This window comes from Camelina sativa, chromosome 14 (genome assembly GCF_000633955.1).
Source record: "Camelina sativa cultivar DH55 chromosome 14, Cs, whole genome shotgun sequence".
Taxonomy (NCBI): domain Eukaryota; kingdom Viridiplantae; phylum Streptophyta; class Magnoliopsida; order Brassicales; family Brassicaceae; genus Camelina; species Camelina sativa.
In genome coordinates this window covers 29,341,572-29,401,642 of record NC_025698.1, presented here as the reverse complement: position 1 = coordinate 29,401,642, position 60,071 = coordinate 29,341,572, and the positions used below count along the sequence as shown (strand labels likewise).

The 60,071-nt window shown below is 35.3% G+C and overlaps 3 protein-coding genes across 3 annotated transcripts; 2 read left to right on the top strand and 1 right to left on the bottom strand.

The window, feature by feature from the left end:
• Nucleotides 25,872-29,166, bottom strand: LOC104742828 (receptor-like protein 12). The gene is made up of 2 exons (XM_019235625.1): nucleotides 27,532-29,166; nucleotides 25,872-27,357 (listed from the first exon to the last, which is right to left on the bottom strand). Exons 1-2 carry the CDS (start codon nucleotides 29,164-29,166, stop codon nucleotides 26,005-26,007), a joined length of 2,988 nt encoding a protein of 995 aa, XP_019091170.1. The 3' UTR covers nucleotides 25,872-26,004.
• Nucleotides 30,937-31,448, top strand: LOC104744120 (uncharacterized protein At1g43920, Chloroplastic-like). Its single transcript, XM_019235624.1, has 2 exons — nucleotides 30,937-31,110; nucleotides 31,194-31,448. The coding sequence occupies exons 1-2, from the start codon at nucleotides 30,937-30,939 to the stop codon at nucleotides 31,446-31,448; spliced, it is 429 nt and encodes a 142-aa protein (XP_019091169.1).
• Nucleotides 39,479-40,261, top strand: LOC109128746. Its single transcript, XM_019235623.1, has 2 exons — nucleotides 39,479-39,670; nucleotides 39,761-40,261. Exons 1-2 carry the CDS (start codon nucleotides 39,479-39,481, stop codon nucleotides 40,259-40,261), a joined length of 693 nt encoding a protein of 230 aa, XP_019091168.1.

The following is a 60,071-nucleotide window of genomic DNA, read 5'->3' as shown; positions in this document are numbered from 1 at the left end:
TGTCATGTCATTATGCATAATGGATACCTATTTCTATCCCACATAAAACTAAAAACTAGTAGACAACAAGAACAATAATCTGTTTATATTAGAGTTAATAAGGAGGATCCCACAAAAAATATCAAGATACCGCCCATAATCAGAAGTTGCACAAGAAAGATCCCACCCACAAAATATCAAGATCCCACAACAGAAACAAAACATCATCCTAATAGGTCATACATAAGACATACATAATTAAAAAGAGTTTAAACAACAGAAACAAAGTTCTTCCCCGAATTGGGGGAGGATCATAGAGCCCAAAGTCTTCGGTGTAGTTCTGCTCATTTGGTCCACGGCACTCAATGTCATGAAATAAGTCACAAGCCAGCTTCTCCCTTATCCATGTGATCTTTGCGTCGCACAAAGTAGACGGAAACGATAGTCAGAGTGCGTGACATTCTATGTACTTCAATGTGTAAACACCACAGTCACCTGGCTTCCTATTCGGAGGCACATCCTTTGTGACACACTCATGGGTGAAGGGTTCGTATGGGTACATGTGTTTTTGGTCATGACTGGCCAACTCCCGCAGCACATACGGGACCATCACAGATATCGGCTTCAACTGCAGATGCAAGCTCATCATCGTTCGTGACACTGGGAATGCTATCCCAGATCACTATGTGTCTCATTGGAATCGATATCCACATAGCAACCCAATGCGTCGATTTGACGTTTAGCGGCGCGTATAAGTCGTCCACCTCCAGACCCCACTGTTTGTTAGACTGAACATACGGTGGATACTCACCTGCGTGGTAGCTGAAGGCACCAGCCGGCAGAATTTTTCCAGATCCATTAGCATGCGGCTCAGATTTGACAAAATCAAAGTACTTCGATGTCCACAGATGAATGAACATAGCGTCTAGGAAGGCAACTCTACTCGATCTAAACCTCTCAGGATGTTGTGTGTATCGATGTCTCAATAGATTCAAGCCCGCATCCATGTGCTGGATAATCACATGGATTTAAAAACGAAGCTATATAATATTGAAGATTGTCATCATAAATCTTACAAGAAGTTTTCTAGTAGACTTACCGAATCTCATAGCCACACTGTTCTTATCTGCAGTTCGTACCACCAAAGACAACATCGGGATTTGTCTGGAGCTTTGTTCTTGTACGTCTTGCGGGTGAAGAATGGGTTGGATACATATAAGTTACTAGAGTCTCGAAACGTATAATTTTTGAAACATAACATAAAAGGTAGTAGACTTACGGATCTTTCTTTAAGAAGTCAACCAAAACCTTCTTCAAAGTTTTGTTTGCTTTATCAAAAGGATTGTATGCTGACTTATCACCCATGATAGTCTTGGTTGTGTTATCACCAATGAACGGAGATCGCTGACTTGACGCCAATCTCTTAACCCTTTCAGCCTTGCCATGTGCCGCAATCATAGCCGCTTCAACCCGTGGTTATTGCTTCTTAGCTCTGGCAGTGAAGTCCGCTGCTGTTGGGATTTATGTGCGAATGAACTCAGGTGGCTCTGAATCAGTGTCAGATGATTCAGAGCTGATCCCCTTTGGCCCCTTCTTATCCGTACGATTAACAAATGGAGAAGGGTCCAGGGTCTGAGATTGACCTAGCGTGTTCTCAAATTCCGATTTAAAAGTTACATGATCATTGATGAAAACAAATAATACTAAAGTCGCAACATATGTTTAAAAGTCTCGAATAAAACAAACAAAGACAACACAATTAAAGAAGTCTACTTCACGTAATGAAGTCTACTTGATAGACTTGTTATTTTGTCTGCGAAGTTGACAACTCCTGGAAGTCTATTTTTTCTTCGCCTTGTACCTGGTATTGTGTTTGTGAGGGATCGTAGTAGGAATTTGCAAGTGTTCAGAACTAACCATATCCATTTTTTGAGTGACAGGCTCTTCATTCTTCCAAGTAGCTTCATGAGCCTTCTGTTCCTTTGGTTTGGTATCAACATCTGACTTACCAGTTACAACTCCCTTCATTTTGGTAAGATCCGAAGCCAGGCTTTCAATCTTCTCATTCAGCATGTCAACCCTCAAATCGCAACTGCTAAATCCGTCCTTAATCTCTTGAAGCATAGCTGCTCCCCATATGTCGAGCTCATCTTTAATAGAATCCAAGATATTGAAGTCCAAGGCAGTTGAAGTACCTGGACAGTGCCTCTTCCCACTTGGTTCATCAAATGTACCGGCTCTCTTCTTCTCACCCTTTTCCTCCACCTTCACCTTCGCATTTTTGGATTCATGAATACCATCTGTCTCCCACAAGCCTCTCCCCCACTTCCATGGACCAAAAACGCCATTCAATGCTTTCAAAACGTTATCAATTTTGTCATCTGCTTCATCCTCTTCCCAAACAGGGCTAATCATGCCACCAATGGTCTTGAAGTGATTGAAACGAGTCTACAATTGATATAAAACAGTATAGTTGTTCGAAGTGTTGCTAATAGACAAATCTAAGATAGTAGATAGACTGATATGCATACCTGTCTTAGAATGCCCTCTTTGACATATTTTCTACCGCAGGAACCGCTGATATGCATACCTGTCTTAGAATGCCCTCTTTGACATATTTTCTACGGCAGGAACCGCGGTAAGCAAGCAACAGTGGAGTTGGTTTATTAGGCAACAGGTCGCCAAATTCCTTACCAATGTCCGACATAGATTCGTATACCCAAATCTACAAAGGTTCAACAAATCCGTCTATGGTGTAACTCTTGTTAATGTCCTTCTCCTTCATAGAACGGATGAGGTTCTTGAAAGCAACTCTTCCCCATGGATAATCAAGAAATTCATCTAAATCCATGACTAGTCTAGCCATATTTAGACGGGTGGGCATTGAGGGTTTTCTAGCTTCTATAAACCCAGAATAGATGGCTAAATAACCCAACCTAATACGATCTACTCTATCCCAGTTGTAAGCGTTCTTACATGCTGCGACGAGTTGCTCAATACTCGGACTGATGTCTAAACTGACTCCAAGCTTCTCCCAAAACTCTTCCATCTCGTCTGTCACATCAACCTGTGGTTGCTCCAAGGACTCGACATCTTCACAGTTAAGTCCAGTGATGGCCTCAAACTCATTCAAAGAAAATCTTATTGGGTTAGACCCAACCAAACTCCATATCTCGTACTTTTTGTTGCAGACTAGTTGAAAGCTGAGCATATAGTGAACCAGTCTGGAAGCCCATTCGAATTGGAGACGATTGAATTGTAAGAAGACACCCAGTCGAGAGTTACGAATCTCATCCCATTCATCCGGTTGGAGAGCTTCGTGCAGTTCATCAAACAGCTTCGTATCGTTGATGTAATAGCCGATGCTTTTGCACGGGAATGGCTCCTCCCCCTTCGTGAAAAACCTCCGAGGAAATTTTAGATTGTTCGCCTCCTCCATTATGCAAAAAAAGATTAAGTTTGGCGGGGAATTAGAACACGAGAGATTGAGATAGAAGAAGACAAATACGATTAGTCTACAATAGAATTGAAAAAGAAGTCTAAAATCGAATTGAAAAAGAAGTCAACCTTCAGTTTAATCGAATATGAAACGGCGGCGAAGATGAAGCGGCGGGGTTGAAGAATACAGAGTTCGGCGACATATGGTACAAAACGTTAAGCGAAGTAAGCAAAAATACAATCCGAAAGATAGAGATTTAAGTTTAACACACAAAAAAAATGGGAAAATCAACCGTTAGTGATAAGCAAAATAGATAAGCGGAAGAGAAAAGTTAATCCATCAAATCAAATTAATATTTGTACTGTTTATGCTGAAGACTTATCAAGAAGACTTCTTCCTGGGAAACTGAAACGTACTTTAAACTGCAAATCTATCTAATCAACCAGATTAATACATCGTTAACTTCGATGAACGAGTTTCTATGGTATATGTTCACTTTATAAGCGTGAAGTGAAGTTGAATAGAAACTAATTACCCAACCGTGATAGAATTCTACAATTATAAGTTAAATAAAACAAAGCGATATAGAGAAAGTTTCTATTATTACCCAACCGTGAACAGTTCCTCGTGGCTGTGATGATTTATATTGACCGTTCCAATGAAACTGAAAGACTTTTAATCACCAATTTCTGTCGTGAAGGTGAACTACGTACTATTTTTTAAGAGAAAAGAAATGGTTTACTGATAAATTTTTTGGTTGCAGTTTTAAAATAATCACAAGGCCCAGGGTTTGGGTTATATATACGAGACGAAGTGGTTGCAATGAACAGTTACATATAATTAATTAATAACACAAACCACCGCGTCGTAAATCATTAACGAGCAGACTTCATTGCCTGACTTCTTTACACAGATTAAGGAGTAGACTTCATAATCTTAATTTTTCGACAATATCTGAACGGTCGAAGTCAACTATTGAAGTCAACGAAGTCGTCCAAATATTACAGAAGCTGAAGCAAGTTCACAGATTACAGACATAAATACGCCATTCAAACAAACAGACACGATAAAGAAAGGTTCACAAATTTTACAACTTAATTGAAAGATCTAAGAAACCAAAGAGATTAATACAACAATGAGGATTATACTGACGATTAAGACATTCTCGACCACCCCGCATACACAACGAACTGACAGACGTAATTCCTTCATCTGATCTTTCACCTTGTCTAGCTCCTGCTGGACCCATAGCATTTCCTCATTTTCCTGGATGGCTGTAATAGAATCCCTTTGGTCAGAAAGTCCACCTCTCATTGCTTGAAGTTCTTGCATAATAGCCTCATCCCACCATTTCATAATATGGTCCTCTCCATCCTATACCATAGAAATAAATATACCATAAGAATATTATCTATACTCAAATAATAATTATACCAAACAAATAAACCACCAGACAATCTAACAACCTCATGGTTATTGCATCCAAAGAAAATCCTTTCAGGATTGTCGGCTGTGGTGGAACATTTCATTACAGTTTCCCTTCCGCAGAAACATTTGTCAGGAAATCCAACTGTCAGGCCAAGAAAGTTTAATTCGGGTGGACCTTCACTCCATACTTGCAAAGAACTAGAAGATGGCTTAGTGTAGCTGTGTAACCCCATATTTGTGTGCAAAATGAACAAAAAACGATGAGAACATATATATTTTTGAACAAAATTAGCTAAAGCATTACAAAAGCAAATCGCCGACGATAAATCAAGAAATACTTATCTGAGATGTCCTTGAGCTTCGAAGACGAGAAATGATGATAATACAATCTGAATTTCCGAGAACAACAATATCAGAATTTTTGAGAGAGAAATTTTGGAGAGAGAGAGATCACATAAAAACTAGGGTTGACTTACAGAAAGAAGTATATATATCGTTAAATTATCCGGTTAGTTTAAAATCAAGGAATCGGTACGCATTCGGTTAGGTTCAGCTATCGGTTTGGTTAAATTATCGATATTAATATAACATTAATAATTGATGGCATAACAAAGTCAACCACAAATAGTCCACAGAGAAGTCTACTTAAGCAAACCCTAAATCAAATAATTATAACCTAATCAGCCTTTCCTCTCTTAATTTGACTCGTTTATAGGTAAATTTATTTTATTTCAATGCAGGAAGTCTATGTGGTTATTATTTGGTCAATAGGTTTATCAAATTATTTTTTATAATTTTTTTAATTAAAATTTAAACTATAATTAAGGAGTAGACGTCTTTTTATGTCTTCTTGTTAACGTCAATTTGTAATCCACCTTAATGAAATCTATCGCAGACTTCCTCCGGGTTACATCTGTCATTTCGGCATGTGTTTTTTGTTTGGTCGTAAGGGAGTCAACTATAATTTCAGTACCCTTAGTAGTTTTATGTTTCTCAAATATCGAATATGGGGTCTACTATTGCATTCAAGGCCAAATAAAGGTATACACAATGCAATTGTCCCTTGAATCTTTTGGATAAAGTGTCTAGGGAACGTAAACAAGTACTGTACCACCTATGTTGTTTCTTTTAAGAGTGAAAGTCCAAAGAATATTGTCATATATAAATGATGTTTAAAATGATTAGTGTTAATCTCTTTGCTTGTTTTTAATGTTCTTTATAATAATACAAGACAAAAAATAATAACAAACACATCAATTAAGGGTAATTCTCGTAAATACCACTAAAATGAGTTTTTTTTTTCAACCAAACATTATAATAATTAAAAGATAACTCCTAGATTGGTTGCCCAAACAGGAGGAAAATAGTTTACAAAAGAAATTTCAGAAATTAAAGTTCACGAAGAACGAGCAAGACAATCCGCTCTTACATTAGACCCACGAGGAATCCTAGTCAGAGTGAAGGAGGGGAAAGATGATCAGAGCAAGGCGAAATCATCCAGCAAATGTGAGAAAGCGGGCCAATCATCAGGAACTTCCACCATCGCCACTAACTCTGCACAGTCTATCTCAAAAGCTTGACAATCATCACCAGCCGCCAAAATGGACTCCATCGCCCAAATCAAAGCTTTTAATTCCAAGTGCAAAGGTGTAGAACCCCGTCTATGACTCTGTGCACCTAATAGTAGCGTCTTATCCTCACTATTGTAATACCACCAACCCAAACCCTCAACTGGATCCGAACCTTTCCAAAATCCATCCACCTGACATCGATGATAGGGGTTTCTGTCCTCCAAAACTATTGGAGACTCCAGAAATCTCACAGAGAAAAATTTGGCCTCCTCCCATAAGAGTTTATCATTTTTCGCCTGATGTAGAATATCAATTGGTTTTGCCTCTGTCCCCTGAAAAACCTTTTTGTTTCTGTCCTTCCAAATAGACCATATAACCAATGGCAAGCGGAAAGCTATGTCTGAAACCCCCGAGGAATCAGCCGACCGCCAAAAAATATGTCCAAATTCGAATATATTGAGCTATAGGGAAAACCCTCATAATCTAACGTTACCAGAGACAGCTCCCAGATTCTGCGCGAACGAGGACACTCAAAGAAAACATGATTGATATTCTCTATCGCTGAATCACACCGTTTACACAAAGTATCACATCGGACACCCCGATGAGCGATCCGTTCCAGCACCGGGAGAGTACCAGTGGCAATCTGCCAGAAAAAGTGTTGGATTTTGGGTGGAACTTCAGGTTTCCACACATGAGCCCGCAGAGCCAAGCACGTCGGCCCATACTCAACTTCCTTGATTAAATCCCGAGCTAAACGGTAATCCGATTTCACCGAATACTTCCCGGACTTAGTAAAATGCCATAACAACCGATCCGGTTTATCATTTTTACTGACCGCCATACTTCGAATAAGCTGAATATCCAATGGGTCCATAAACTCTTCAAGAATAGGCAAATTCCATTCCTTTGTGAGTGGATTGATTATGTGGTTAACCATCAAATTTGGATGAAACAGCTTCCCCTGGCCATTAGCCGGTCGTGGCCGAAGATCCGGTAACCACGGGTCTCGCCAAACCGAGATAGAACGTCCAGAACCTACCGACCACCTCGCCCCATGTTCCATTAGAGCCTTAGTTGAATAAATACTCCTCCATGCAAAATAGGGATAATTTGATTTTGTGGCATTAAGATGATGTTTATTCCGAAAATGTCGCCCCCGCATCACCCGAGCCACTAAGGAGATCATATAATGTATTAACCGCCAATACTGTTTAGCCAACATAGCGTCATTAAATTGTTTCAGAGCTCGGAAACCCAAACCCCCTTTGCATTTGTCTTTGCACAACTTATCCCAAGCAACCCAATGCATACCTCTCGACTTATCATTAGACTTCCACCAAAATTTTGAAATAGCGCTCGTTAATTTAGATGTCAATTCCTGCGGCAGTTTATAACACGACATAACACGGGTCGGAAGAGCTAACGCCACTGATTTAATCATAACTTCCTTACCACCTTTCGATAAACATTTGGCAGACCAGCCATTCACTCGATCATCTAAACGATCTTTAACATAACTAAAAACTTTCGTTCTCGAATCCGGAAGGCTCTCAGGGATATCCAAGTATGAACCCATACCACCTTCTTACCACCTTCTTTAGAAATCCCTATAACTGATTTTTAACTGATTTTTAACTGAGTTCTTATATCAGGCGGGACCTTCTTGCCAAACATAATAGAAGACTTCTCAAAATTCACTAAAATGAGTTTTTGTTTTTCTTCAAAAAATGTCAATTTTGTTTTATTTATTTCTTTCAAAAATACCATGTATTTTTTCAAAAATACTACAAATTTAAACTAAAGTTTTAATATTAAAATTAATCCCTAAATCCTAAACACTAAATCCTACCTTCTAAAAAACTATATCCTAAATCTATAATTGTCAGCCCAAACCTTTTAAAAAAGAAATTGTACTCTTAAAAATCAATTCTTTTTGTGTTTGTGGTATTTTTAAAAAATAAAATTTTTGTGGTATTTAAAAAAAAACCCTAAAATGTTACTTAAAATGTGGTATTATGAGAAATTTTTCGTTAATTAATTTAGTTAGTCATAACATTTTAAATAACAAGTAGAATGCCAACAATGATGGTCAAGTGGATTTATCTCAATATCGGCCTTATTTCGTCTTGTTCAGTTTGAGTCCAGTTCGCCTCTAGATAATTCAGTATATAGGGCCCTTAATTTATAATTTTATTTCTCCAAAGATCTGAGTTCCAGTCAGGTATGCAAGTGGCTTCTTGTAGTAAACATGTGCATACATGTTGTACGTTGTAACAACTGTTAATCTGTTATAAACACTCCTGGTCAATCTTACTTCTTATGACGACATAATCTTATCTTCGAATAATTTTGGTTGTTATATTATTATGTATATAATGTACACTTCATATACAGTGAGAGTCTGGTAGCATTTGTGTTACTGTTAATGGTTTTAACCCTCTTCTCTTTAAGTTGATTGTGTCATTTGCTTCTGGGGATGAAGTTATAGTTTCTTTTGAGTATGAGAAGCCGATGGGAGTTTGTGAGAACTGTTTTCGGCTCACTCATGACTTGGGAGGCTGTCCGGAGCTAAAGAAGCCTACTGGAGATCAGAGTTTTGAACCCCAACCGGATAAAAGAGGGGCTCAACGACATCAAGGGATGGTGAAACAAGGGATGTTTTATAATCAGGGTGGATGGGAGAAGCCTAGGAAATATGTCAAGAGAGCTCTAGACTTTCAAACACATGATACGTCTGCTGGGGCTGGTAGTTCCGGTTCTCACCAACAGTATAGACATCATGGATCTCAGCTGGGTAACTTTGGTGGGAAACGTGGTTCTCAGGTCGCTAATGGAAAGCAAATGGGTCAGGTTCCTCCATTTCAACTCAACAGGAAGGGTTCTAGGTCGGTTTGGCCTAAGCCTTTATACAAAGCTAAACAAGACCCTAAGGATAACTCGGTTCAGGAAGTGGTTGGTGATTGATAACTCTCTAATTTGCATGTTTAAAGCATCCTTTTTGTCCATATTTTGCATTGTTTATACCCTAACCTTAGCATTTTTAGGTCATTAACTGTAGGAATTCACATTTAGGCAATTTAGGGTGTTGCATTCTTGCATTTGCATATTTTGGATGAAAACAGGTGCTTTAGAGCCTAAAATGGGGAGAAACAAGGTCAAATCCGAGCATGTACCCGAAGGAGCTATTGAGCAGGAAGAACAGCCCGAACACCAACCCGATCGAAGAGGATCCAAGAGCAGGAAGAGCAACCCGAAGACTTATCCGAAGGGCAACCCGAGCTCATCCTCGAGCCCCTCATCGAGCAGACCCTCGGGCAGGACTGAGAAGCTAGGGTTAATGGGTTTCCATATATAAACCCCCCTCTTCTTCCTCTCGCCCTATCACGCCGCAGACCCTCAGAACAGAGATCGAGAGCTTCTGGGATAGAAACTGAGCGACTCAAACTCTTTCTACACTTTGTTAGGATTTATTTACATTTCTTTTGCTATTCTTTTAGATTTCGGTTCTGTACTCTTCTACTCTATTCTATTTTTAATACAATGCAATTCTCATTTATCTATGTTTTTGTGCTTCTTTCCATGAGATCTGAGTAGTGTAGTAAGGTTTCTAGGGATGGGATAGACGATTTTGTGTTCTTGATCGGTTAGGATGACTTAGCTTGGATATTTGTGATTTATAAATTCCCTTCTAGATTTGTGTTCTTAATGCTATCAACAGACCGAGAGGTTGAGATTAGATCTAGGGTGTTTTACCATCGAGAGGTGTAGATGATATGCTTGAATCAATCAATGCTAGAGATTTCCTCACTTAGCCTAAGAGATTAGATGAGTAAGGGGTTTATTGACAATAATGAATCGGTTTGTATTGCCTGCTTGGTCATGTTTCTCCAACGAGAGTTGGGTAGGGAAGTGATTAAGGTTGATTGTTTCTATCACGAGAGTATTTTAACAAGATTTTAGAGATTCATTGTCTAGGGAATATTTGCTTGAGGCATGTAGGACATCCATACTGGTTAGGAACACTTAGGACTCGATTACCCCATCCTTAGGAGCTTTCTCATCTTGATTGTTTACATTTTCATCCATCACTCGATCCCTTACCTGAACTGGTACTCGATCACCAGCTTCGTGTAACCCCTCGAGCTGTTCATACTCATCTTGCTTACTCGATTACCCCACCTGATCCTGTACTCGAATGCTTGCATCGAGTGCTTAGGTCGTGTGGTTCTTGTTTATTCGCTTTCTTTTATTTATTTTAGGATTGTTAGATCAAAATCATTTCTTGTCTGGCTTGACTTGCTTGCTTCTGATTGCATCCTATCTGCTAGCATATCAACCATTTGGATTGATAACCCTTTGTACTACAACTGCATAGGGAATTGATACCCTAGGTGAAAATCTTATTATCAGTGATGGATTTGCAGGATCAGACCTTGGTGAGACTCAGCGGCATACAGGGATGGAGGTTTCTCCTCAACACAAGACTGGTAAAGCTCATGTAGTTTCAGATTTTGAGGAAGCTACTGATGATCTTTTAGAGGATGGTGAATTCCCGGATGGCAGTCTCCAAGAGGAGGGTGATGCTTCGGTTGGACAGGCTACTGAACCCTTGGTGGATATGGGGTCGGGTTGTTCTGATCCGACTGTGGGTAATATGCAAGGTATCCCTTCATCCTCTAAACCGATTGATTTGGCTGTGAGTGGTGTAAGTTCTGCTTTGCGTAGTGTTGACTTAGGATTAAAGGTTGGCGATTGTTTGAAATTACCTAGCTCTCGGGTTATGAAAGTTGTTAAAAAACCTGTCTTGTCTTTGGCATCTCCCGGAAAATGTTTGCTAGCTAAAGCTCTATCTAAACCTGCAGGTGAGGGACACAAACAGAAAGTGATGGGGAAATTGGGGACCAAGGTCACGGATGGTAATCCTCCTGGTGGTGGACGACCAATCAAGAAAGGGACGGTGGCTCTCCCGAAACCACCGGCTCAAGCGTGAAGATCATGAGTTGGAACTGTCAGGGCATTGGGGCAGACCTGACAGAGGAGTACTTGGGAGATTTATGGAAAAAACATCATCCCAATATTTTATTTCTTTCAGAAACTAAAAAATGTTTTTTTTATTTACAAAAATTCAGAATAAATTTGGTTATGACAAGTTGTATATTGTTGATCCTTGCGGATCTCGTGGTGGTTTAGCTATTTTTTACATGGATGAAAGAAAACTTTCTATTTTATTTGAAAGTGATCGGTTAATTGAGGCTCAAGCCTTTTTTGGGCAACAGATGGTTTTTTTGTCCTTTGTTTATGGGGATCTCGTTCCTCAACACAGACATAAGGTATGGGATAAGTTAATTGATATAGGTTTATCTTTTCGAATTGATCCATGGTTTATGATTGGTGATTTTAATGAACTTGTTGGGAACCATGAGAAAACAGGCGGGGCTTTGAGACCAGCCTCTTCATTTATACCATTTAATTCTATGATCCGACATTGCGGTATGTTAGAATTTTCCTGTTATGGTGAGCAACTATCTTGGAGAGGTAATAGACAGAATAATCAGATAGTCCGATGTCGCTTAATGAAGATTGGCACTGCTTTTTTCCACATTCAAAGGTTGATTATTTAGAGATGATTGGTTCTGATCACTGTCCTATTCTAGCCACGTGTTTTAAAACGGATTTACGGAGGCATCGGCAATTTTGATTTGATAAGCGCTGGTTAGGAAAAAAAGGTTTAACTGGGGCGGTGGAGTCTGGGTGGAATCGCACAAAAAAATTTTGGATACCGGTATTTGTGGATAAGTTAAAGAATTGTCGTAATTCGATTTCTTGGTAGCGGAAAAACAATGTTTTCTCTGGACCGACCCTTATTCCTCCTTGAAGGCGGCCTTGCAGGAGGCAAAGATGGATGATTCGATTTTGCAGGAAGAAATCCGGAGTATTGAGAGGAAACTAAAGGAGGCTTATTGGGATGAGTTATATTGGCAGCGGAAAAGTAGGAAGTTCTGGTTACGGGTTGGCGACAAAAATACAAATTTCTTTCACGCTTCCACGAAACAGCGGCGAGTAAGAAATACGATTGCTGGTTTATACGGTCCCGATGATGTCTGGACTGAGTCGGAATCTGGTATGGAGGATATTGCATCAAAATATTTTGCGGACCTTTTTAAGCGGTCTGATGTGAGGGGGGTTTCACATATGCTTCAGGAGGTCTCTCCATTAATTACAGATAGCATGAATAGGGCCTTAACAAGGGAGATTACGGAATCAGAGGTTCGCAAAGCTTTGTTTGCTATGCATCCCGAGAAATCACCAGGACCTGATGGGATGACAGCTTTGTTTTTTCAGCGATTCTAGTCTTCACTAAAATGAGATTTGGTGGCTTTGATTAAAGATTTCTTTCGTACAAATCGATCTGATCTGCGGTTAAATGAAACAAATATTTGTCTCATCCCAAAAAATGAAAGGCCTGAACGTATGACAGAATTTAGACCGATTAGCCTTTGCAATGTGAGTTATAAGATTATATCTAAAGTCCTGTGTTTCCGGCTTAAGCGGTTTCTCCCATCTCTTGTTTCAGAAACACAATCAGCGTTTGTTTCTGGTCGGTTAATCACAGATAATATCCTTGTTGCCCAGGAGATGTTTCATGGCTTAAATACAAATCCTCGATGTAAATCTGAGTTTCTGGCCTTCAAGACGGATATGAGTAAAGCTTATGACCGTGTTGAATGAGATTTTTTAGAAGCGGTTATGGAGAAATTGGGTTTGATAGGAAATGGATTTCCTGGATTATGTGATGTGTATCCTCGGTTTCGTATCAAGTCCTTCTTAATGGCTTAATGGGGTTCTATTAAGCCACATAGGGGTTTACGTCAGTGGGACCCTTTATCTCCTTATTTGTTTATAATCTGCACAGAGGTTTTAATTGCCAATATTAAAAAGGCTGAAAGAAAGAATAAAATCACGGGTATTAGTTTAGCTCGGGATTGTCCCACTATTTCGCATTTGTTGTTTGCGGATGATAGTTTATTTTTCTGTAAAGCTGAGGCGGCTGAATGTACTACGGTTATGGAGATTATAGGAGACTACGAGAAAGCGTCAGGGCAATAGGTTAATCTGGAGAAATCCTCCATTATGTTTGGCAAGAAAGTTTCGCCTGAAATAAGGACCCAGCTAAAATTTTTAATGGGTATATCCAAATAAGGGGGTATGGGTTCGTATTTGGGTATTCCTGAAAATCTCCAGGGTTCGAAAACAAAAGTTTTTAGCTATGTCAACGAGCGTTTGGATGATCGTGTGAATGGTTGGTCTGCAAAGTATTTATCAAAAGGTGGAAAGGAAGTTATGATTAAGTCGGTAGCGTTGGCTCTTCCAACCCACGTTATGTCTTGTTATAAATTACCGCAGAAGCTAACATCTAAATTAACGAGTGCTATTTCAAACTTTTGGTGGAAGTCCAATGATAAGGCGAGAGGCATGCACTGGGTAGGTTGGGATAGATTGTGTAAGGACAAATGTGACGGTGGTTTGGGTTTTCGTACATAGGAACAATTCAATGACGCAATGTTGGCTAAGCAGTAATGGCGGTTAATTCATTTCCCGAATTCCCTGATGACTCGGGTCTTGCGAGGTAGATATTTTCGGAAAAACATCCCTTATAGGCTAAGAAGCCATACTCCCCTTCGTTTGCTTGGAGGAGTATTTACTCAACTAAAGGTTTGGTGGAACACGGATCAAGGTGGGTGATAGGTTCGGGCTGTCAGGTTTTGGTATGGCGAGATCCTAGGATTCCGGATATTCAGCCAAGACCAGCTAATGGCCGAGGGAGATTGTTACATCCCAATTTAATGGTTAATCATTTGATTAATCCAATTACTAAGGAGTGGCATATGCCAATCCTTGAGGATTTTATGGACCCGGTGGATATCCAGATTATTCAAACTATGGAAATCAGTAAATTATTTAAACCAGATAAATTGATTTGGCACTTTACTAAATCAGGGAAATATTCGGTCAAATCGGGTTATCGGCTCGCACGTGAATTAATTAAAGAGGTTGAATATGGACCGACGTGCACGACCCTTAGGGCACAGGCTTGGAAACTTGAGGTTCCCCCAAAAGTTCATCATTTTTTCTGGCAGATTGCCTCCGGTACCCTTCCTGTGATAGAACGTCTTGCTTACCGGGGTGTACGGTGTGATACCCTATGTAAACGATGCGAATTGGAGGTGGAGACTATAAATCATGCACTCTTCGAGTGCTCCAACTCGCGCCGGATCTGGGACTTATCCCTGGTTGACTTAACATCCGGGGGTTTTCCTTATGGTTCAATTCAATATATTCAAACTTAGATTTTCTATTTTGGCGGGTGCTATCCCAGTCGAACGGTTCGGATATATGTCTCCGCTTACCGTGGCTTTTCTGGTCAATTTGGAAGGACAGGAATAAAAAAGTTTTTCAGGGAATTGAGGGAGAGCCAATTGATGTAATTAATCAGGCGGCCAGTGATAAATTGTTATGGGAAGAGGTCAAGCCCCTCTACTCGGACTCCCCAGATCTTGTGCCTTTGGAGATTCGGGATCCTTCTCCCCGGTGTCAGGTCGATGGATCTTGGAAGGCTTCAGATCTTTTTGTAGGTTTGGGCTGGTGGTTTTGTAATAGTGAGGATACCACGCAGCTATTGGGAGCATGGAGTCAGCGATGCAGTCCTTCCCCTTTACATTCGGAGCTTCATGCTTTGATTTGGGCGATGGAATCCCTACTAGCGGCGAGTGTTGACTGTCAGAGTTTTGAGATTGATTGTGCAGAATTAATGGCAATGGTGCAGTCTCCCGATGAAATGGCCTGCTTTCTCCAACCTATTGGATGATTTCAGTTTACTCCGACCATCCTTTCCATCCTTCATGCTTTCGAGGATCCCGCGTATGTCAAATGTACGGGCAGATTGCCTTGCTCGTTCTTCGAGGTTTATATCTTCTGAAACTTCTTTTGTAAACTCTTTCTCTCCTGTTTGGGTAACCAATCTTGGAGTTACTTTCTAGATTAATGTTTGGTTGAAAATAAAAAATAAAAAAGCTCAAGGATACTGATGAAACGAGTAGTCTCGTTATATATTGAAACACATAGAAAATCGGCTACTTCGAGAGCCAAATGTCGGATTAGTTGAGCAGGCTTAAGTATCCATTGTTTTTGTTTTCTATCACGAGTGTTTCACAGGGATTTTATTATAGATATTTTAGAGAATTATTAATTGTAAAAGTATCTATATTAGTTATTTAGGGAAGGAGAGTGACTTTAATTTTATTTAAAATATTAAAAAAAAAAAAAAAAGAAGAATATGAAAGTGTCTTTAAACTCATTTTGAGGTGTTTCTACGTAGACATTTTTTTTTACGTAGACATTTTTTATTTCCAAAGTATCGATGTTTTTATAGTTTTATTACTAAATTATATTTAAGACACCTATGAAAATATTTGGATAAAGATGGTCTAAATCTCAGTTTCTTCGTGGCAGAAAATACTTGTAGTTCACACTATCCCATATTCCACATGTACGTGTTTATATATGTTTCTAAAACGTACGTGTACACTTATTCTTTGTAACGTACGTCTCTGGCTCATCAATAGCTAGAAGTTATATATAGAAGCTTCGAACATGCAGATTTTTTTAATTAAAAAGGAAAAAATGGATAGAGAAGAAAATCTCTAGAAGCACTTGCATGTCTAGTTACCGGTTGAGTGAAAATAACCCAAATCTCTCTTGTGAAATACGTGTTGTTACTCACGCAGATTCTTTTGTTCGATCGTTATATCCACTTGCTATAACTTTTTTGGATTAGGAAAGGGAATTAACTTGGTTATAAACTCATAATCAAGTCACATATTGTCTATTTAGTCACTCTTTAAAGTTAAAGTTAGTATATATTACGAGAAATAACTTTTTGAATTCAAGGTGAGCTATGATCGCTAATTAAATAATTAACATAGACTACTAATTGATAATGATGTTGAAACTTTCTTTAATTAGTAGTAGTAGAAGAATCTGTGGGCACAAGAAGAAAACAAAAGATAAGCCAATCCATTAATCAAGGCGCAAAGACAGAAGTAGGTGTTAAGTGTCGACTGTTGACCAAGTCGTTTAATAAAAAACAAAGAAATGAAGAAGAATTTAAGTCTTGGGTCTCCTCCTGCCGTCAAAAATTTAAGTCTTCCGTCTTCAAGAAATACTGAAGAAGAATCCAAAAGACTTGCGGTTAACCGACGCGGCTCTCATCCCTTGAATCTTTATCCACGTGTTTTTTTGCATTAAACCGAGGTTCCTGAGCCGCGCGTTCTCGTGATTATGCCACGTTTCCGAAACTTCTCTCAGATGCGCCGTTCCTCTTTTCTCTTTTTTGTGAATTTTCCATATCTGCGTTAAAATTAAGTTTACTACATAATAGACTGAAGGCATAACTCAAAGGGGTTTTCCGAAATGTATGAAACGAAAAACATGGTAGTGAAACATGGTAGTATACCGAATCAACTTGTTAGATCGAACATTTGGAAATATGGATTGACAATCTCTATTTTCCCACACTAATGTATAATATCTTAAGATAATTAGATCGAATCACATGCCGAATTTGTATAAATAGCTTCAAAGATACTCTCATACTCATGCACATCATTTATTCTGATTTGATAAAACATAGGTGTAGAAATTAAGGATTTGAGGAAGTGATTGAATATTGTTGGTCACGGAAAACCAATTTGACGCCATGCAACATGCATCATTTAGGGATACAATGAGGAGTTATATATATAACTTAATATTTTAAAATAATACGAAACATTCTTAGAAACTTACGACAATGAAGACTGATTTATTAGCCATCTATAAATTAATAAATTTTTATAGTCATGAGTTGGACTAGTATAAAATACTATAATTCCATAAAAATGATAAAGTTTTTTTTTATATATTCTATATAAATATATAGTCCCATTACTCTCATAAATTAATAATCATAAAACTAATATATATGTAATTAAGAAAATTAGCAAAATAACAATAAAAACTAAACTAAATAAGGCGCCAATTATTTTTTCCCATCAAAAGAAAAAAATTTCCGCCAAAAAAAATAAAAAAAAATTTCCGCCAAAATTACGAAATTGGATTTTCCCACCGATTTTTTTGAAATTTATACTTTATAAAAAACCTTTTAAAAAGGTTTACAAGATTTTTAAAAGGTTTTTAAAAAGGTTTACAAGGTTTTAAAAAACTTTTTAAAAAGGTTTACAAATTTTTAAACTTTTTTAAAAGGTTTATAAAAACCTTTTAAAAACCTTGTAAAAGCGTTTACAAGGTTGGAAACATTTTAAAAACCTTATAAAAGCCTTGTAAATTTTTTTTGGCGGGAAATTTTTTGTATCAAATTTTTTTATCAAATTTTTTGCTGACAAAATTTTTTTTAGCGGGAATTTTTTTCGAAAACTTTTTGGCTGGGAAATATGTCGGAATTTTTTTTTGCGGAAAATTTTTGTTTTTCATTTTATTGATTAAAATATTTTTCATGTAAGGGTAAAATGGTCATTAAAAATTAAAAGAGAGCAAAAATGAAAATAGCCAAAAAGGGATATTTTTGAAATGAGATATATCAAAAAAAATGTATTTCTAACAAATTCTCTTTTAATATAACAAACACAAAATAATTAATAAATCAAAGAAAAATGGAATAGTAAGACAATTTAGAGTTGGCAAAATTCATAAAAAATATGTAAATTTTAAACATAGAAAGTGTACAAATAACGAAGATTCTAAAAAATATTATAACAAAGAATTTTTCAAAAATATACAAATCTCTCTATTAATTAATTATTTTTAACTTATCAATAAATTAATAACTGTATAATTTAATAAAATTTCACAGTCTCGACATTATTAGTTTACTTCAATTCAATATTCGACTAAATTATTTCACTCCAACTACCTAAAATCTAAATGATAACACAACAAATAAGTGGCATATACAACAGTTTGCTAAACTACAATGATCTAGCTTATATGTATGTTCAAAGATTCATTTTTTCCGAACATGCGCGCAAATCGTAGCTGTGCATCCTTCTTTTTGTCATCACGATATCAAAAACTACTAAAATAAATTTTGACGATTTTGTTTGATAATATTTACGTTTTACCATTTAAGTATATAAAGGTAGTATCCCAAGCTGTAGCAAGTTGCAAAATATTTTTCCATCACCTAGAAAATATATAATATTTTGTAATTCGATCATAAAAATCAAACACAATCCATGTTTGTTGAAAATGTGAAGTGATTCATTAAATGATTTGTAGATCCATATAGAATTATAAAATCATAAAAATCAAAACACATGCATTTTGAAATAACATGTTTTATCTTTGGATTTAAATCCTTTTATTTTTCACTTTCAAATCCATTCAAATCTATTTGAATGTAGATTCTGAAATCCCAAAACAAATCATTAGATGAATAACATGAGATTTTAACAAGTATTTATAGATCATATAACCAATAACACATAATTTTGATAAGTTTTTTAAAATCAATGATTGAATAACACATGATTTTTGTTTAGATTTCCAAATCCATTAAAATTATCGAACCAATAATCTCCCTAAAGACCAATGACACTTTGATGTAATATCCTACAAAACTAACATTAGCTTGTTAAAAAAAATTCAATTAATAGGAGAGATTTTTTTGGTCAGTACACATCCTACAAAAGAAACCAGTAATATACCTTTTTTACCAAACGAACATTCAAATGAAAGATATCTATTTTTTGTCATTTTTTTCATTATAATAACGTCATATATAATGACCCGTTAAATTTACAAATTTCAAATATTTTTGTTCGATAATATATATTTTTATCAATTAGACTAACATATAACAATTTTTTTGTTGCCGCCATAACGACATAATAACGGTCCACTAATATAAAATGCCAAACTTTTTGCGGGGACTTTAAAAAATACCCCTTTTCCTATGTCATTGTTTTAAAATATCCTTTCATGTTGGTCATTTTCAAAAATACCCATTTTCTATAAATAAAATCACTAAATTCTAAACCCTAAACTCCAAATACTAAACCCTAACCCCTCAAAACTATATCCTAAATGTAAAATGAGAATCCAAACCTACAAAAAAAATTCTAAAAATTAATTTAACACATTGAAATTATGTAAAAAGGGTAAAAATGAAAATGTTCAAAAAAGAAGGTATTTTTGAAAAGAAGTATCCCAAAAAGGGTATTTTTAACAAATTATCAACTTTTTGTTGGTACAATCGAACAATTTGTTCAAAGTATATATCTTTAACCAAATAGGCATGCAAAGAAAATAAATAAATATTTTTTTCCATTATAGTAACATCATAGCAAACTGCTAAATTACAAAGTTTAAATATTTTTTGTTCGATAATATATATTTTTACCTATTAGACAAGAAAAGAATAATATTTTTGTCGCCACCATAGCTACATACTAACGATCCCCTATAAATCTTAAATTTTTTTTGACAATTTTATTTTTAACAAAATAACATATATTACGGTACACTTAAGTACAATCCGACAATTTTATTTGATAATACATTTTTTACCAAAAGGATACACGAATAAAATAAAAATATATATATATATATATATATATATGTAGACTTTTTTTACTAAATAGACATGCAAATAATAGATATATATCATACAAATTTCGTAATTTTTTTTTTTATAATATAGCTTTTTACAAATTAGACAAGCAAATTGTAATAATTTGTTGCTACCATAACGACATACAATGGTCCAGTAATTCACAAGATTTATTTCTTACAAATAACATATACAACGGTAAATTAAACTATTTCGGAAAAATTAGTTTGGTAATATACATTTTTACCAATTAGACAAACACTTTGAAAATGTAGAATAACACATTTTGTGAAACAAAGTTAAATCTCTAGAATGAAACATAAGGAATATATGTTTTGATCGTTATAGAAATGTTATATAAAACGACACACTAAATTACAAACTTGAAATTTATTTTGAACGGTAATATGCAATTTTACCAATTATACAAGCAAATCATAATATTCTGTAAAGACAAATAATGGTTCACTAATCTACAAAACCTAAAATTTTGTTAAACAAGATTTAATTTTTACATAATAACATATGTAACAATAAACTAAAAAATAATCGAATAATTTTTTCAAAGTGTATCATTTTTACTAAATAGGCATGAAAATAAAAGGAATATATATTTTTGTCATTATAGTGACATCATATAACAAACTTAAAAAATATATATGTTCTATAATATTATTTTTGGCTAATTAAACAAGCAAATAATGATTTTTTTTGGCACCATAACGACATATTAACAGTCCACTAATTTTTGAATGAATATATTGGTTGACATATTAACAGACATATTAACGACTTAAAATGTTCTCTACATCAAGCTAAAACGGAATCTTATTAACACACTGTAATCACGGTTGAATGAATATATTATTGGTGAACGGATTTAAAGTATTGAAGACTTATATCGGGATCAAATTCCGTTTCAAGAATGTTGGAATTATGAAACGTCTTTAGCTTGGTGAAATGAAGCACTGCACGGTCAGTGAATGTTAGCTCGTCAACTGCATCAGAAAGGAATATTTTCAGTAGTGGGATTGCATGCAGAAATAGTAGTTGAAAGGAAAGAGTAAATCCATGAGTAGCTGTGTGAGATTGTGATAATTGATCACATAGAGTGTTTGCACCATTCACTATCTCACCAATTGTGACCCTCTCTAAAGTTCTTACGAAAGAAAGCCGCCCCCACAGATATCTGACGGAAGGTTCCAAATCTTGGACCAACTTGACTACTTTACTAGCAGCTTTAACATTCGATGAATTGCAAATCAGAATGAGATAACATCAGTGATTTGAGTTTTAGAATGGTGTCTAATGCAACCCCATCTTCCACCTTAGTCCGAGAATTATATCTCCAAAGATTCCCTGTGCCCAATATTTCCTTTTTGATTTAAAACAACTTATTTATTTTCAGTTTTTGATAGTTACTTGTTTCACAAAACTTCCTCTTTTTGTCTTAGCTATATTTAATCTTCATAATTTCATAGTGCAATTGTTTCGTCTATGTGGATTCGATCCTGAAGTGTTACAATGATACCACTAGATCGTGGTGGAGTACGCATTAGGTTTTAATTGACCTTCTGATCACCGATCCCGCAATGGAGATTCTCTCTATGTAGACAAGATAAATGTGAAGTTAATAAGTTGTCCACAGAGATTTAAAAAAAATAAGATGGAAATTTTGATTAATATTGGTTAAAACTTACTTGAAATTAGGGTCGCTAGAGTCACGGCTGTCTCCAATTGTACTTTCATTAACGAGGATAAAGTTGGGGGGAGGTAGACCATCAATGGGGTTGAATACAAATGCTGGTGGGATCAGATCTGAGTTTCCCTTGACAGCGAGTGTATTGGTTTCCATCTCCTGGAGGGGACCGTTGTCTGTGTTAGGTTTCATCTTTTGGAGGGGACCACTGTCTGTTTAACCGGAGGGGACAAAAACAAGGGTCAAAAAACTCAGAACAGTCGATTAGTTAGATGCGAGAAAGGGAGGAAAAACTGTTATACTTACCGCAGATTAGGAGAAGAAGAAATACTCCAGTGAATATAACTCCAAAGTACACTAACGACGGTTGGAGCCATGATAGGACGAATGTAGTTTTATGTGGAAAATTAGAGAATAAGGAAGAAATGGAGATATGTATTTAGGATTTTTGCGTAATGGAGAAATGGAGAAACTAAAAAACAAATATAATTTTGTTCATCTACCTGCTTTAATTTGGAATTGTTATGGGAAAGCCAACATGAAAAGACAAGACACGTACAAAGTAATAAATGAGTCAGAACTAAGAATTAAACAAGGAAAATAACCGAAGAGCGTTTAATTCAATCTCTTATAAGGCTGTGGTATTGGGTAAAAAAAATTATGGAATGTGGTAGAGAGCATGAAAAATGTTTTGGAATGTGGTAGTTATCTTAGAAAACTATTAATTTTTCATCATTTATACTACAAGTCCCATAAGATTATTTAGATAAATGTATTTTTCCAATCATGCTTAAAATTTGATTTGAAAACTAAGCAATAAAAAAAAGTCATGTTTTTAAGTTGAAGATATACAAGTTTTTCGGAACGACGTCCTATTTCTCCCTCGGAACTATCCACCCCGATCTTTGACCTCGTTCTATATCTCCTTCGAACTTAAGAATTCCACCTATTTCTACCCGAATCCATAGTTTTATTGCTATTTCTCCATCGACTTTGGTTTAAACGGTTTTGAAATTAAATCCGATACAAACCCACATAAAACCGGTATGAAATCAATTTATAACCCAAGTAACATATACAACCCGACCCATCATGTTCTTCACTTGAATTGAAATAAAAAATCCCCAAATTTATTTTCTAAAAACCCTAAACGGCTAAACCAGAAGAACAAATCATGAACAATTTTGAGGTAAAGAACATTAAACTGTTTCAGAGAATGAGAAGAATGAGGATTTTGAAATCAAAACATATATTCACCAACGCTTAGGCTTAGCTGATAGCTAATCTGGAGTCTACAACGAGTCAAACTAAAAAATGTGCTGCATTCTCCATGAAGGAGCTCTTGAATCTGCAAACACTGACACGATTCCTGGATTTTGTTTTTCTGGATCGAGTGCATATTGATCTCTCTACAAACGGATAAAAGAATATCACGATCTCTCAGCAATTTTGTTTATTTCTTTGGTGGGTTTTTCAAAGTCCATCTCTCTCTTTCTCTCTTCAGCGTGATTGTGTGAATTATTTTATAAATTGTGTGAATTTAAAAACATTATTGATCTTTCTTTCTCTGTTTTTTTTGTGTGTTGATACAGGGGAGAGTTTAGCTTAACCAACTTTGAGGTCTTTTGCCATCTGCGTGTATGGTTAGACTTCAATAATCGCTGTATTTGGTCGAAAATATATACATTTATAAACAGAATAATTTGTTTTAAGGTACAGTAAAACCTCTATAAATTAATAATCTATAAATTAATAAACACTATAAATTAATAAATTTTGCTGGTCCTAAGTCGGGCCAGTGTAAAAATTAACAAAATTCGATAAGATAATAAGATAATATTTTTTTTTGAAATCCCATGTAAAATATGGTCCCGATAATATCATAAATTAATAATAATGTAAATTTATATATATATATATATATATATATTGATAGAATAATGTATGTTTTTCCTAAAGCTCAATTCTATGGAACAATTGTAAAGTTGTATTTTCAAACTATAACTATAACTTTAAAATATTCTATAACATGTCATAAAAATGGTTAAATTTTTAAAGTTTTCAATTTTTAGATATGCATCATTTACAGTTTGATAATTTGACAGATTATTAAAATAGGAAAATTGATATTATTATTCATAAATTTAAATTTATGTATTTCATGTGTATAAGTCAATTTGTTAGTATATGTAATTAATGTCAATAATGTTTTCTAAATATTACAAGGTCAATTCTTAAACCATAAAATTTACAACATTCAAAAATCTAATCTTATTCTGCTAAAATTGTCTCAATTCATAATTTTTAAAAATTTAAACAATTAAAAATTTATCTAAAAATTAATAATTATTATTTTATAATGTAAAATAATAATTATTAATTTATAAATAAATTAATATCATTATAAATTAATAAAATGTCTTTATCCCAACACTATTAATTTATAGAGGTTTTACTGTATATGTGTATACTTAAAAGTCATTGTTTTGATTATCTGTCTTTTTATGATTGTTTGTAGGGTTTTGAAAAGAAGAAAACGAGAAGAAGAAGACAAATCGATTTGGGAATTTTTGATTTTAGAGTTTTTTAGGTTTAGTTTTGTAATTGGGTTGAATTTTGGTTTAATCTGGTTACATGGGTTTATTAGTTGGCTAATCAAATAGTAAACCAACAGTAAACCGTATAAATCGAGATTCATGGGGTAATAGATGATATTTGATATTCCGATGGGGAAATAGCAATAAAACTATAGATTCAGGTAGAAATAGGTGGAACTCTTAAGTTCGAAGGAGATATAGAACGACGTCAAAGATCGGGGTGGATCTAGTACGATGTGATAGTTCCGAAGGAGAAATAGGACGAGTATTAATATTTTTACATTTTGGTAAATGGGTTGGTTTTAAATCTGTGACTTTTTAAAGTGTTTAAAAGCCATATTTGCACTTTTATTTAAGTGTACTTTTTTCCAAGACAACAAATTCGTCCCAACTATAAAAAATCGAACTAGAAGGTCGACCAAAATTTTATTTTCCTTCAGAGCGGCCAAATTCACCGCCGCTACCCACAAGTCCCAACTCGTAGTTGTTAAAATTTAATTATTTTCTTGTGGAAAAAGCTAAAGAGATGCGCGTGAAAGAAAGAGAGAGGAACCAGTGGCATGGCCAGACCAGCCTCGAGCCCTCTGCCTTTTGTTTTTAGAAAATTATAAACGCGTTTTTGTTTGTAAGCAAATGACTATATGTTCAAATAAAGTCTTCTGGCCAAGTAACATTACATTACACTCACTTTATATAAACAAAAAAGACATCACACCACACACTTCATATGATATATATATTAGCCAACAGCTACCAGTGCATAAGGGACTCCGAAAATTTAAAAGAAAGACCAAGAAGCCAAAATGTCAAGATGCTAAGAACTCTTGTGGTCTAAAGATCATTTTTCTTACTTTTTGCTCTAGTATTCTTGACAAAGGATGCAGCCAATCTTCCATGCGATCCTTCAAAATGACCTTCCAGCTTTTCTTGGTTTGGTGGAAGAGAGAATCGTCACTCGAGGAGAGAAGCGAGGAGCAAAACACGAACAACTCGGTTTTGCACATGGCTGCGAAGCTTGGTCACCGAGAACTCGTCTCCAAGATTATTGAGCCGACCGTCCCTCCTTTGTTCCCGCAACGCACACGGAGACACATCTTTGCATCTTGCTCCTCTTCTTGGAGACGTAAACATAGTTACGCAGATGCTAAACACTGGACTGGAACATAGTTTAGTGTTAATTAGCGTGGATGTTTTATGCGTAACTATGTTCAGTGTTTATATCTAATCACAGACACAAAGACAAACACAACCATGTACCCCAGCTTTGAGTAATGAGTAAACGGACGTGCTTATCAAACGGCTTGTGCAATTTAATATTGATGTTTTGTTATTGAATTAATCAAGAATGTAACATTGCATTCACTCAACAAACCTTATTGTTGTCTCTCTTAGCTATGGGTGATTACGGTAGTAAATAACCAAAGTCAAATTATCTAATGAAATTGTAATATTTATATTATTCACCAACTTTTATTTTTGGCAGTCTTAATTTGGTTTAATAATAGTTCAAAACATATTATACAAAACTTGATTCAGCTCACGCTTAACACTTGAAATACAACAAAATTTTAATGAACATAACAACAATGCGATAAGGAAGAGAGAATGCATCGATGAGTGACTTAACGAGTTCTGATGCTTTGTTGCTTGTTTCGGCCAAATCTCTTCATGAACCACTCATGCTTGTATGAAACTGCTATGTATCCCATCACCAGCCCAAATACAACTCCAGGTGCAAAGCCTAAACCTGCTGCCATCCAACTGAATGATTCTTCTTCTTCTTTTGTCGCCACCAGTTCGGGTTGTGGTGGTGTTGGCGTTTTGATATGACTGCAAACATCCTTAAGGGAAGGCCCATTAAGTCCGGGGTTTCCTTCATAGGAGGAGCAATTTTGTCGTTGAAATTGTGTGCCTTGTGGTATGGAACCTACAAGCTGGTTATGTGAAATGTTTATCACTTCGAGATAAGAGAGTGCCCCAAGCTCAGAAGGAATCTCACCAGAAATCTTGTTTTGGGATAGGTCGAGTGACTCAAGATTCGTCAAGTTTGCCAAAGTAGATGGGATGTGGCCGGTGAAAGCATTGCTTGACAAGTTGAGAATAAGTAGCTCCGTCAATAGACCAACGGAATCAGGAATAGGTCCATGGAGTTGATTTCCTGAAAAATCAATGGATGTGTAGATTGTAAGGATACGTTCCATCTCCATTGCTACTCCTTTACTCATCAAGACAAGTGAATAGTAGGAGTTTCCTGAACCACTCCGAATGTACTCTGGTTCTATATTATTATCTCTCTTGGAGGATATTGCAGTCCAGTTCAAAAAGTAATCAAATGGCAAAGTACCAACGAAGTCATTATATGATACATCAATGATTTTCAACTGAGGAAACCCAAACCAAACCCCATCAGAATTATGTAATGTGCCATTAAACTTGTTAGAGCGGAGGACGAGAACTTGAAGCTTCTGCAAAGAATTCAAGTGGAAGGGAAACATGTCGTTAAATGTGTTGCTTCCCACGTTTAAAACTTCCAAGGCAGAGCAACCACCAAGAGAAGCCGGAATTTTTCCCTCTAATCGGTTATGACTGACGTCAAGTGTTATTAAGCTCTTGGCGTTCTGAAATATTTCAGGAAGAATGCCGCTGAGTTTGTTGTTACGGAGATTTAGATCTGAAAGAGAACTCATCATCAGAGTCTCTAAACACCAAGGAATTGAGCCGTTGAGGTTGTTGTCTGATAGATCTAGAACTGCTAGAGAGCTTAGTCCACATACTGATCGAGGGATCTCCCCGGTGAAGTTATTCTTAGAACCAAAAAAATATTGGAGATTCTGGGAGGATGGGATGTGGCCAGTGAAAGCATTGCTTGACAAGTTGAGAATACGAAGCTCCTTCAGCAAACCAATGGAATCAGGAATTGGTCCATTGAGTTGATTTCCTGAAGAACTCAACAAGAGAAGCAGGAATTTTGCCCTCTAACCGGTGAAGTTATTCTTAGAACCCGAAAAATATGTGAGATCTTTGAAGGATGGGATGAAGAGAGGTCCTTGGAAAGCATTTGAGCTTAGATAAAGAGTACTGATTTGACTGTCAGGAGAAACTTTTGAGGATCCATTAAAACCGCTGAGAGAGTTGTTAGAGAGATTCACCTCAAACAACTTTGGCAGTCTCCACAACCAGTCTGGTACTTGACCTTTGATTATGTTGTTGGAAAGGTCTAGCCTTCGTAACTTTCTTCCGTTTCTTATAAACTCAGGGAACTCAGTGATGTTGCAGCCTGGCAAGAACAAATATGCCAAATTTGGTAGAAAATCCGATTCAGAAGTGATGTTTGTTGTTGAAAGAGGAATGCCTAAGAATAATAACCAGTAAAGCTGCTTAAGAGGCGAGAAGACATTTAAGTCAACTCCTGGACCGATGACTTTGTTGAAATTTCTACTTTCAATAGAAATTCTTTGTAAATTAGGCAAGAAGAGAGAGATATTCCCAATCCCAGTAAAATCGCTGAATTTGTTATAACTCAAACGGATGTCAGTCAATGAGGGAATCTTGAGTAGGGATGAAAGAATGTCTCCCGTAAAAGAATCATCTCCACCCAAAAAAGACTCTAATTTGGAGAATTGGCTGATGTTTGGTGGAAGGAAACCTGTGAACTGATTTGAAGAGAGCCCGAGTGTACGTAGTTGGGTAAAATTGAGTATTGAAACTGGCAAATTTCCATTGAGCTTGTTATTCTCAACAGCAAAAACAGTCAATTGTTTTAGATTGCCACCAACAAAATTATTCCCACCAAGATCGAGAATAGAGAGATGAGAAAGGTTCCCAAGTGAAAACGGGATCTTCCTTGAAAACTTAGAGAAGGAAAGGGTCAAAGAAGTCAAATGTTTGAGGCTGCTAATGGAGTCGGGTATGGGGCCTGAAAAGCCTGTGCTTTTAGTGGACAGCGCTACTAAAGAGTTATTTTTACGAAACATGGGAAGATTGCCTCTAAGATTTGGATTGAAGCTTAATCTAATGGACTCTAAGCTCGGTATCAGAAGAACACTACTTGGAAATTCTCCAGATAGGTTGCAGTAAGAAAGATGTAGTGACCTTAGAGATCGCAGGTTTGAAAACTCATGGGGGATTTCTGAAGAAATGTTTACATAGCTCATATCCAGTTCTCTAAGATTCCTCAAATTTTGAGCAAGTAGATGAAGAAAGGATTCATCAATGGATAAAAACGAAGAATCATCAGAATACTCAAAAGAAGAAGAAAGATCGAGAGACACCAACTTGGTTAGCTGAAGAAGCTTGATTGGAGTTTGGCCTGATAGTGAAGACTGGGAGAGATTAAGTCTTTCTAGTCCCATGAGTTTGTCAAATTCAGCTGGGATTGGCGAACCAGTGAAGTTGTTGTAAGCAAGGTTCAAATCACGGAGATGACGCATTCTAAAAAGACTACTGTTGGATTTAAGCTGGCCATGGAGGTTGCTGAAACTAAGGTCTAGCCCGATCACTTTGCCCGAATTAGCAGCACAGGTGATACCATCCCAAGAACAACAATCACTTTTATTCACCCATGATTCTGTTTTCGGAAAAGATGACCAAGCTTCTGAAATGTCCCAACGAAGCTTCTGGATCAAAAACTCACTCTTCAACTCAAGAAGAGCATCCCTTTGGTCGGAATGACACAAGTGTTGTGTAGAAGAAACAAACGTGTTTAGAAAACTTGAAACAAGAAAAAGGAAACAGATGGAACGAAAAAGGAAGCTCATTTTCTGATTAGACAAGAAAGCTTTCATATTTGTGGAAATGAAAAAGTAATATGAAGTAGTGATGGTAAATTAGTGTTGCAGGTCACTAACATATATATAAAAAAAACAAATACATGAAGCTCCATTGACTTGATGATTTGAAGTCTTTTTGAAGAAAAAACTTCCCTGCTAAAAAATCTTATGAGTCCTTCCAAATCCAATAGACTTGACTTGAAAGACCATAAACTCGTTCTTGGCCCCTAAAAAATCAACTTTATATGGGAGTTGGGACCCCGTATGGCATTTTTTCTGTGAAATGCCTTCATAGTTGTCCTCTATCCAATTCCAAACCTGAAACATACGTTCAGTATTAACTTTCCAAAATTTGCATTTCTTTAATTTCGCCACAAAACTAATATTACTTTCAATATTATTTAATAAATAAAGACAAAGAACAAAACTTGTAGACTTGGCTAATTTGGTTGAAGAGTTTTGTTCTCGAAACTGTGCTACTTGCATTAGTAAAAAAGCGATGCCATTGTCTAATGTCACCAAACCCATACGTCACGTTTTTATCTCTCATCACTGCCTCTTCATCTCTCAAATTTTCTGTTTAATCATGTAGTTTCTTACATGANATGTTACCAATCAAAGCCCTAATTAACGTTGGACATAAAAGGAGAAAAAAAGATCTTCAAACTTCATAATTTTAATCATTAATTATGATCATTATGAAGGTATAGAAATAGAATAATAATTATGGTCCCCCTTCTTTACCTATTATACATAGCCATTTTCATGAAGTTGATGAGTTTTGCATCTAACACCGTCAAATGCTATTGTTCTTGTAAGAACATACTGTAACTTTTGTTAACGGGGGAAAAGTGGAGATTAACTAATAGAGATTAAGCTTATTCGACTAGATGGTTTCGTAGAGGATTATATATGACATATATTCTAGAATATTTGATAGTACGTGGTTACTATTCTTTTCTACAAATCTAGTTTCTGTATTTCAATTATGAAAATGAAAGGTTCAATTTTTCTTAGAGAACTTTAGTTCCTCTTGAGCATCCGCAAGTTCGAATAATGTCTTAGAAGTGTGAAGTGTCTGTTTTGCCGTAGTGTCTCGTCATTTTATATATCTTTGAAGACCCCGAACATGTTCATCTTGGATTATGGGTAAGTTAGCCTAATTAATACTAGTACTAACAAAATTTTGGGTGAACTGGCAAAGTAACGACTGTGCCAAAGATTAATTAAAATTCTTTGTAAGTAGAAATAAGGAATTTATGTCATATTGTCCATCAATCGCTTTCGTCTGTGATGCTGAGATATTAACTTCTTACCAGTTCTCTCTTTCTCTAAACTTTAATTTAGCCCTCCACTGCACTTTAGTAGTATTGGTATCTTTCTTCTATTCTATCCAATCGTTTGGATTAATATTATTTTCAAAGAATTGATTTATATCCAAGTTTTGTAACCAAATTCAAAACGGGGAAAATGCCATAAAAATCCCCAAAGTTCAAATTTAGATAAAATAATCCCCAATTTTTGAGATGTCATTTTAATCCCTAACTTTGGGTTAATTTAACCCAAAATAGGGAACTTTCTTTAACCATCCTGTTTTAGGCACACGGTTAAATCTCCATTAGAAGCTAATAGACAGGATTAACAAACCGTTAACGGCTTCCGTTTAGCCAAAACGACGACATCTTATAAACGAGAAAACAATAAAGAAAATAAGAATCCCCAAATCGATTTCTAGGTTTTAGTTTTCAAATCCCCAAATCGATTTCTCAACCTTTCTCTTTTCCGATGAGTTCGAGTTCTATCACATCCGGTGGCGTAGGTGAACGTGGTGTGCCGTCCAAGTGTGTGTGTGGCTTAGATGTCAAGATATTTACCTCTAAAACTCAAGAGAACCCGGGACGACCATTCTTTCGCTGTGTAAGCAAACGAGATGTCAATACGTGGACAAGCAAAAGAAATGTAAGTATATGTCAATTCGTGCAGTTCAAATTCGGCTTCATAATCATGGTAACCTAACTATATTTCATTTAATTGTACATTAGAATCATTTGTTCAAGTGGGTGGAGGATGCCGTGTTTGAAGAAGTAGAAGATGCCTTACCAAGACTATCCATCATTGCAAATGAGATTAGCAAAATCAAAGCAGAGGTCAATGAGATAGATGCTACGGTGAAAGAATTGAAGGAAGAAGACATGGCCAACAAAAAAGAACTACGCAAGTTTATGCTGTGCTTCAAAGTCGGTTTTGTCTGGCTTTGTGTTATGAACATTTTCTGTAGTTTTGTATTGTTTAGGTAAGGAAATCAGAAGACCTTTATGTTAGGTTATTAAAAAGAGCTTAATGTAAACTCTTTGTGATCTTAATGTAAACTCTTTGTGATATTTCTTGTTGGATGATTTCTTTGATCTCAAAAGTAATAGAAAATGAAAATCTCTTGTTTGAATTGTATCTCAATCATGATAGAACATGTTTTGATACAAATAAAAGGCCAAAAAGCAATCCAAACAAACAAAAAAACAGAGTATCCAAACGAAACCCGACTTTGAAGTTTAGCGTGAACATTCAAACCATGGTGCCCAACCTCCTCGCTGTGAACTTCCCTGTGATCCGCCCAGATGAGTTCTTGATCTGACTGAGATCGTTGGATGAGATCTTCCTCTGACTGAGGTCGTTGGATGAGATCTTCCTTTGACTGAGATTGTTGGATGAGATCTCCCTTGTGATGGTTGAGATGGATGAGATCCCCCTTGTGATGGTTGAGATGGTTGAGATGGTTGAGATGGTTGAGCTGGTTGAGCTGGTTGAGTTGGTTGAGAGGGTGCTCCTTGTGATGGCTGAGCTGGTGCTCCTTGAGATGGTTGAGAAGCTGGTCCTTGAGATGGTTGAGAAGGATCTCCTTGCAATGGTTGACCTTGTCCAAACAGTATAACCCTCGGCTCCTGATTTCAATCAAAAATGTTACAATCAATGTTCAAAATAAATTCTAATGTCCAATGTTCAAAATAGAAAATCTTACTTGTCCTTTTTGTGGTCGACCCCTTCTTCTTTTTGGTGGTGTTGCAACTCTCGCATTTTTACATCCTTGTCGGTTGTGTCCTTCTTTTTTGTAATTTGAGCAGGTCATGACTCGATTGCCTCTTAGTTGGATTTTGTTGGAGCTAAGAGGCAGTTTCAAACAATGATTTCCTCCTAGCATGATTATTTGGCCTCCCTGGATTACCTCTTCTCCATGGAGGTGGCAACACTCCTATCCTGTTCACTCTTGGCCATAGCAGCTTGCCTTGAACAGGCCCAATACCATCAATGTAAGTCAACTGCCACATTCTAGCCGTGTACCACTCAGCCACATAATCTTCCACCTTTTCCTTCTTTCCTATGATGACGGATGCATCATGAATACATGGTATACCAATCATCTGCCATTTCCTGCAACCACAAGTGTTGTCATTCATATCAACACTTACCGTGACNAGTCTTGGATGGTAGAGATGAAAGAGACATCGAAAGATGAATTTCCAGTCCCTCGAGTGGTGAAGAAGGTTTACACTGTGAGTAATAAAAAGAAGAAGTTAGAAACAGAAATATCTGCTGATCTTCCTCTGTGTGAGCAGACTTATGTTACTCAAGATCATCAGAAGAACTTAGTGGGTGATGTTTTAAAGAAACTTGGTCGCAAGAATGTTCGGCCAGCTGTTGTCAAGGTTGAAAAGGAGAATGGAAAGAGGCCAGCTGCTGATGGTGATGAACTTGAAGATATTACTGACAAAGTTGTTGCTCTTGATACAAAAATGGCTTCTAGTTCAGAAGATACATGGGATGACCCTCAACAACAGTTGGTTAGTAAAAGGCTTGATGCAACATTTACACGACTTGGAGAGCATTTAAAAAATTTGGATGGAGATACGACACAAGTNGTAGCTCCTTGCAATCTTCCAAAAGAGTCTTTGTAGCTCCATATCATGGTTACTCCTCTTCCAATTGTCCATAATGTGCCTAGCACATTGCCTATGCGCAGCTGCTGGAATAACAGTGTGAATTGCTTTAACTAAACCCTGAAAATATGTACAAAATGTAGAAATTAGCNTCCATGGAGGTGGCAACACTCCTATCCTGTTCACTCTTGGCCATAGCAGCTTGCCTTGAACAGGCCCAATACCATCAATGTAAGTCAACTGCCACATTCTAGCCGTGTACCACTCAGCCACATAATCTTCCACCTTTTCCTTCTTTCCTATGATGACGGATGCATCATGAATACATGGTATACCAATCATCTGCCATTTCCTGCAACCACAAGTGTTGTCATTCATATCAACACTTACCGTGACATCACCAAACTTAATCTCATGCTTATTGTGCCTTGCCATCCACCTTTCACAAAACATTGACCCATCAATCATCTTCTCTATCTCAGCGTGAGCTCTTTTTGTGAATCTAGTCTTCAACCGACCCGCAATCACATACTTCTTCTCGTTACGCACCATACACTGTCTCCTAATGTCTTCCAGCATATCTAGTAAAGGTTTTCTCCTGGCTCCTCGGATGGTTTTATTGAACGACTCACTGAGGTTGTTTAAGTTGTCATTGCAGCAACTCCCAGTCCTGAAAAACGCTCTAGACCATGTCCTTGGTTGGGTCTTCAGGAGCGAATTTATATGCACTAGGATTGTAACTCTGCAAAGCTCGCATATGAGCACCAAATTCTCCTTCTGTGTAGCTCCTTGCAATCTTCCAAAAGAGTCTTTGTAGCTCCATATCATGGCTACTCCTCTTCCAATTGTCCATAGTGTGCCTAGCACATTGCCTATGCTCAGCTGCTGGAATAACAGTGTGAATTGCTTTAACTAAACCCTGAAAATATGTACAAAATGTAGAAATTAGCATACTCATTTACTATTATTCGAAATGTAATAAAAAGAGAGACACTAACCGTTGTTTGTCTGATATGATTGCCACGTTTTTTCCATCTTGAAGATCCAACTTGGCAGATAACATCCTAACAAACCAATCCCAATTATCATCATTCTCAATCTCCACTACAGTCCATGCAATAGGAACAATCCTATTGTCTCCATCTCTCCCAACAGCTGCTAAAAGATGACCCTTTACGTCCCATTTGAGAAAGGCACCATCTATGCCTATTATAGGCCTACATGTATTCTTCCAAGCGTCTCGCTGTGACTTAAAGCAGATGAATAGACGATAAAACCTTGGTAAGCTGCCAATAGTTGGTCCAGGTATAGTCTCAATCTCAAAGGCCGTCTCCGGATTAGATCGGAAGATCTCAACTTGGTAATCCCATATTCGAGCAAAATGTTCTTCATGAGTCACTTTTTTTTCTTTCATAACTATTGTCTTCGCCCTGGAAGATTGGTCCTCTGTGACTTCGAAGTTGTACTCCCTCTTGATCTCTGCAACCATCTGTTGCTTGGTAATTTTTGGATCCTTTCTCAACCTCTCCCTAAACAACTAAGCAATTGTCCCTCGCTTCAACATCTTTGAAAATCCGGACCGAACACATGCATGCTCACCATCGTATATCTTCACTTGCATATTGTGTTTCTTCTTAGACATTTGACATCTAAGCGCCACTAAGCGCCACTAAGCGCCACTAAGTATAGTTATATATCTTACTAGAAAGTTGCCCAGACGATGTGTGGAGTTTTTAAATAATATTTTTTAGTAATTATAATATGATTTATGGTTTTATAAAATTAAATTGGTGTAGTGTATATATAAAAAAAATTTAAATAATATACTTCTGTAATATAATTATTGTTAATTATATTTATATTTCAAATAATTTACAATGTTGGTTTAGATTATTAGTTTCTAAAATATTATCGACGTAATTTTTTATCTCGCTAAAATTATATATGTTATAAAAGACATATTATTTAACTAACTGTTGATAGAGCACTAATTCTAAATTTAACAATGAAATGACCGTGAGGTGAATACTACTTGTTGAATATAGTTTCTCATGGTATAGATAAAAAAGAATGTTTTCTTAATTGATTTGTAACTTTTATCTTTGACAATCTCATTTCTAGGATTTTTAGTGATAATTTTTTGAAGTCAGTGTAGCAATGTTTAAAAAGTATTAGGGTAATTAAAAGAAAAAAAAAGAGAGTTCATTTAAAAGCTTAAAGGCAATGTTTTTAAACCCGACCCGGAAAGCAAACCGGACAACCTTCTGGGTCATTGGGTCACTGGGTCGACCCGGTCCGATCCGGTCCGACCGTAGGTCATTAATATACTGAATTTCAATGTATATCATATATATATATATATATATATGTTTATATTTTGGTTTTATGAATATCCAAACAAAAATTTTTCATATCTATCAGTTATTAATTTGTATATATTTTTGAGTAATAATTATAAAATTCTAGTTCTTATGATCTTATCATTTTAAATCCAAACAAGAATAACAAGATATAATAGGAGAATATCATAATACTAATTAAAAAAATGATTTCTATCTTCGACTGAACCAAAAAACGAAGAAAACTAGGTATAGGCCTAGGCATTCGGATACCCGTTCGGGTTCGGTTCGGGTATTTTGGATTTTTGGGTTTTCGGGTTTAGAGGTATAGAACCCGTTCGGGTATTTCTAGACTTCGGATTCGGATCGGGTTCGGTTCGGGTATTTCGGGTTCGGATTCGGATTACCCGAAGTTCACAAAATTCAAAATTTTAGTATCTAATTAAGTCTAAATTATTTAATAACACGCAATTTATCTAAAAATTTAGAGTATTTTTTACTCAAATTTACTAATAAACAGTTTAAATACTTCAAATTATCGAAAATATCTAAAAATCTGAATATTTTAGACACTTATATTATTAAAATTATAACTATTACTAATATATTACTACTATATATTAATAATGTGGGTATATTCGGATACCCATTCGGATTTTGGTTCGGGTTCGGGTTCTCGGATTTAGAGATTTAGAACCCGTTCGGGTATTTTACAATTTCGGATACGGATTCGGATCGGGTTTTTTGGGTCGGGTTCGGATCAGATCTTCGGATCCGGGTATTTTGCCCAGGCCTAACCAGGTACACTCAAATTTGATCCCACATCGGAAGATAAAAGAGAAAGCAGTACCCGATTTCTTCTTTATATATGCTCGTTAAGTTAAATAAATTTGACCCGGACCGCCGGTTAGCGGGTTTTAGCCGGTTTTTTCTGTTTTATCCAAGTTTCTTAGTATCCGGTTTTTAAGTAATATTCGGACCGGGATACCATCCGGTTCACGGTTAAACCGGTTCGACCGGCCGGTCCGGTTCGGGTTTCAAAACATTGCTTAAAGGGATATATTGTAGCAATGTTTATTGAGAATTCTAAATGAATTATCTAAAATAAAGTTAAAATTTTCATAGTGGATTCTCTTAAAACTAAAGAATAAAATTACTTATAATTTAATGCCAAAGATAAAAAGAAATTAAAATATGCAAAGATGCTTATTTATATAATCTAGTCAATTTAATCAAAACACTGTTTACTTCTCATTTTTTACCTATTTAATTTAAGAGAATTTGTTAGAAATACCCTTTTTGAAATATTCATTTTCAATTTAAAAATATCATTTTTTTTGAACATTTTCGTTTTGACCCTCTTTTACACAACTACAATATGTTGAACTAACTTTTAGAAATTTTTTTAGGTTTTCTATTTTACATTTAGGATATAGATTTGAGGAGGTATGCTTTAGTATTTGGAGTTTAAGGCTTATATTTTATACATAAAAATGAGATATTTTTGAAAATAGATAACATGAAAGCGTATTTTTGAAAAGGGACATAAGAAAAGAGGTATTTTTGAAAATGTCCCTTAATTTAATGATACAATATTTGAAGTGAAAATTACCCAGTTTGACACAAATATGAGGTATAATAACTAGATTAACTCCCAAACTACGATTAGAACTAGAATGACCCCCATTTAAGTAAAAAAACCGAAAAGCCTAAATTATTATTCTGTCTACAGAAATTAATATTTTTTAAAATATATTGTCTACGATACAAAAGAAAAAAAAATCATACTCGATCATAACATAACTCAAACACTTCTTCGTTTTTCTGGAATTTTTTTTTTGGGTTCTTTCTCTTTTATCTTTGATTCTTTAAATCGCCGGCGAACAACAAGATTAATCGCAGCTAATTTCCTTCTTTGGGGAATAAGAACCCTAATCGCCGCCGCTACTCTATTTTGTTGAACTCGCAAACTCCTCTGTCGATTTCACCAAAAACCCAATCCTATGATTCATAGAGAACCGAGACCGAGTTTGTTGTTCGTCTGATTCGGTAGGTATCCTGTGTTGCATGCTATTTCCGTTCAATTTAGATTTGGGTGGTGGTGGATTTTTGTCTTGTTGATTTATGGGTCTTGATTTATTAGATAAACGGTTAGTTGAATTATCCCGTTTTGTTGCAGATCTTGCTCCTCAATTGCTTCGGTGCTCCTCAAAATAATCGGTGGCTTCAATTTTTAGTGGGTTCAATTTTCGGTGGCTTCAATTTTCATTTTTCTGGTAAGAAGTTTGTCTAATTTGATGGGCTTTGTTTAGATAAATTAATTTGCCCCCAATTCGACAGTGAATGATTTGAAAGTTGATTGTTATAGCTACAGATTTATTTCATTGTTTTACCTAAGTGACAGTTTCTTTTTTCATTCTCGTGTTTGTGAATCGGATATGTTTGTTCTTCAGCCAGCTAAAAGTTTTAGATTGTTTTCTTGGATTAGTGTAATATTTTACAGATGTTTTGTTTGTGATGGGTTTTAAATGTGTTTGAAGCTAATCCTATCATTATATTTGTTGACTCATGATTTAAATTTCAATATGTATAGGAATGGCATCCTCGAGTACAGTCTCAAAATATCCTCCTCGCCTCTATGAAAAAGGAAGATCTCCCTTGCAAAACAGGAGGATGAACCACAATTGTTTTTTGTCAAAAATTGGGATAATGAAAGAGGGTTTAGGCTTGGATGTGTGGGGTAAGTTGAAGGAATCATCTCTTGGATAGAGTATTTATTAAGTTAGCTGAACTATCATAGACATGGTCTGCTACAAAAATTCATTATATCCTTACACATCAGCTAGCAGTCAACAATTCGCATGAGGTATGGTCGTTGATTGATGGTAGACCTATCAGATTTTCGTTAAATGAGTTTGCTGAAATAACGGGATTAAACTGTCATCCAATTGACCCGTCAGAGAACGTAGATGTTGATCATCATGAATTTTGGAGAGAAATGAAGATTGCAACAACTTCAGACGGTCCAAAGTATACTGAGTTGGAAAAGGTTATGGATTTTAGCAAGACATGGTCTGAAGCCCAAAGGATGATGGTTGGTATCCTAATGTTATTATCTGTTGCAGTACATGGCATACATCATGGCTCTAGGATCCCTCTTTCAAGTGCTAAAAGGGTTTTTGATCCAGATGGTTTTGAAAAACATCCTTGGGGTCGAGTGGCTTTTAGTTGCCTAGTTAATTCAGTGAAGATTGTTGACTTAGATAAAGACTTTTACACGGTTCAAGGATGTGTGCATGCTTTGTTGATTTGGTTGTATGAAAGTGTTCCTGGCATTGGAGAACTATATGGGCTGAGAAGGTCTACGAGTACTGGCACTCCACTTCTTGATTGGCAATCCCCGGAAAGGTATCAAGATTGATGAATTCATAAAGAATGAGATGGCTAAACATGGACAGGTTAGTTTTTGAGATTAATTACTACACCATTTGTTTTATAATTTGTCTCTTTTTTTTTTTTCTGTTGTGACTAGGAACACTAATATTTTAGTTCTATGATGTATGTAGGTGCGTGTAAAGCACATGGTTCATGTGTCGGAGGAAAATATGTATCCTAAATGGAGTGACGACGTGGAGAAGGATCCGGAGCTAGACAACTTGATTACTGATCTTGTCCACAATTGTTTACCTTCAGATGTTTGGAAAGTTGAGAAAACAGTGACCATGGGAAGAAAAAAACGGAAAGCTAAAGAAAATGAGAATGGCGAGAGTCGAAGGAGTGATAAGAAATTGAAAATGAAAGCTGGTTACTCCATTGATGAAGAAGGAGAAAAAGATGTAACCAAGAAGGAAAGTAAAGGCAAGGAACACATGGAGGTTAGTTATTTATTCATTAGCATTCATCTTAGTTTGATAAGTTATAAACTACATACATATAGTAACAAATAAATCATTGCAGGATGTTGAAGATGAGAGAAAAAGCTTGTTGGATATTTGGAAGATGATAGAAAAAATGAATGGGTCAAGTACCGACTTGGGCAAGAATTTAATCAGTATGATGGATGCATTAGAAGGTAAATTCAAAGCTTTTGTTGAGAAGAGAATGGGTGTGTTAGATGAGAAGCTTAGTGATAGGATTAAAATGGTGGAGGTCGATTTGAAAGGAATGAAAGAAACAAAACCCACTAATGTCCCAATTGACTCGACTTCAAACAACAATGAAGAGGATGAGGCTCATAGTCATCAACCAGTAACTTTTATTTTGGTATTTAATTTTTATTTGTTTATTTTTTTTTCTAATATTGTAATACGATTTTCAAAACTTATTCAAATTTTGTAGTCTTGGATGGTAGAGATGAAAGAGACATCGAAAGATGAATTTCCAGTCCCTCGAGTGGTGAAGAAGGTTTACACTGTGAGTAATAAAAAGAAGAAGTCAGAAACAGAAATATCTGCTGATCTTCCTCTGTGTGAGCAGACTTATGTTACTCAAGATCATCAGAAGAATTTAGTGGGTGATGTTTTAAAGAAACTTGGTCGCAAGAATGTTCGGCCAGCTGCTGTCAAGGTTGAAAAGGAGAATGGAAAGAGGCCAGCTGCTGATGGTGATGAACTTGAAGATATTACTGACAAAGTTGTTGCTCTTGATACAAAAATGGCTTCTAGTTCAGAAGATACATGGGATGACCCTCAACAACAGTTGGTTAGTAAAAGGCTTGATGCAACATTTACACGACTTGGAGAGCATTTAAAAAATTTGGATGGAGATACGACACAAGTAAAACGAGTTCCGCAGTTGGAGTATAGGGGCGCCGTCGTGCTAAAGATGGAGAAAAAATAGGAAACCGCTTATGGAAAACCCTAAAAAATTAATGTTTAAGTGACATATATGGAAACTAAAATAAAAAGTCGGCCACACCTATAATAAGTCTGTCAATGGTTAGTTCAAAAAAAATCTGAAACTATGAATCTAGAACTATGAAACAAGTCTATCATTATATAGTTCAAAAAAATAATCTGTCACTATATAAAAATTAAAAACTGTCATAACCAAAAAAATGTGTCTAACAAACAAAAAAACTGTCACAACATTAAACAAATTTGTAAGGTCATTCTAGCAATTTTTATTTTCTTTAAATAAATCTGTTAACAAATGACAGATTTTTGGAAAACAAAAAAAAAACTGCCAGAACATAAAATAAATCTGCCATAACGTGCTACAAAGTAGGTCAAACTAGCAATTTTAAATTTTGATTAAAAATCTGCTATCTATCGGCAGATTGTTGGTAAAATTATTAAAATCTGTTGTAACTTAAAGTAAATCTGTTATCAATAAACGTCAAACTAGTAATTTTTTTTTCTCAAAAAATCTGCCACGTTACAACAGATATTTAGTTTAACAAAAAAAAACTGTAACAACTAAAACAAAAAGTCGGCCACAAATTATAACAAACCAGTAGATATAATAACAAGTCTATTGTGTCGTTAAAAAAAAGTCTGCCGTTTGGAAAAAAATCAGCCGTAAATAAAAAACTGTCACAACTGATTTTTATAAGTCTGTCGACCAAAATAAATCTGCCAAAGTAAATCTGCCATTTTAAAAAAACCTGTGACAGTCAAATAAATCTGTCACCACATACCACAGATTTTGTAATTTTCCCTCTCCTAATCGCTGGAAAAAATTATAAGGATATTATGGTATTTTTTTTTTCCTAACAAAGCACTAAACGGTATTTTATACATGAAAATAACCCAATTAACCTTAATATTTTAAGAGTTAATTTAGCAATTATTCCCTTAAATTGGGTTAATCTAGTAACTTTCCCATATTTGAAAGTTAAATATTTCCCTTCTTTTTGTTATGTTTACATGGTTATTGTATACAAAAGGTTATGTATATGCATCCAAAATGAATTTAAAGCAAAAAAAAAAATGGATTCAATATATCTCTAAGTTTATTCTTTGGAAAGATGTTGTGAAATGAAACAATCTGACCCTTTTTCGTTTTAGTAAAATATTAAACTAGTGATCTCATACTCACTACCATCTTACTCCAATCAATACAAACAATGGAAATAAATAACAACATTAAACCAGCAATACTCCCATTAATAAACAAATAACGGAACATCACATTGTCAAAACAATAAACCAGTATCCTAACAATATCTTAATGACCCATCTCTAACAACCTAATAGAAACCAGACTCCAAACAAACGAGCCACGTAGAACATACTCCTCTTCATCGCCTAGATTTCCCGATCACACTTTGCCTTTACCTGCACCAAAAACAATAATTGAGATGCGTGAGTATTATCACAAAGACTATATGAGGCGATCCTCTCATCTACTGGGCTATACACACAAGCAAAAAGACAAACACAAACAATACAAGAAAACAAGCAAACCAAACAACTCTGAACATATGCGTCAAACGACACTCCTCGTTGTCATGGTCAACACTTCGCCCTTGCGTCGACCGACACATTCCTTGCACCGACCGATGCAACCTCACAACTCCATCAAATCCCTAACTGATTCGACCGATGCACTCCTTGCATCGATCAATGCAACCTCGTGTCTCCACAAAATCCTTACCTGTGTCGATTGATACTTTCCTTTCGTCGGTCGATGCATTCGCACGAAGCATCACCGAACACGATCCCTCTCGACTTCCCTCCGCTCCAACTATCACCACTACGTCCGTGATGCCAAATCCTCCCTCCACATACCACGAACACCACGACAAACACACAAGCAATCAAATACACAAAATCACACAAAACACACATCTAATTGTTTAGCTAAGACATGGTCATGCACTCACCTGTTAAATAAGAAGAATCTGAACCAAAACGACGAGAATCACACCACGACAAGCTTTCCACCACGTCCTTAGCCACATATCTCCACTCTAGGAACAGATCTACCCAGAAACGGCTTACNTGTTAATTATATTTATATTTCAAATAATTTACAATGTTGGTTTAGATTATTAGTTTCTAAAATATTATCGACGTAATTTTTTATCTCGCTAAAATTATATATGTTATAAAAGACATATTATTTAACTAACTGTTGATAGAGCACTAATTCTAAATTTAACAATGAAATGACCGTGAGGTGAATACTACTTGTTGAATATAGTTTCTCATGGTATAGATAAAAAAGAATGTTTTCTTAATTGATTTGTAACTTTTATCTTTGACAACCTCATTTCTAGGATTTTTGGTGATAATTTTTTGAAGTCAGTGTAGCAATGTTTAAAAAGTATTAGGGTAATTAAAAGAAAAAAAAAAAGAGAGTTCATTTAAAAGCTTAAAGGCAATGTTTTTAAACCCGACCCGGAAAGCAAACCGGACAACCTTCTGGGTCACCGGATCACTGAGTCGACCCGGTCCGACCCGGTCCGACCGCAGGTCATTAATATACTGAATTTCAATGTATATCATATATCTATATATATGTTTATACTTTGGTTTTATGAATATCCAAACAAAAATTTTTCATATCTATCAGTTATTAATTTGTATATATTTTTGAGTAATAATTATAAAATTTTAGTTCTTATGATCTTATCATTTTAAATCCAAACAAGAATAACAAGATATAATAGGAGAATATCAAAATACTAATTTAAAAAAAAAATGATTTCTATCTTCGACTGAACAAAAAAACGAAGAAAACCAGGTACACTCAAATTTGATCCCACATCGGAAGATAAAAGAGAAAGCAGTACCCGATTTCTTCTTTATATATGCTCGTTAAGTTAAATAAATTTGACCCGGACTGCCGGTTAAACCACCGGTTAGCGGGTTTTAGCCGGTTTTTTCCGTTTTATCCAAGTTTCTTAGTATCCGGTTTTTAAGTAATTATCAGACCGGGATACCATCCGGTTCACGGTTAAACCGGTTCGACTGGCCGGTCCGGTTCGGGTTTCAAAACATTGCTTAAAAGGGTATATTGTAGCAATGTTTATTGAGAATTCTAAATGAATTATCTAAAATAAAGTTAAAATTTTCATAGTGGATTCTCTTAAAACTAAAGAATAAAATTACTTATAATTTAATGCCAAAGATAAAAAGAAATTAAAATATGCAAAGATGCTTATTTATATTTATATAATCTAGTCAATTTTATCAAAACACTGTTTACTCCTAATTTTTTACCTATTTAATTTAAGAGAATTTGTTAGAAATACCCTTTTTGAAATATTCATTTTCAATTTAAAAATATCATTTTTTTTTGAACATTTTCGTTTTGACCCTCTTTTACACAACTACAATATGTTGAATTAACTTTTAGAAATTTTTTTAGGTTTGGATTGTCTATTTTACATTTAGGATATAGTTTTGAGGGGGTATGCTTTAGTATTTGGAGTTTAAGGCTTATATTTTATACATAAAAATGAGGTATTTTTGAAAATAGATAACATGAAAGCGTATTTTTGAAAAGAGACATAAGAAAAGAGGTATTTTTGAAATTGTCCCTTAATTTAATGATACAATATTTGAAGTGAAAATTACCCAGTTTGACACAAATATGAGGTATAATAACTAGATTAACTCTCAAACTACGATTAGAACTAGAATGACCCCCCATTTAAGTAAAAGACCGAAAAGCCTAAATTATTATTCTGTCTCCAGAAATTAATATTTTTAAAAATATATTGTCTACGATACAAAAGAAAAAAAAAAATCATACTCGATCATAACATAACTCAAACAATTCTTCGTTTTTCTGGAANGGTGTTCTTTGAGTTGTGTGATTGATTCCTTGCTTGCTTATGGTCGATTTGTGGTTTCTATGGCCTTATATGGCTTATGCTAGGTTGCATGGAAACGGAAACGGATACGCGGAAGCGAAACGTTTCGGAAACGAGAAACAATTTTTTTCTAAAATTAGGAAATGGAAACGTTTTGGACACGTATGTATATATACATATATATTTATATCTATATATATATATATAAAACACCAAACATAAAAACTATATCAAAAAGCTTCAAACAACAAAACTTCAAAATATAAATATTAAATAGTTGAATTAAAACACTAATAATATTATATATTTATATCTATTATGAAGTTTTATATTTCCAAATTATTTATTTATTAAGTTTCAAACTAAAAAAAAAGTTTACGTCATGTTTCCATAACGGAAATGGAGTTTCCATCATGTTTCCAAACAGAAATATCTAGGAATCGTGTTTCTGTGCATTGTTTCCGACTTTCCATGAGTTTTCGTTTCCGAAACGTTTCGGAAACGGGAAACGGACCTCAAATAGAGTTTCCATGCAACATAGGGCTTATGGGAGAGTCTGGAACGCTTGGGAGACGTTTGGAGGTGGATATCTGTACTGGAGCTTAGAGGAAAACGATGCTCGGCATCGGTATCGATCGTCACAAAGAGTGTGTCGGTCGACACCATTGCGAGGACGGCTCGAAAGCTCTGAGGAGAGTCAATCGACACCATGTGGATGAGTCAGTCGACACAATTAGGGTTTCGGGAATTGTCGAGCAGGTGTCGGTCTACACTAGGTGGACAGTGTTGATCGACACTGAGTGTGTGTCAGTCGACACCAACCTTCAGCAGACGGCTGTTACTTACTTTCCTGGTTTGATTGTGTTTGTTTGATAATTTTTGGATATTGGATTCTCAAATGCTTATGTGTATAGCCCAGTAGATGGGAGGATTGTCTCACTGAGTGTTTATGACAATACTCATGCATCTCAATTTGTGTTTGTAGTGCAGGTAAAGGCAAAGTGTGATCGTGGAATCAAGACGATGAATAGGAGGATGTTCTAGAGGCTTGGTTCTTTGTTTTATGCTTTNTATAGCTACAGATTTATTTCATTGTTTTACCTAAGTGACAGTTTCTTTTTTCATTCTCGTGTTTGTGAATCGGATATGTTTGTTCTTCAGCCAGCTAAAAGTTTTAGATTGTTTTCTTGGATTAGTGTAATATTTTACAGATGTTTTGTTTGTGATGGGTTTTAAATGTGTTTGAAGCTAATCCTATCATTATATTTGTTGACTCATGATTTAAATTTCAATATGTATAGGAATGGCATCCTCGAGTACAGTCTCAAAATATCCTCCTCACCTCTATGAAAAAGGAAGATCTCCCTTGCAAAACAGGAGGATGAACCACAATTGTTTTTTGTCAAAAATTGGGATAATGAAAGAGGGTTTAGGCTTGGATGTGTGGGGTAAGTTGAAGGAATCATCTCTTGGATAGAGTATTTATTAAGTTAGCTGAACTATCATAGACATGGTCTGCTACAAAAATTCATTATATCCTTACACATCAGCTAGCAGTCAACAATTCGCATGAGGTATGGTCGTTGATTGATGGTAGACCTATCAGATTTTCTTTAAATGAGTTTGCTGAAATAACGGGATTAAACTGTGATCCAATTGACCCGTCGGAGAACGTAGATGTTGATCATCATGAATTTTGGAGAGAAATGAAGATTGCAACAACTTCAGACGGTCCAAAGTATACTGAGTTGGAAAAGGTTATGGATTTTAGCAAGACATGGTCTGAAGCCCAAAGGATGATGGTTGGTATCCTAATGTTATTATCTGTTGCAGTACATGGCATACATCATGGCTCTAGGATCCCTCTGTCAAGTGCTAAAAGGGTTTTTGATCCAGATGGTTTTGAAAAACATCCTTGGGGTCGAGTGGCTTTTAGTTGCCTAGTTAATTCAGTGAAGATTGTTGACTTAGATAAAGACTTTTACACGGTTCAAGGATGTGTGCATGCTTTGTTGATTTGGTTGTATGAAAGTGTTCCTGGCATTGGAGAACTATATGGGCTGAGAAGGTCTACGAGTACTGGCACTCCACTTCTTGATTGGCAATCCCCGGAAAGGTATCAAGATTGATGAATTCATAAAGAATGAGATGGCTAAACATGGACAGGTTAGTTTTTGAGATTAATTACTACACCATTTGTTTTATAATTTGTCTCTTTTTTTTTTTTCTGTTGTGACTAGGAACACTAATATTTTAGTTCTATGATGTATGTAGGTGCGTGTAAAGCACATGNGTTATATATTTTGAGATATTTTCGGAAACATTGATTATCGATTTTAATGTTACATTGAGCTAATCTAAGCTCTGTATAAAACGTGTGGAAGTATTTTGTTTCATTTATTCACAAAAACTTTTTTGAGCATCAATATTTTGAGTTTTGAGTTTTCTGACTTTTATATTTCAATCTTTTAGTCTTTCAGATTTGAAACTCTTCAAGGACATTTGAAACATATAAGTCAAGACTGTAAAACTTCTAAAATACGGTTGATGTGAAACAATCAAGTTGTTATAATCGATTTTATATTATCATTCTTTTTGTATAGTTACGGTTTTTCTTTATGTTAGTATATATATACATTGGCTATAATAGTGTAGTTTTACTTCATGATTATATTGTTACACGTCGCCTATTGATAATAATCATATTAGTGTGAGTGATTTCTTCGTGATATTTCCAAATCATAATAAATTTTGCAGTGTTAATTATAAGGTTCTGACATGGCTGGCTTAAGCATCTGATCAAGGTTTAAAGTTAAAATATAAATAATCCAGTGGTTCCTTCTCTTAGGTTTAGTGAACCATGTTCTTTTTAAAATTCAGTTCTTTTTATTTGTAAAAGTCTTTTCTTAATTATGAAGCTAATTTATGTTTAAATGTATTTTTACAGGGTTGGAAAATTCATGCGTAACTCAAGAAAATATATGTGAGCCCTTTTTGTTCGATTTTGAATTACTCTAATTTTTTAAATGTTTTTAGAATTTTACATCATGCTTGATGAAATACTAACTATTTAACAATTAAATGTATTGTTTACCTTTCTGAAATTATATCTTAAGACTATAGTAGCTGTGAAAATTTGTAATGAAAATATTGTAATATCTTTCATTTAAGATCTAATACTATTCAATTGATATTCTTCTTTTTTAAATGATTTTAATATATTTTTTTCCCATAATTTAATAATATTTACATGTTTATATATGTTTGCAGGCGGTAAAAAGAACAAATGTTGTTACTACATATGGTGTGAAAGAGAAAATATGAAAGAGTAATTATCAAAGGACTTTAATCATGAAGAATGTGTAATTATATATCAGATTTGTTTATCCATCCACACATATATATGTATATATGTGTATATATATGTTTGGTTTTAAAAAGTCAAATGTTATTAATATATTTTAAGAAAAAAAATGAATTGTAAAATCACATTTTAGTTTGTTTTCATTTAATTTGGGTGCTATTTTAAATTGGAGCAATCAAACAAAATAAAACATATGGCTAGAATTGCCTACCAAACTGATAAAAATCAATAATATTCAATAAAATTTTGGAGAGATAATTATAAATATAAGTAATATAAGGAAATCAAATTTAGTTCTACAATATTCTAACAGATCTGATTTTTCTTTTTGACTAAAACACATAGAATATTGTACTGGTATGAGATTAGATTATAAATGTTAATAATATTCGTTAAAAATATGATTACAAACATAAGCCACATACACATCCATAATATATTGTAAACCTGATAAATAACCTTAACTTTTGAAATCAATCTCGCACGTATGTGCGGGTCTGAATCTAGTATATTTATAAAAAAATGGGTCGGGTCGTTTCACTTACATTCGTAGACTCTGTTTCCTCCTCTAACTGACCCCTTCGTGATCCACCCAAGCAAGCCACTTAAACACGTATCCCAAACACCACTTCATCTAGTTACTGAGTCGCACAACCAACCATCCTTAGTGACCGAGTAACAAAAGAGGTGGGCTGAAATACTTTATTCCGTCCAGCCACGGAAACACTATTCCGATGAACCCTCTTATTCACCGACTTAACTTTAACCCCACACACTCTTGAGTTCCACCTTTGTTATCTAACAACCAAGACCTAACTCCATAAGCCATAGAAGCTCCTTCAAGGTTCCAGCTCAAACCGAGCTCTTTGGCTCAACCAACAATACAATTTATCACAATTCAATCCATACAAAACTTTATAATAACACTCTAATAAAACACAAACTAACCGTTCAACTCGCAATTCTACCGTTGGATATGGAGCATGTACTACCACAAAATTCTCCACCGAATTTTGTCCCGATCAAATTAGCTTTGGACCTCTAGATGTTNTTTTATTTTCCTTAAATAAATCTGTTAACAAATGACAGATTTTTGGAAAACAAAAAAAAACTGCCAGAACATAAAATAAATCTGCCATAACGAGCTACAAAGTGTAGGTCAAACTAGCAATTTTAAATTTTGATTAAAATATGCTATCTATCGGCAGATTGTTGGTAAAATTATTAAAATTTGTTGTAACTTAAACNCATACTTAACCCAAAATTTCATAGTTTCAGCCATTACTTGTCCAGGAAGCAACAAACATAACTCCTCGAGATTAACTTCGAATGAAGCTCTTTCAGTTGCTATGGAGTTTTGGCTTANATCTGCCACGTTACAACAGATATTTAGTTTAACAAAAAAAAACTGTAACAACTAAAACAAAAAGTCGGCCACAAATTATAACAAACCAGTAGATATAATAACAAGTCTGTTGTGTCGTTAAAAAAAGGTCGNTATAGCTAAGACAAAATAGGAAGTTTGTGTTTCAAGTAACTACTAAAATTGGAAAGTAAATAAGTTGTTTTATATCAAAGAGGAAATATTGGGTACAGGGAATCTATGGGGGATATAATCTCGGACTAGGTAGTTAGATTGAGATGCATAACTCAAATCACGGTTGTAAAGCTAACCTACTTCCGCAGCGTTGACTATCTATGCAATGAATTCACTAAACCTNCCAAAATAAATCTGCCAAAGTAAATCTGCCATTTTAAAAAAACCTGTGAAAGTCAAATAAATCTGTCACCACATACCACAGACTTTGTAATTTTCCCTCTCTTAATCGCTGGAAAAAATTATAAGGGTATTATGATATTTTTTTTCCTAACAAAGCACTAAAGGGTATTTTATACATGAAAATACCCCAATTAGCCTTAATATTTTAAGAGTTAATTTAGGAATTATTCCCTTAAATTGGGTTAATCTAGTAACTTTCCCATATTTGAAAGTTAAATATTTCCCTTCCTTTTGTTATGTTTACATGGTTATTGTATACAAAAGATTATGTATATGCATCCAAAATGAATTTAAAGCAAAAAAAAAAAATGGATTCAATATATCTCTAAGTTTATTCTTTGGAAAGATGTTGTGAAATGAAACAATCTGACCCTTTTTCGTTTTAGTAAAATATTAAACTAGTGATCTCATACTCACTACCATCTTACTCCAATCAATACAAACAATGGAAATAAATAACAACATTAAACCAGCAATACTCCCATTAATAAACAAATAACGGAACATCACATTGTCAAAACAATAAACCAGTATCCTAACAATATCTTAATGACCCATCTCTAACAACCTAATAGAAACCAGACTCCAAACAAACGAGCCACGTAGAACATACTCCTCTTCATCGCCTAGATTTCCCGATCACACTTTGCCTTTACCTGCACCAAAAACAATAATTGAGATGCGTGAGTATTATCACAAAGACTATATGAGGCGATCCTCTCATCTACTGGGCTATACACACAAGCAAAAAGACAAACACAAACAATACAAGAAAACAAGCAAACCAAACAACTCTGAACATATGCGTCAAACGACACTCCTCGTTGTCATGGTCAACACTTCGCCCTTGCGTCGACCGACACATTCCTTGCACCGACCGATGCAACCTCACAACTCCATCAAATCCCTAACTGATTCGACCGATGCACTCCTTGCATCGATCAATGCAACCTCGTGTCTCCACAAAATCCTTACCTGTGTCGATTGATACTTTCCTTTCGTCGGTCGATGCATTCGCACGAAGCATCACCGAACACGATCCCTCTCGACTTCCCTCCGCTCCAACTATCACCACTACGTCCGTGATGCCAAATCCTCCCTCCACATACCACGAACACCACGACAAACACACAAGCAATCAAATACACAAAATCACACAAAACACACATCTAATTGTTTAGCTAAGACATGGTCATGCACTCACCTGTTAAATAAGAAGAATCTGAACCAAAACGACGAGAATCACACCACGACAAGCTTTCCACCACGTCCTTAGCCACATATCTCCACTCTAGGAACAGATCTACCCAGAAACGGCTTACAAATCCTCAAGAACGCTCACATGAACTTCTAGAGAGAAAACTCTTCTTCTTAAGTGTTTAGAACGACAAAACGGCTAACCCCAGCTCTAAGGGGTCAACTTCAACCTTATATATAAACCCTAAAGTTGTCCTGTTAGACCATGCTAAACCAGAGAAATTAGAATTAACACGCACGCAAACCAACCACTAGCATCGATCGATGCCCTCCCCTAGCGTCGATCGATCCATAAACAGGAAATCCGGTTTGCGGGTGTTACATGGAATCTGATTTTTTTAACCATTTCTTTCATTAAGCATAAAATTTATACAAAAGTTTGTACATCAAAATTTAATGTAAAAAAAAAGATATGAGTTCAAAAATCTAAAATTTCATTCATCCTACGAGATCTTAGCCACTTCATTAAGTATTTTCATCCAAAAACAGATGTTATAAAAAATCATGTCAAACCCTAAATAAACTTAACAAATTCTTGCTAATCACTTTAAGTTAAACCAAATATGACATTGTGGATACAAAGATATGTTTGAAACGACCGTACCCGGATTCTCAATCCTTACACAAGACACACGGAAAACAATTTCATCGGAACCCCATAATTCTGACGAGACAACCGACGTCAATCGCTCCTTACAACAACTTCCACAAATACTAGCTAGATCCAACTAACTCATACTCTGCAGCTACCAACAGCAATCATACAAACATACTTCATCTCTACAAGCACCTTACTGTAACATCCGCGAATCAAAGTGTCGGTTTTGAGAGAGGGTGTCGAGCGACACCACCATTTTTTGGTTTGACCAGATTGATTTAATTGTCGATTTGGTTTGGTTTGATTTAAGTGAAACCTTAAAACCGGGTTATTTAAGGGGAAAGTCGACCTAGGTCGTGGGTTTTGAGAGTTTTCCCATTTCCGAGAGTTTGAGAAAAGGAGAAAAAGTTCTATAGAGTGTTCTTGAGAGATTTTTGGAGATTCTTGGCTTGTTTGGTGAGATCTGTTCCTGTGGAGTGGAGATCTTGTGCTAGGAACAAAGGAGAAGCCTTCTAAGGTGTTAGATTCGTCAGTTTGGGTCAAAAACTTCCTGCAAAAGAGGTGAGTGCATGACCATGGCTGACCTAAGCTTGAAAATTCTATGTTTGGGTGTTCTTTGAGTTGTGTGATTGATTCCTTGCTTGCTTATGGTCGATTTGTGGTTTCTATGGCCTTATATGGCTTATGCTAGGTTGCATGGAAACGGAAACGGATACGCGGAAGCGAAACGTTTCGGAAACGAGAAACAATTTTTTTCTAAAATTAGGAAATGGAAACGTTTTGGACACGTATGTATATATACATATATATTTATATCTATATATATATATATAAAACACCAAACATAAAAACTATATCAAAAAGCTTCAAACAACAAAACTTCAAAATATAAATATTAAATAGTTGAATTAAAACACTAATAATATTATATATTTATATCTATTATGAAGTTTTATATTTCCAAATTATTTATTTATTAAGTTTCAAACTAAAAAAAAAGTTTACGTCATGTTTCCATAACGGAAATGGAGTTTCCATCATGTTTCCAAACAGAAATATCTAGGAATCGTGTTTCTGTGCATTGTTTCCGACTTTCCATGAGTTTTCGTTTCCGAAACGTTTCGGAAACGGGAAACGGACCTCAAATAGAGTTTCCATGCAACATAGGGCTTATGGGAGAGTCTGGAACGCTTGGGAGACGTTTGGAGGTGGATATCTGTACTGGAGCTTAGAGGAAAACGATGCTCGGCATCGGTATCGATCGTCACAAAGAGTGTGTCGGTCGACACCATTGCGAGGACGGCTCGAAAGCTCTGAGGAGAGTCAATCGACACCATGTGGATGAGTCAGTCGACACAATTAGGGTTTCGGGAATTGTCGAGCAGGTGTCGGTCTACACTAGGTGGACAGTGTTGATCGACACTGAGTGTGTGTCAGTCGACACCAACCTTCAGCAGACGGCTGTTACTTACTTTCCTGGTTTGATTGTGTTTGTTTGATAATTTTTGGATATTGGATTCTCAAATGCTTATGTGTATAGCCCAGTAGATGGGAGGATTGTCTCACTGAGTGTTTATGACAATACTCATGCATCTCAATTTGTGTTTGTAGTGCAGGTAAAGGCAAAGTGTGATCGTGGAATCAAGACGATGAATAGGAGGATGTTCTAGAGGCTTGGTTCTTTGTTTTATGCTTTTGTTAGGTTGCTAGAATGGAATGTAGTGGTCTAGAACGAATGTTTAGGTTGTTGGTTCATTGTTCTATGACTTGGTTTATGTTGTTGGTATTTTTGGATTGAATTATTGGTTATTGGTTATTTATTCATTGGTTTAATGTTGGTTATTTCCGCGGTTTGATTTGAATGTGGATAGGTGTTACTGAGTATGGGATCAATAGATTAATAATATTATCTATACTATTAAAAGGGAAGCATTATTTACAAGGCAAAATGAAACTTGAGAATATATGACATAAAATGACCTTGAATATATTTCAAAGCATACAATAAAAGAACGTAGATCCGTTTGTGATCCAGATTTTGTTAATTCGGATCGTGTTTTACAAAGTGGATCAAGAATAAAAAGTCTTGGATCCAAACAGAATCGACCACAATTATATTTTAGGGAAGTAAAAACAAATCAGTATCGGTGATAATTAGTAACTTCCATAGCTAATAATAATATTATGGAGCATTAATCACAAATCTTAAATAACATATAATTCAATATAGAAAACTACCCATATTTAAATTCCAATTAAAAACGAATCATTAAGTTGATATCTCGAATGTTACCTTATCAAATCAAATATCTAATCAACCTTAAGTGGTTGTTAATTAGCAAGTTAAATACGACCACAATTTCAGTAAGTTAGCAAAATCGTTTTTATTTAGTAAATTAATGTGATACAAAACTCTACATGTTTCATATCTTTTCTTGATTTAGTTTGAAAGATTTAAATTATCACATATACAAAATTTTAGCTACTTACCAAAATCTGTATTTATCTTAGCTACTTACAAAAACGGGTATAAATTCAAAATTTTATATAAGTAAATATATTTAATTTTGTTATATATTTTGAGATATTTTCGGAAACATTGATTATCGATTTTAATGTTACATTGAGCTAATCTAAGCTCTGTATAAAACGTGTGGAAGTATTTTGTTTCATTTATTCACAAAAACTTTTTTGAGCATCAATATTTTGAGTTTTGAGTTTTCTGACTTTTATATTTCAATCTTTTAGTCTTTCAGATTTGAAACTCTTCAAGGACATTTGAAACATATAAGTCAAGACTGTAAAACTTCTAAAATACGGTTGATGTGAAACAATCAAGTTGTTATAATCGATTTTATATTATCATTCTTTTTGTATAGTTACGGTTTTTCTTTATGTTAGTATATATATACATTGGCTATAATAGTGTAGTTTTACTTCATGATTATATTGTTACACGTCGCCTATTGATAATAATCATATTAGTGTGAGTGATTTCTTCGTGATATTTCCAAATCATAATAAATTTTGCAGTGTTAATTATAAGGTTCTGACATGGCTGGCTTAAGCATCTGATCAAGGTTTAAAGTTAAAATATAAATAATCCAGTGGTTCCTTCTCTTAGGTTTAGTGAACCATGTTCTTTTTAAAATTCAGTTCTTTTTATTTGTAAAAGTCTTTTCTTAATTATGAAGCTAATTTATGTTTAAATGTATTTTTACAGGGTTGGAAAATTCATGCGTAACTCAAGAAAATATATGTGAGCCCTTTTTGTTCGATTTTGAATTACTCTAATTTTTTAAATGTTTTTAGAATTTTACATCATGCTTGATGAAATACTAACTATTTAACAATTAAATGTTTTGTTTACCTTTCTGAAATTATATCTTAAGACTATAGTAGCTGTGAAAATTTGTAATGAAAATATTGTAATATCTTTCATTTAAGATCTAATACTATTCAATTGATATTCTTCTTTTTTAAATGATTTTAATATATTTTTTTCCCATAATTTAATAATATTTACATGTTTATATATGTTTGCAGGCGGTAAAAAGAACAAATGTTGTTACTACATATGGTGTGAAAGAGAAAATATGAAAGAGTAATTATCAAAGGACTTTAATCATGAAGAATGTGTAATTATATATCAGATTTGTTTATCCATCCACACATATATATGTATATATGTGTATATATATGTTTGGTTTTAAAAAGTCAAATGTTATTAATATATTTTAAGAAAAAAAATGAATTGTAAAATCACATTTTAGTTTGTTTTCATTTAATTTGGGTGCTATTTTAAATTGGAGCAATCAAACAAAATAAAACATATGGCTAGAATTGCCTACCAAACTGATAAAAATCAATAATATTCAATAAAATTTTGGAGAGATAATTATAAATATAAGTAATATAAGGAAATCAAATTTAGTTCTACAATATTCTAACAGATCTGATTTTTCTTTTTGACTAAAACACATAGAATATTGTACTGGTATGAGATTAGATTATAAATGTTAATAATATTCGTTAAAAATATGATTACAAACATAAGCCACATACACATCCATAATATATTGTAAACCTGATAAATAACCTTAACTTTTGAAATCAATCTCGCACGTATGTGCGGGTCTGAATCTAGTATATTTATAAAAAAATGGGTCGGGTCGTTTCACTTACATTCGTAGACTCTGTTTCCTCCTCTAACTGACCCCTTCGTGATCCACCCAAGCAAGCCACTTAAACACGTATCCCAAACACCACTTCATCTAGTTACTGAGTCGCACAACCAACCATCCTTAGTGACCGAGTAACAAAAGAGGTGGGCTGAAATACTTTATTCCGTCCAGCCACGGAAACACTATTCCGATGAACCCTCTTATTCACCGACTTAACTTTAACCCCACACACTCTTGAGTTCCACCTTTGTTATCTAACAACCAAGACCTAACTCCATAAGCCATAGAAGCTCCTTCAAGGTTCCAGCTCAAACCGAGCTCTTTGGCTCAACCAACAATACAATTTATCACAATTCAATCCATACAAAACTTTATAATAACACTCTAATAAAACACAAACTAACCGTTCAACTCGCAATTCTACCGTTGGATATGGAGCATGTACTACCACAAAATTCTCCACCGAATTTTGTCCCGATCAAATTAGCTTTGGACCTCTAGATGTTGCCTAGAAAGTGCCATCTCGAAACAGTTTCTAGGGTTCATACTTAACCCAAAATTTCATAGTTTCAGCCATTACTTGTCCAGGAAGCAACAAACATAACTCCTCGAGATTAACTTCGAATGAAGCTCTTTCAGTTGCTATGGAGTTTTGGCTTAATGGATTGTTCAAAGGTCAATTAAAACCTAATGTATACTCCACCCCAATCTAGTGGTATCGTTGTAACACTTTAGGATCGAATCCACAGAGACCAAGCAATTGCACTATGAAATTGTGAAGATCAAATATAGCTAAGACAAAATAGGAAGTTTGTGTTTCAAGTAACTACTAAAATTGGAAAGTAAATAAGTTGTTTTATATCAAAGAGGAAATATTGGGTACAGGGAATCTATGGGGGATATAATCTCGGACTAGGTAGTTAGATTGAGATGCATAACTCAAATCACGGTTGTAAAGCTAACCTACTTCCGCAGCGTTGACTATCTATGCAATGAATTCACTAAACCTTAAACCGTCGTTTGGACCTAGCAAACCAAGCAAGCAATAAAGGTTCAAGTTTGATTTGTTCACAAGGTGCCTCAACTTTAACTTTCGTTGGCTAAGGTCCACCTTGCTCACCTAAGTTCTTTTCTAGCAACTCAACAACACTTTTGGTGCCACGATGAATTAAACCTACAATCATAAACTAGGTAGCTAATCTAGTTTAAGTTTTAAGAACAACTATAGATGAAGAACAAAATAGATCAACCCCAAATCTAAAACATCATCGTTAGAGAATCATATNTATATCTCTAAGTTTATTCTTTGGAAAGATGTTGTGAAATGAAACAATCTGACCCTTTTTCGTTTTAGTAAAATATTAAACTAGTGATCTCATACTCACTACCATCTTACTCCAATCAATACAAACAATGGAAATAAATAACAACATTAAACCAGCAATACTCCCATTAATAAACAAATAACGGAACATCACATTGTCAAAACAATAAACCAGTATCCTAACAATATCTTAATGACCCATCTCTAACAACCTAATAGAAACCAGACTCCAAACAAACGAGCCACGTAGAACATACTCCTCTTCATCGCCTAGATTTCCCGATCACACTTTGCCTTTACCTGCACCAAAAACAATAATTGAGATGCGTGANAAAAGAATAGAAAATAGGGTTTAGAAATCTTCTCCAAAGTGTCAAGAAGCATTAGAGATCTTCTCCCCCAGCTATCAATACAGAATAGTCTCAGAAAAATAAAGCTTATGTCTCTGGAGGCCGAGCATCTAACTTAAATATCGCAATAAAACCCTAAAAGTCGGTTTAAAACGAAAAAGGAAAAGTTGCTTTGGGTACGGGATCAGTCGATCCTGGGTGTTTTTCTCTGTTTACTCCATCTGCTTGCTAGTCCAATCAGTCTTCACCAAATTGGCTTCAGATGCTTATTTTCATCCTCAAAACACTCAGTTTCCTTCCAAAGTAGCCTAGAACCTGTACAGACTCACAAAAGACTATAAAGACTCTAAAAGCACACTTGGACCTAATAAAAAACTCAAAACAAGTATAAAAACTATAGTTAAAATCCTATAAAATGCAAACACATCATGGATATTACACCAGTATCTTCGACTTCCGTAACGACCACATATCCGGCTCCGACGAGCCCATAAAGTCAGCTCCATTATACTGCCTATATCTCCATTTTCCTTTCACTTTATTTCTTTTCTTCTCCTAGCCCTTTCTTTTTACTTTATTGTATCATCTTATCTTTTCTAGGATTTTCTTAGTTTTGTAATCTTCATAACTCTAAATCTATTGAGTATTTGCTTTCACTTCTTTGTATTAAATTGTTCATCTCTCTCTTATCTATCTAATCATATCTGTTTTATCATTTTCTGGGTCTGTGTTCTTCATCATGATTTGTAGATTTGAGTAGTGAATATGATCTTGGAGATGGGTTAGGTTGGTTAAGAGCTTGGTTTGTTTAGATTGTTTAAGCCTTGATTGTTTTTAGATTCCTTCTGGATTAGGTGTTCTCTATGTTATCTTTGTTCTGAGAAGTTAAAGATAGATCTTAGGTGTTTTATCATGCAAAATATGTTTAAAATGCTGGATTAGACTAATACTAGAGATTACTGTGTCTAGCCTAAGAGATTAGTTGTCTAGGGTGGTTTTTGACAAAGAATGAATCTGGATCTTAGTGCCTGTTTATCCATGTCTTAGCTAGTGAGAACTAGGTCTAAGAGTGTTTAAACCTGATTGCTATTGTCATGAGAGTGGATTAGCAAGTTTATGAGATCATTGTCTAGGGATAGCTTCTGTGAAGTTTGTTAAACAATATAGATAGGCTAAGTTTGATACCAACCCATTATTCCCATCTCTAGGACCTATTTGCTCATTGTTTGTTACTGCTTTCATATTTAATCGTTCGTCATTGTTTATTTTGCATCTTTGTTCTTTGTTTTGCTTTTGTTATTCTGTTATGCATCACTCGACCAAGTGCTCGACCATGCACTCGACCGAGCACTTACTCTAGCACCAGTTTACTTCCTTTTTTATGTTTCCTTTCAGTTTGCTCTTAATTACATGTGTTAGTAGTTTGCTCTTCCTTAGCATAGTTTATTGCACTTGTTCTATAGTTTAATTATGCATTAGTACTGTCTTAAGTTTCCTTAGTTTATTGCATTTCATTCCTGTCATTAGGGCGTTAGAAACAAATCAACTCGATATTTGGCTTAACTTGAATGCATTGTTCACATCTTGACTGCTTACATTTCACACTCTTTATGGATTGACATCCTTTATGCTACATAAGGGTACTGAAACACCTTGCATCCATTCTGATCACCATCATAGCTTGGTACTGAAAACTAAACCGACGGTTTTATATATAGGCTCCTATTACTCCAGTTTAAAAAACAAATGTTGATTGAAACACACTCGGCAAGGGATGTGTTTCATAAACACGTCAAGCAGTTGTGCGCGTGCAAATGGAGGATACAAACGGATTGTGCCCTATGGTTTGAGGTACTGAAAACTAAACCGACGGTTTTATATATAGGCTCCTATTACTCCAGTTTAAAAAACAAATGTTGATTGAAACACACTCGGCAAGGGATGTGTTTCATAAACACGTCAAGCAGTTGTGCGCGTGCAAATGGAGGATACAAACGGATTGTGCCCTATGGTTTGAGGTACTGAAAACTAAACCGACGGTTTTATATATAGGCTCCTATTACTCCAGTTTAAAAAACAAATGTTGATTGAAACACACTCGGCAAGGGATGTGTTTCATAAACACGTCAAGCAGTTGTGCGCGTGCAAATGGAGGATACAAACGGATTGTGCCCTATGGTTTGAGGTACTGAAAACTAAACCGACGGTTTTATATATAGGCTCCTATTACTCCAGTTTAAAAAACAAATGTTGATTGAAACACACTCGGCAAGGAATGTCTTTCATAAACACGTCAAGCAGTCGTGCGCGTGCGATTGGAGGATACAAACGGATTGTGCCCTATGGTTTGAGGTACTGAAAACTAAACCGACGGTTTTATATATAGGCTCCTATTACTCCAGTTTAAAAAACAAATGTTGATTGAAACACACTCGGCAAGGAATGTCTTTCATAAACACGTCAAGCAGTCGTGCGCGTGCGATTGGAGGATACAAACGGATTGTGCCCTATGGTTTGAGGTACTGAAAACTAAACCGACGGTTTTATATATAGGCTCCTATTACTCCAGTTTAAAAAACAAATGTTGATTGAAACACACTCGGCAAGGGAAGTCTTTCATAAACACGTCAAGCAGTCGTGCACGTGCGACTGGAGAATACAAATGGATTGTGCCCTATGGTTTGAGGTACTGAAGACTAAACCGAAAGTTTTATATAGGCTCCTATTACTCCAGTTTCAAATAACCATTTATTTTTAAAAAACAAATGTTTATTGAAACACACTCGGCAAGGGAAGTCTTTCATAAACACGTCAATAAGTCGTGCGCGTGCGACTGGAGAATACAAACGGATTGTGTCCTATGGTTTGAGGTACTGAAAACTAAACTGACGGTTTTATATATAGGCTCCTATTACTCTAGTTTAAAAAAACAAATGTTGATTGAAACACACTCGGCAAGGGAAGTCTTTCATAAACACGTCAAGCAGTCGTGCGCGTGCGACTGGAGGATACAAACGGATTGTGCCCT

Excerpts from the sequence above, each read along its gene's own strand:
- LOC104742828 (XM_019235625.1), bottom strand. The coding sequence starts at position 29,166 with ATGAAAGCTTTCTTGTCTAATCAGAAAATGAGCTTCCTTTTTCGTTCC. Across the intron at positions 27,358-27,531 it reads GACTGCCAAAGTTGTTTGAG|AGGGCAAAATTCCTGCTTCT; the intron begins GTGAATCTCTCT and ends TTCACCGGTTAG.
- LOC104744120 (XM_019235624.1), top strand. The coding sequence starts at position 30,937 with ATGAGTTCGAGTTCTATCACATCCGGTGGCGTAGGTGAACGTGGTGTG. Across the intron at positions 31,111-31,193 it reads CGTGGACAAGCAAAAGAAAT|AATCATTTGTTCAAGTGGGT; the intron begins GTAAGTATATGT and ends ATTGTACATTAG.
- LOC109128746 (XM_019235623.1), top strand. The coding sequence starts at position 39,479 with ATGGATGCATTAGAAGGTAAATTCAAAGCTTTTGTTGAGAAGAGAATG. Across the intron at positions 39,671-39,760 it reads AGGCTCATAGTCATCAACCA|TCTTGGATGGTAGAGATGAA; the intron begins GTAACTTTTATT and ends CAAATTTTGTAG.